This window comes from Ambystoma mexicanum, chromosome 2q, assembly GCF_040938575.1.
Source record: "Ambystoma mexicanum isolate Mex_15411 chromosome 2q, UKY_AmexF1_1, whole genome shotgun sequence".
Classification (NCBI taxonomy): domain Eukaryota; kingdom Metazoa; phylum Chordata; class Amphibia; order Caudata; family Ambystomatidae; genus Ambystoma; species Ambystoma mexicanum.
Window position 1 is genome coordinate 913000026 of NC_090924.1, and position 72089 is coordinate 913072114.

Below are 72089 nucleotides of genomic sequence, written 5' to 3' on the forward strand. Positions count from 1 at the left end.
ATCCGTGCTGATGACTGTGCACCAGTCTGGATTGAATGGTTGTAGGCACAGCACTTTCACTATGTTTCATTTGATGCTTTCCATCGCTTTCTTCTGAGTTTCTTGCCATGTGAATTCTGAACCTTTTTTGAGTAGCTCATGAAGCGGCGCTGAGGTTTTTGAGAATTTGAGGATGAATTTAGCATAATATTCCACCAGTCCTAGGAATGACCTCACTTCATCCTTATTGGTAGGTTCGGGAACTTTGATTATTGCTTGCAGCAGGTTTTGCTTGGGGCTTATGCCTTGTGCTGATATTTTGTACCCCAAGTATTCGACTTCTTGTGCTTTAAGTACACATTTCTCAAACCTTAACTTCACTCCAGCTTCTTGCAGCTTGGTAAGGACCTTCTTCATCATGGCATCATGTGTTTGCTCGTCTGCAGCGTACACTAGGATATCATCCTGGAAATAGGACACGTTCTTTACGTTTCGCAGTAGTGCGTCCATCATGCGTTCAAATGCTGAGGCTGCAGATGATAGGCCAAATGACATCTTCGTGAACTGATAGGTGCCAAATGGGGTGAGGAATGCAGTCAATGGATTGGAGTCTTTGTGTAACTGTATTTGATGGTACGCCTCCCTCATGTCTAACTTGGAGGTCACTCTGGCTTCCTTCATCATGAGGATTAACTCATTGATGCTTGGCAGGGGGTAGCTGTCTGTAATTACCTCCAGGTTTAGACTGTGGAGATCAATGCATACCCCTAAATCTTGTGAATTTTGTTTTTTTATAAGCACGACCGGGCTGAGCCACTCTGATGCTTCGATTTCTTCGATGGTGCCTTCTTTCACCATTTTGTCAAGTTGGCTTCTGAGCGTGTCTCTAGCGGTCGCGGGTTCTGGCCTTACTCTGTGTTTGACGGTGACTGCATTGGCTTTGAGTAGTATTTTGTGGACAAAGTCTTTGATGTGTCCAGGCCCTTCCAAAAACAGTTTTGGATAATCTTCTCTGGCTACCGGCGCTCCTCTTGACCTGACTGACAATACCTGGTCCTCTGTGCTGGGGTCAAGCTTGATTTGCAGTTTTGCCTGATCATCCCAACGTAACACTGCTGGGCCTTCTTGACTGAAGTATATTCTTGTAGTGGTCTCTTTCCCTTTGAACTCCACTTTTCCTTTGATATAGCCAAGTAGGTCAATCAATGCGCCTCCGAACACTGTGGGCTTGTGCCGGGTGCTGAATGCTTTGACTGTCTCTGTGCCCATCATCTCTTTGTATGTAAGCAGGGGTAATATAGTTAAGTCAGAGCCTGAGTCCGCCATGACTCTCATTTGCAATCCGTTTATTTTAACGGCGCCGTGAGGCTTTTCTCTCCTGGCCCGTGGGCTGTTCACCATTATGACAGTAGGCCTCCCCTCTTCGTCAGAGGATGATTCCCTCTCTGTTTTCGGTATTGACGCTGGTGACTTTTTTGTTCCACCATCGGCACATTATTGAGAAATGTCCAATCTTTTTGCACACCGAGCATTCTTTGTCCCTTGCTGGGCATTCTTTGTTGAAGGCTAAGTGTTTTGTGCTGGTGCATCTGTGACATTTTAACAGTTCTTTCCTTGCCCACTTCCCTTCTCTCGTGTCGAAGACTGTTTTCTACTTCTTTGGGCGTAAGGCTATCTCTTGTACTTCCGCAGGTCTGTGTCCGTTTGCGTATTCTTTCCTCCTTCCCGCAGTCTCTTCCACTGCTCTCGCGATTTCGACTGCTTTTTCTAGCTGCAATTCGTTTTCTAGAATTAATTTGTCTTGCACCTTCCTGCTCTTGGTATGTACCACTAGCATGTCGCAGGTCAATCCTTCTGTGTTGTTTCCAAAGTTGCCCAGCGCGGCTAATTCGCGTAGTTTGGTTATGTAGTCGTCCACTGGTTCGGACGATTCCTGTTTCCGGCTGTAAAACCGTATAATGTGTAGAACAGTATTCTCCTTACTTGGAAATCTTTTGACTATTCTAACCGCTTCCTTAAAAACGGTGTCATTGTCGCCAGCCACTGGTTCAGGGGTGAGACTTTTGAACACCCTTTGGCCTTCAACGGCCAGGGCATTCAGTAGCATGGCTCTGCGTCTCGCTGATGCATAGCCTACGCCATGCAAGGCCTATAGGTATGTGGTGAATAAGGGTTGCCATTGTGGCTATGGGATGGCAGGCCTACCTGGCATTTGAAGAAATGGTGGTGGTGGTGTTGCTCCTTGCATGGCGACGCGAGAGTACAAGTCTTGATCCTCGTTGCCAATTATGTTGTAAAATAGTGCGTAGTAGCCTGGGAATTTACTGATGGCACTTCTTTATTCTCTTTACATCATCAGCTTCCTTTATGCAATAATAATTCTGCATGCAACTGTGGGCAACAGGCCCTGCAAAACTGCTCTCTGCAATATAAGTCTTTAGGCCCAAATGATGGATGGTGGTCAGTCTACAGAGGAGCACACGGGAGCTGATCTGCTCCATGCCCTCTGCTTCAGCTTGACCGCTTCGAAAGGTGGTAGCTGCCCGCTTCCGCCCCCACTCACGAGATCTCGCGAGACCGGAAGTCCCCTGATATCTCTACACGGGGCTATCTGTTTCCAAGTGTTATGTTATGTTAAAGGATATTTATACTGTGCGCTATCACCACCGTAGAAGTCTTAGGTGGGCCTTTTGGTTGTTAGATGTCATATGTTGTTATGTGGGGCTATGTGTGTTATGTATTGTTGTTGCAATGTAGTGAACTGCATGCAGTTTTTAATGGTTTGGAGGTTTGGATGTGTTTGTGTAGAGTGTGAGGCAGAGGGGTGAGATTGGTTAGTGGGGTAGGTTAGAGGTATCGTTATTTAGAGGCGACACATGCTAATCTTCACAATCCTGTCTAGATGTGGCGCGATGCCAATCCTCACAACTCTGTCCCGATTTCACGCAAACTCTATCTAGATGTGATGTAAGCTGACATTCACAGTTCTATCTAGATGTGATGCGAACTAATTTTTACAATTCTATCTGGATGTTTCGCATGCCAGTACCACAATTATGTCTAGATGTGACACAATGCTAATCTTCACAATTCTGTCTCAATGTCACACAAGGCCAATCTTCGCAGTTCTGTCTAGATGTGATGCATCTAATCTTCACAGTTCTGTCTAGATGTAACGCAAGCTAATCTTTACAATTCTGTCTCGATGTGACGCAATGCCAATCTTCACAGTTCTGTCTAGATGTGACGCAATGCTAATCTTCACAATTCTGTCCGGGTGTGACACAAGCTAGTATTACAATTCTCTCTAGATGTGACGTAGGACAATGGTCACAATTCTATTTGGTTATGACACAGACTAGTATTAGAGTTCTGTCTAGATACGATGCAATGTCAATCTTTACAATTCTGTCTAGATGTGGTGAATGCTGACATTCACAAATTTGCCTTGATGCGACACAGGCTGATTTTTACAATCTTGTCTAGGTGTGTTGTAAGCTGAAATGCCCAATTCTATCTCAATGTGACACAAGCTAATATGCACCGTTCGATCTGTATCGGGCATTATCTAGTATTCACAATCTTGTCTAGGTGCAAAGCAAGCTAATATTCACAGTTATGTTAGGAGTGGCTAGCCCAGTTAGTGTACAGTTCATCCAGATTTAAGATATAGCCAGGCAACACAGTTGACAGCCCAGTAGATCTAAATGGGTTAGCAGTTGCCAAAAGGAGAATGGTACATCATACAGGTCCCAGGCTAATAGTCGATGGGGAACATAAGATATGTGAGAGGTGGGCCAGTTTGGTGGGGCGCAGTTATTGCTGTGCCCCTCTGTCCACACCTCTCTTACTTTGTCGGTGTTGGTTGATGGCTGCCTGCTTCCTGCGTCCCCTGATGACACCTGCAGACACCATATGAAGCTGCCATTTGCCCAGAGGCCCTTAGCTGCAGGGGCCGCAATGGGCAGGGGCAAGGGACTGCCCTTGTTGTTTGTGCTTTGAAAGTGGAAGGGGCCAATCAGGGCTCGCGGGAGGTTTGGGTGGCGGGCATGGGACCAAGGGAGATGGGGGAACAAGCACATGAGAGCACGTTGGATCTAATTCTGATGGCAGGCATTTTTAAAGGCACAAAGAGCACCAAGGCCACGCTTACCTTCAGCCAGTGACCTAGAAATCTGTTCTGTTCAAATCTGATCAAATCAAATCAGTTTCTTTTATTCAATTATGTGCATCATGTTGGCACTGTGATTGCATGTACAACAATACATCTGAACTTCATCACACTCCACCAAGGTAAATCACATTTCAATGAGTTGAAATAGTGATTGGCCTCTATTACCTTATGTAGAGCTTACACGGTGAGCATAGCTGTGGTGGCTTGTGGGTCAGCAAGACCTTGCAAGAGATAAGGTGAAAGCACTAAACAGCTGATCTCGGGCACCAATGAAAAAGTGTCCCACAAATCCAAATGCCAATTCATTCCTTTTGTGACAGACTGTTGAGTAGTACCCACGGATAAAATGTAATGCACATTGTGCATTTTAAAGAATGTTTATTCAGTAACACTGGTCAAAACTACTAGCCGCATTGTGAAGTAACTTATCACACTGCCACACATGGGCCAAATCCTGGTAGAGGCTTGTCGCTGAAATCGTGACAAGTTGCAAGATCTCTGATGGGATAGGGTTCATTTTAATGTGCAAACCAAAAGTTTACAGTTGGAAAACTAGATGTGCCATTGGAAAGTGGTAGCTGCGCAGTTGAAAAACTAACCTTTTTATTTTTTTATTGAGTTTTGGTTCAATGAGTACATTTTCATAATTTTATATTTTACAACAACTGTCTTTAAAAATAAAAGGAAGCTTATTTACAAGATACATGTCAAAATTAAATGGACACGTGAATGTTTTTTTTTTTAACAAACCTAAAAAAAAACAGGCGTCCTTGGCAGGTCCTGCGAGCAGCCCCGGATGCTAACAACGGGCCCGTCATTAACAGGGCAGTTGTTAGCATCCTCCCCATTCCCATTGAACCCTATGGGGGCTCAAATGGTAATGGGGATGTACCGGGTCCAGGTTCCCTGGATGGGGAAATACCGGGCCCTCCAAGGTCAGAATGACCTGGTGTTTCCCCATTCAGGGAACCCGGACCCTATCTCCTCCCCTCTTCCCCTTACTTTCTTCTATGCACTTTATCAGAATTGTCCCTGGACCTAGTATGATTGCAACCTCGCCTGTCGCACCCCCATCCCCTTACTGTTCCCACCCGCTCCCTCCAGTACTATCTGAAATGTTGTCAGGCCTAGTACCATAGTCGCTTGTTTTGTTCCTCCCCTCCCTTGCTGCACCCTTCTCCCTCACCTTTTGTTTTTCTCCGGCTCTATCAGAAATGTTGTCAGGCCCAGTACGGTAGTCACCTGTCTGTTTCCATTTCCTTCCCACTCTCCCCCTTCCTTCCTTATCAATGTCGTAGCTCTTGCACTATCTGAAATGTGGTCAGGCCGAGTACGATAGCTAAATTCACATCCTTACTGTTCATGGCCTGTCAGAATGTCATTGTATTTTCCCTTGTTCCCTCCCTTGCCTTGAAGCGCTTTGAAACACATTGTGTATAGGCGCATATAAATAAAATATCATATCATATCAAAAGATAATCATTGACAGAGATGGTATCTAGAAATGCAATATAACTGTATGTTTTGGTATTTTTGGTATTAATTTTGACTTTTTGACTTTTGAGACAAGTATATTGTAAAGTCTGGAAAATCCTGCACCCAATAACAGAAATAGTCAAAGTAAATGGCAAAGCCCACTTTATGAAGAATCCACATAAAGGCGGGACTGCATATGAGTACACAAGCCTCAAAAGCTCTCAGAGGTTCTAATACAGAACAACAAATTATAAATGAAAAACACGTTATTGCTGACGTCATACTACAATCTCAGTTACAAAAACCTATGGGCTCGGGGGATTGGTTAGGGGAATTGTATATATATAAATCATAGGGGTTGTCTTTTCATTGGGTACAACTATCTGATGGCTCCATCTTAGACCATCCCTAAATTGATAAAGGTAAAAAAAGACATAATTTCTGCAATAGGTAATTGGCTAATGCAACATGTACTGGGGGGCATACCATTGAGAGTTTTGATTGGTTGGCATCTTACCTACCTTGAGCACTCGACAGGTCATCAACACGTGAGCAAAAAAGGGAGTGGGGGAGAGAATCCCAGGAACTGCTTTCTTCCAATTAAATAAGATATCATCCCTTATTTACTAGTCCATGAGCCAGGGTGCTTAGCTTTGTTCCTGGCCTTGTCAGGCGCCCATGTTCTGAGAATTTGCATGGAGTCTCTGTCTGTAGCGGATGAATAAACAGTGTATTCCAGTTATAGAATAACAATGCAGTAGTTCCACAAATACGCACTGTACACTGGAAGTATTGATGCAAACAACAACAATTTCCAATATGAAACACTTTTAATGTGTACTAATGCAAAGTCAAACATTGAAGATTCACATAATGCTGGACATTCCTCCAAACATGACACTGAAAAATGCTAAAAAGTAACAAAAAGTGCCAACACGTTTCAACCTGCTAGGTCTTCCTCAGGGCACAATGTTTTAAGCAAATTACATTCTTAGTTAAACCACAACAGAAACATTCCATATGTATTTCTCTACTTAATGTAGCAACTGAGGAAGAAAGGAAAGGGGAAACAAAATATTTTGAGGAAAAAGAAAAGAAAACAAAAATGAAACAAGAATTAGCATTAGTGAATATCCATTGTCAATTGTTGTGTTCACAAAAACATGAAATACCTGTTCACCTTCAATTGTAAAAATCCAATTTCAAACTAAATATGGTTCTCATCACTCATTGATACTCTAAATTCACCCTTCTTCATGTATAATTTTAATCATATTTTCTCTGGAACATTAATGAGTCTGTCGACCGAAGCATTCAAAGAGTCTAGATATATAAGAAATGTGCCGACTTGAAGAGTACAGGACATTATGTAAGCTCTTAGTCACATGAAATCTTCAAAATTATAGATAAACTAATTTCCCGAACTGTTTGAAAAAAGGCCTCTGTATGGGTATCCAGTCATATTGGGAATCTCTCCTCCTAGACCTGTCTATTAGTTCTACTGATAGCTTAACACCATCTGACATATTCTGCCCATTGATTCGTACTACTCATCTCATCTCACTTAGTTACGTTGCATTTCAGAATAACAACTATTTCAGATAGCTACTGGAAATACATCAGACCCAGTATACGTTCTTTATCCAGTAAGGCAATTTACCTTGTCAATATCCTTTGTTATAATGGATTCAAGTTGCTTGATATGGGCTTGTCCCAAAGGGTTACTTCGAATTTCACATTTTTAATCGGCCATGGCGCTGTTGCCAAAACCTTGTAGTCATCTCTGCTCCTGATAAGTGATATATTATGGTTTCTGAAATAAAATAATATATGCACAGTGTGCTGGTGTGAATATACCCAGGAAATGTGATCCAAGTTTAATGCCATTACGTCTAAACTCAGGGTACATTCTTACCATTATTTGATGACGAGGAGAAACAGCAACTCTGGTTACTAATTGAATTCTTCATCCTGTCAAGGTGTGAACAACGTCTGTGTCACTTAAACATCTATTGTTAGACTGTAGCTAAACCGATATGTTCATTGTGACGGTTTAATAGAGAACTCGAAAACTGTCTGGAATGGAAAAAGTAAATAATGTATGCTTCAATCTAGTAAACCTTATGAACTGCTCCCATGGTCCCATACGATCCCAACGTTCCAAGTACATGTTCTTACCTGTAGTTTTTAATCTTGAGGTCAAATATCCACGCCCATTGCATCCTGTGTACTGCTAACAGCGCTGGCAACCAGTCGTCTTCAAATCCTTTGTTCTTTTTTATATGTTTTATAGTCCATCATGTGACAATTCACGAGACTTCCAAAATCTGCTGTTAGAATTGTACGTGTTAAAACTATTCTGAAAGTACATATTCCAGCTTGTGTATTTGTGTTCTCAGAAAACTCTTCAATTTCATAATGTCCTATTATTACTGCAAAAGAATATTTGTTGCTATTTACCTCGTTCATAAAAGTTGGTGAATTAGTCACGTGAACGTACCACGTGTCACGTATCTGATTTAACTAGAACACGGGAAAAGAGTTACATTATAGATACCATGTTTCAAGCAGATTCATACATTGAAGTGCATAGAACTTACTTTGTACTTCGATATTTAAAACTGATTGGCTACTTCATGTGTAGAATATCACGTGTCCCATAATGAAACTCGAAACTTGATTGTTTATTGTTCTTATTTTTAACTCACAAAGGGTTCAATGCAATACTAAAATCTTTGTGTTTGGTAATCGAAAAGTAGTTCAATCTGTCCATAAAGTATTAATATTATTAAGTGGTGCACTCACTGTTCAAATGATCAAATTGTAAATATTATGCTTGCCTGTTATGTTATCATTAGTAATTCATTCATCCATCTTTCATTTATATTAGTGACACATTAGTCATTAATTATATCCACATTGTTATGCCCCATTTGAAAGCCACATTTTGTATGCATTTTGCTAGAGAAATAGACCCTGTCATATGAAGAGGCCTTGCTTAGACTTGCTTAGACACGTATTGTGATGTATGCACTTAGACACGCATGTATGTGCACTTACAGATGAACATTGAGTCCATTATATAGCGCTTGGGTTTGAGAGAATGTGCTAAGTGCCAAAATGAATGTATGAGGCCTGTGCCATTCTGAAGCCATTTTCAATACACACAGAGAAGCTGCTCCACTCTCTGCACGAAAGGATTGGAATGTAAACAAAGTCTGGCAGGCAGACAGATAAGAGGCATCTCTTGGACTAGTAGAAGCGAATGAGACAGGCTGGTTTATCAGGCATCCTTGGGTTTGCAGACAGCAGAAAGGTGGTAGGCAATCTGCACAAAGTGAGTTGCTTTGCTCACAGAGAGTTTGGTGTGGAGAGAGAAGGGGTTTTAGCTGAAACACAGAGCTGAATGGAAGGATGGTATGTTTACAGATAGGGGAGACACAGTTTGAAAGCGGATCCATCTTGCTTTGAGCATCCTTTGAAAGATGTTCAGCATTTGCAGCAAATTCGTTTTGTGGGCTGCTTTGTAATCTGCAGCGAGGAGAGAATACATATGAATGCCTTAACCTTGTGACCGAGAGGACAGAGAGGTCACAGGCTAGAGGGCTAGGGAACAGGTGTAGATGCAAATGAGCTGGGAGAAAAGCTCTGGTGATGCATTTGGGTTCCCGGTGCTACATCTGAAGGAGTGAAGTCCTTTTGCTCTTGTGGGAGTAAGCAAGAAGTCATTGATCCGACACCATAGTGCTTTGAAATCAGAACTTGCATCCAACGCTGGCTGGTCCCTCATGTGAAGAGGCGGGGACTGGCATGGTATGGCTGGAGTGAGCATGACAGTGCTCTGATCTGAATAGTTGGCCTATGTGATGGGCCATTGCATTGCCAATGGAGAGTTGTCATCTGAATGGTGCTGAGACACCACTGTGAATGATACATGCAGTATCAAAAGGATACATCTGGAGAAGTGCCTGAGGCACCAACGGAAGCTTGCAGTAGTGAGCATGATTTGCTCCAAGGAAACATCTGTCACCTGTTGTGAGAAAGCCGATGCAGTAAGGCTCCATTGAAATGGTCACTGAAGATTGTCTACTTGCAAGACACACACTGGTTCCGCTTGCTTTCTGGAACCACTATTTTGCCATGATGGGCTATGCTTTGATGCCTATTCTTTTGCTGAGCACCTTTGCTGAACACACTCTTTGTTGACATTTGTGAATACATTTGTTGACACGTCTTTGTTGACATTCCTTTGCTGAACACTGATTTGCTACACCTTTGGCACTGATCCGTACTGATTGACATTTTGCGCCGATGTGAGGGAAAACATTCTGTTTGGCTACAAAATGAACTGGATGGCTGATATGTCCACAGACTGACATTCAGTGAGAGACTGGAATCTGGTGTCTGTGAGAAGAACAATGCTGTAATGTATTGAACTAGCTTGTTTGGCTACTGACTTTGACACCTTCTCACCTGTGCACTTTGAAAGTGAAATGTTGTCATTTTGTGCTTGACACACTGAATTGACTCCATCTTGATGTCCACAGTATAAATGTTTGCCATGCTTTATTTTCGTTTTGAATACATTTGCTTGTAGAGTGAATACCACAATTGGCTTCACACCTTTTTTGACTTGGCTGTTGCTTGAACTGCTACATTAGGATTTCTGTTATGAGATTTGCCATAATACATTTGAATGTTTGAATTCTGACACACTTGCAGCTATGCATTTGTGTTTGGAGTTTGACACTGATTGAGTGCATTTTTGCATTTGGGATTTTGCATTATTGAGAGATGTCCATGTTAGAATGCTTTTTGAGGATTTAGCAATTGGCTTTAGCATGCCACATTGACTATCTGTCTAGAGATTTCTATCTAGAATGAATTATCTAATGATAAGAGGAGAGATTGTAAAACCAGATATTATGCTTGCCTGTTTTGTTATCATTGGTAATTCATTCATCCATCATTCATTTATATTAGTGACACATTAGTTATTCATTATATCCACATTCTTATGCCACATTTGAAAGCCACATTTTGTATGCATTTTGCTAGAGAAATAGGCCCTGTCATATGAAGAGGCCTTGCTTAGACTTGCTCAGACACATGTTGTGATGTATGCACTTAGACACGCATGTATGTGCACTTACAGATGAACATTGAGTCCATTATATAGCGCTTGGATTTGAGAGAATGTGCCAAGTGCCAGAATGAATGCATAAGGCCTGTGCCATTCTGAAGCCATTTTGAAGACACACAGAGAAGCAGCTCCACTCTGTACGCGAAAGGATTTGAATGTAAACAAAGGCTGGCAGGCAGACATATAAGAGGTAGCTCTTTGTTATGCTCACCTGGTATCCACGGGGACGCCACCCAGCCAGTTGGTCGCTGGTGCCCTTCTCAATGATTCCCTGGTGTGGTTCTCGGTGGAATTCCGCCTTGTTATCGAAGTTGGTGGGCTCTCCGTCCTGCTTTCTGGGCAGGGGTGCGTTGTCTTTCGTGGGCGCGTGCGATCTAGTTACTTCACTGACAGCGGCCCAAGTAATGTCTTTCAGATAGGTTTTATTGCGGTTTATGCTGTTGTTATTCTTGCATGCCTTTTCTCTGTGTCTAATGTCTCTTTTTATCTCCCTTAGGTGCGCGGAGCGTCCGCTTGGTGAACTGGGTAGGCTAGTTCTCGCCGGTAAATGGTGGCGCACAATAGCGCTATGATGCGGTAAGTAGGCGCTTTGCGCAGAACGGCGATGTCTTGTCTTCACTGACCTGTGTTTTCTCTTTTTCGTAGGTCGCGGTGTGCTCCCAGCGCGGGTGGAGTTCCGGAGCTATGCCGGTCGAAAAGCAACCAGCCAGGCAAGTCTCTAAGCAATTTGTGGTTGTAATGTCTCTACTACCTCCTTTAATGATGTCTTTCTTCCTTTCTCAGGTCCTTCGATCCGGGCGGCAAACCCTTCCAACGGAGCTGCCCAGGACCTGCAAGCAGTGAAGGATAGAGATTGCAGGTAAGATTCTGCTGCTAACAATGTTCTTTGTTTTTCTGCAGGTCCCGATTTTGCCAGGCTCGTGAGAAAGCTGGACACGGTGAGCGTCACGTTGCTAGTAGCAAAGTAACACGAAGCGTGTTGTCTTGTTCGGGTGTGGTTTAAATAGCCTCTGCAAAGTAGTCCCTAGGCCACCACACCCAAAACACTATACCGCATAGCTTGGTTCTAGGAATCAAGTTATGTGGATGCCTCGATGTTGGCTGAAAGCCTGAATAAAGTAATTCCTTAAGCAGATGTCTTTCCCTGTTTATGAGCCTGGAACCAAAGGCGCCAGGACTGGCCCCAAGAGGGCCTGAGAAGTGGATGCCAGGCCTTATTTGCAATCCGAGTTCTGATTCCACCTGGCCAATGGGCTTGCCAGTGGGGATCAGGGCTGAGGGTCGTGACACTCTTGGCCTAGTAGAAGCGAATGAGACGGCTGGCTTATCAGGCCTCTTTGGGTTTGCAGACAGCAGAAAGGTGGGAGGCAATCTGCAGGAGTGAGTTGCTTTGCACACTGAGAGTTCGGTGTGGAGAGAGAAGGGGTTTTAGCTGACACGAAGAGCTAAATGGAAGGATGATATGTTTACAGATAGGGGAGTCGTAGTTTGAATGCGGTTCCATCTTGCTTTGAGATGTCACGATGACAAAGAACATAGTGAGCTAGAGAGAACATGACTGACGTTGAAAGACCTTTAGGCACTGTCTGCTTTTAGAGAAATGCTTGCTAAGAGAGTTTTGACAAGTAACCTTAGTGATGACTTGCGTCATTGCACAGTATATCCAGGGGAAGGGTTTTGCAGTAGAATCAGAATAGGATGGCTTTGGCAGAGAAGCATTTTGGCATGCAAGGAGAGGCTTTTGGAGAATCGGCTGACATGCAGCAAGGGGAGAGCAGACTGGGAGAGCAGATGAGAACCGAGTTTGAGATCGGGTTTCTCAGAGAGCAGTTGGCAGGAGACCAGACCACTGAGGGGCCAAGAGAAAGAAGCCCGGTGCGAGGCTGTGCGGAGGGCCTGGCTGTTCAAGGGAGCAGGGAGACGAATCGTGTTGTGGGCAGAACTAGCTGTCTGGCTAGAGATGGGATACATGAGATTCACACACACACACACACACACACACACACACACACACACACAGACACACACACACACACACACACACACACACACACACACACACACACACACCACACACACACACACACACGAGATGGGTTGTTTACATAGTGAGAAAGGGGATATTTCATCAGACAGGGATTGTCATCTGAGAGAGTGTTGATGTGGGAATGAGAGCTTGCAGACAAATAGCTTATCACATGTTGCTATTAGCCACATTTTGTTATTAGCATTGTTACTAGGCCACATTGTTGTTATTAGGCTACAATGCATGTAGGATGGTATTAGGTTGCTTTGAAATAGGCCAGAAGAGCTAGAAATTGTAGATTGCATTGCATTATAGTAAGACCCCATGCAGAAAGGGTTGCATATTTGTTTTGCTAGTAGTGTTTGCATCATGCAGTGTTATGCATGAATAAAAGTATTTTTATTGTTGAATCGATTCATGTGTTTTCTTTGTGTCTGATGCTATTTCATCTTGTGTCTATTCTTAGTGTTTGGGTTTGTGTCCCTAGCATAGCAGTAACAGAGTGCAGTGGACAGCCGCCCTGAGATATCTTTGCAGGGGGGGGGGGCAGAGTGGTCCACCCCACGAGGTAGACTTGTTGCAGTTTCGCAAAATAGGAAAAAGGGGTGTATATCACAAGGTGTCAATGAGGTTGACATAAAGAAAAGGAAGCATCAGATTAGAGAGGAAGTGTTGGTAGCATTCATTATAGAAATACCCTTTCTAGTAGGGACAAATTGACTGAAGAGATTATCGCCCCTCATTGATGGGGTAAATGGAGTATTGTGGTCCTTAGCTAAAAACCATGGAGACCCAAGACAATAATGACCCAAAGCAACAGTGTAAAAGAATGCCACACTGCTGCTAAGTCAGAAATTACAGTGGAAGCATATCTTCAGAATGGCTGTGTGCCTAACATCACTGTCATTCTCATGTGTCAGGATGAAATGCAAGGAGAAAAAGAGAAGCAGTCTTTGGAGATTTATTTGGACCCCAAGAAAAACCGGCAACAGAAATAGATGAAAACACTTTGCGTTTTTATCTAAATGAGGAACAAAGCAAACCAAGTATTACTCCAGATTTAAATCAAGAAGAAACACATTTCAACAATCTCAGAAATACACATGGGAGAAGGGCAACCATGGATCCCTATCCATGTCAATGGGCATTCTGAGATGATTGACACCACTTTAGCAGCAGAACATGAAAGGAGTTTAATTAATGAAATGTACTCCGGCAAATACTTGACACGGAGGAGATCCCAAAGTTTAAAATAAAGAATCAACACATCTTGGGCCTAGATGACCCCGAGTTGGGACAAATAATTGTAGGAAGATGCATGTTAAAGATTTCAATTGGCTCTAAGAGGTTTCATCACAATGCATGGATCGTGAGCGGGATACAAAACACATTTTACTTGGGAAATGACATCATGCACAGAATGTGTATGGCATTAGACTTTCTAAATCAAATGGTCTGGTCCAGGTTGGGTGGATCTGTACCTGAATCTGAAGACAAAAGACAAGCTTACCATTGTGCCCAAACGACACCATATGCAATTGAGCTTCAAGTGAAAAAGGATGTTACCATTTGCGCATTTACTAGAAATTTACAGTAGCATTAAAATACAGGAAGTGCCAATAAAAGATTCTGATGCATTTGTCGGCCTGAATGAATCCATAAAACAGCAAGGGTTAGAATGCGATTATACACCACTGATAGAGATTGGGGATGGACTCATTCTAATACTCGTGGACAGTAAAGAGTATCAAGACATTCATTTGGAAGATAATTCAGCATTTTGAATGGCAGTACATAAATCTTACTACACTGCTGATTTCAGTAACCCTGTGATTGGGAACATCCCTGAAAGCTATGTGACTGCACAGGTTGAGTTACCAGAGTAATTGGAGTCAAAGTCGAAAGGAATCTTTAAAGTTCTGTCTACATACACTTATGAGACAAGTGAAAAGGTATGCTGCCATCAGGACAATTCCATTCTATTTGAAATAAGTGAATATAAAAGACAAAAACAGCATATTGAAATTGAGGTCAATATTCCAAAATATTTCAGTGTAGCGACTCTCCAAAGAGACACTGCGACACGGTTAGAGGAAAGTACAGATGTTCCTCCTTTGGAGGATTTCCCAGAGTTTTCTAAAATGGTAGATGAGCAGATTCAAGTAGAATATTCTTGCATAAATGAAGAAGAAAATTACCAATTGAGAAAATATTAATGGAATTCAAACATGTTTTTGCCAGAGATTCCTATGACTGTAGGCTGACCGATTAACATGTGGCCAAACTACCATGGTATGACAGTATTTGTGCGACAATATATGTTACCCCTGGCATGTTTGGAATCACTAGCTGAAATAATCAAACATTTAGAATCTAGTGGAATCATTAGGCCTAGCAATAGTACATCAAATACTCCAGTATTAAGTGTGCTATGCCCAATGGCCAATGGCGTTTGTGTGCAGATCTACGAGAATTAAAAAACAAGGTACTTGTTTCAAGGTCGCCTTTTCCGTTTATTGATCAGGGTCTTGCACAAGTTCACGGGTCAAAGGAATTTACCACATTAGACTTTACAGGTGGATACTGGTGTGTGCCACTAGCTGAATATAAACTGTGTTTATATTTCTCTACGTTTTGCTGCAAGTCAGAGTGATTTAGGCTACCAGCTTTGTTGCGAAGTCCAGGGCCATCATAGGGAGAGCTCTGCACTTCATCGCAAAAAAACATTGTTCATGTTTGAATTTACAACGTTAGCGCACATGTCAATCTGTGTAACTTGCGCTTTTCTAGCTGCTGATAAAAAAATTATAATTTGAAAAGGTAATTTAATGTCAGTGTATTTACTCTGCAATCAGTCTCATTGAGTTGGCATTCATAGAGATTTAAAACACACGGCAAGAAAAATCTCGAAGCTAAGTAGCCACAGTAAATTGTTTTACTTCGAGAGGCTGAATTAATGTCTTGTCTTTCATTTACATGGTTAATATATTTTTTAAACACAGCCAGAAGGGCCCAAGAGTGATATTGTAGATAAAATATTACAAGAGAGCATGAGTTAATATTCTGAGTGTATTAAGTCCGGTATTTGTTTTCCGTTAGTGACCTTGGAGAAATAATTATTAGGCCGTGTTCTGAAGTTAGTCTCACCACTATAAAAATATCCCAATAAATGTATCACAATATATTGCCAAGAAATACCACAAAATACCACCATACCAAATACCTGAAAGTAGCACGAGATACTAATAATAACACAAAAGATCTCCTTCAGTCCTCGCTATAGACTGTGGGCTTCTGAACCTATTCATAATTTCATTAGGACGCAATTTGAAAATGTCAGACTCGTGTCTTCCCTTAAATTGCACAGGGTGTCTTACTTCCAAATGTACGGTACTCTGATGATTCTTAACTGCCTTCAGGGCTATGATATTCGTCTGAATAACTATAACTTATGAATAAATATATTCATAAAGTGTAGTACATTGTTCTTCCGAGATGGAAATTGTCTGATCCGTAGCCGTAGGCGTTAGAATATATGTAATAGATTGAAAAAAGGGCCTTTGCCCCTTCTCACCACTTGGAATTTGTTCATTTAAATTGTCTTTCTTGGCTTTACAAATTGTCATTTTTATAACCCTTGCGAATGGTTTTGAGGGCAGTACATGAAGTCTCAGAGAGCTGTTTGTTCCAGTTCCTTTCAACTTTTAAAATGATGGATTTGAGGTCCTGATCTTATGAGAGAACTAAAGAGCAAATGTTTCCTTATTACCCTTCATAAGTTGCTTTTGTGCCACTGAGACGCACATTTTGCTAAAGGACTCCAGCAATTCGTTAGTATAAGTTTGACAAGAAAACTCGAGGCAAATATCTGACGCTTCATGTTCAGCCCACATCTCAAGGGACATGCCATTATCCTAATCACTGGAACTAAATATTGTGACATGTTAAAAAGAGCCAGATGACAATGTTAATGCAATTAATTTAAATTTGTAGTGGCTGCTTTTCCAAACAAAACACACACACACACTCTCAGTGACAGAATAACATCTGCTGGAATGTGCAATCCTGAGCTTTATTTGAATGTTGCTATACAAGTTAGGGTGGTTTTCTTTCTCAGAAAGTGGGCTCTGCTAAATAGACCCCACTTCCATAATGCTTCATGTTGAAAAGGATAGTTCACACAGCAGTCCTACTCAGCGTCCCTGTCTGATATTTAGCGCCATGTCCTCCACAGAGTAACATGTGTGTAATCAAATGTTATTCCAATATCCATGGGCTGCCTTTAAAAGTACTGGCAGTCATGTTCAAAATGCCATTAAGTGCATAGACACATTTGTCTGGTGGCATTAATTTGGCTGAATATAAATAAAAGCTATATCTGGTTTTATATAATGGCAGAACACGAGAAACATTTAACATGACCAAAAGCCAATATGCTGTCATTTATTATTTACGCTTTGTTTCTATTGAACATGCTGGGCCTCTCCAGCAGAATGGGGGATTCACAATAACGAGATAATTGCTGGAGTCCCTGTGATCTAAAGTAGACAGGGGATGAGGGGAATTGCAGTGTAGCTGGAGAGGTTCTTCACACAGGGAATGGGCCAGCCATCTTGGAATTATCAGGCCCCCTCATGTCCATCAGGAACAACACTCTAGGAGCAGACACCACAGGTAAGGATTGGCCCCTTACAGAAGGCTTGTAATCAACCAATCCAACGTGGCAAAGTGACTATAAAAGTAGGTGAAACCCCCACCTAATGAATCATCTGTCATGATCCTCGAGTGCCACTGGTGCATGCACTTACCAGTTGGCGGAGCCTCTGCTGGCACCTACATCTCAGGTTTCACTCATCACAGAACCCTCCCATGCAGCACTGTACCAGTGGGACATGTCACTCAGCCACATGTGGGCATGAACAAGGCTGTAGCTTCTGCCAATCTCCCCATTCTTTGGTCAGCCTTTCACTGTCCCTTCTAGCTTGGTACCATACTGGTCTTTCTTTGCTGGGAATTCCTTCTTCCAGTCCTTGGTCCTTCAGTCCTCTTTCTTCTTGCCTCCATCCTTTTCTCCTAGTGTATTCCCATTTTCATTCATTTCTGGTGTGCCCTTCAGTCTGCGCGTCTCCAGTTTTGCCTGCATTCGTGCACCCTTCCTGGCTTCATTCCCACAGCCTGCCTGGATTTTCTGTTTACCTGATCATCCCAACTGGATATTCTGCCGAAATGAACATTATGTACTATTCTCCAGACTATCTGGAACCAGCTGAGTGTTTCAACAACTGTGACCTTTGCCATGTTAATCCAGGAAAGGCATCTCATGGTGTGAGAGCTTATCTGGTAATGCTCTGTCTAACAACTTAGGCGGGTACTGGGTTGATTCTCCGTCCCACCTAACCATCTAACCTTGGCAGCCAGATTGGACCCTTTGTTGCTCGATCACCAGAGAAATACAGGTACCCAACGTGGCATAATGCCTTGTATGACAAATTAAGATAACTAGACACTGATTCTGAGATGGATGCTATGCAGGCGCTCCAAGATAATTATAATTAAAATATAATAAAAGCCCCTATGATTAAAAGTGGCAGAACTTGTCATTAAAACAAGCAGTGGCTCAAGAAACTGCATCAACATTCTAAAAAAAAAGCCAATGCATGGACCATGGCAATGACATTTGATGGGAATCCATGCGAATTAGCAGAATTCTATGACCAATATGAAGTTCACTTCCTATTCCGACCATCTCATTTTGTGCATGATAAGCCAAAATTGGGTAAATGTTAGGAAATTAGGAAATCTCACCACACTGGCATGGGCTGCTCCATACGTATCATCCTACAATCACATTCTGAACAGTTTCATCTGAGTTTGAGAAAACATGTATGGAAGTGTATCAGTCTCCCATTCTAGCTAACTCTGCACAAAACCAACTGGTGAATAGGACCTGATACCCTACATTAGTGTCTGGAAATCACTCAGAAAACACTGTTTAGAAGTGGGCTCCAAGGTCAGTACAAAGACAAACTTATAAACTAGGCTGAAACAGAAACGTTACAAGCGATGCTGGATCAACTTCAGTGCCTACCCTTGCTTTAGTGGATTCTGGAGCAACAGGAATCTACATGGATGTGACATTTGCAAAAATAAGGCCTCCATCCCGCTGTTCGGCAAAAGGGTTTTTACCATGGCTGAAGTCATTGATGGCATATCCCTGGCCTTTGACCTACCAAGCAACCCACTGGGCCGCTCCTACAGATAACCATCAAGGAACTATCACTTTGGAAATAAACAGGAATCCATCCTATGTTATGGTCCTCCATCTACTGTAGTTGGCCCACTATAATCCTCATTTCAATTGGGAGACACAGACACTAAACTGGAAGCCCTGTAAGTGTCCCTGATAACCTTCTTGGATGGGAAAGGCAAAAGACAAACGCACATTTCCACAGGCACCAGGTTAATGGTTCCACAGCATCCTAATGATCCAAATAAGCTGTTTTCGGTTCTCTATGCAGTTGTGAGTCACTCTGAAGCACTGCAAAGGCTCCAAACAACTTCAAGCCTCTGCTAAGACCCAAATGAGATGCCCCTGACTCTGTCAACTTTGAGTTACTTTGAGCACCTTTCGGCTGTACTTACTCGAACATTCCAACCTGTTCAAGCTTCTCTACGGCCTGAGCCGTTGCCAAATTTTGAACCGCACCACGTTGTTTGAGCCAGTCAAGCCAGCTCATCGGTGAAGCCGAATCTCTGCTTTCCTCACTGTGAGACGCTGTAGAGCATTTGAGCTTCGCTGATTCAACATCACAAGCCAGTCCTAAGCTTCTTCAAGCTATGTGCTATTGCCAATTGTCAAACCACATCACTGAGTTGAATATAATAGAGCCAACACAAACCCAACTCGGTGCACCAGACAGCACACAGAAACCCACCACTACACTGTTGAGAAACGCAACAGAGATAAGAAAGTGTTTATCAGTGGTTTTGTCTCCCTGCTATTGTTCTATTGGCCCTGATGAAATTATGTTAGCCACCACCTTAAGCTTTGAAGACATATTCTTGAACTTTTTCTTCTTTTTTCTTCCTCCACCTCAACGGGTGAGGGCTTTGGAAAGATCAACTCTCCTAAAAGAGGCCCAATTGAATTAGTTCCTTGAAGGTACAAAAGTGGATCAAAGAAGGACCGGAGACACCCTCTTTCATAGGCAAAATTCCAGATGGGGTTTGAATAAAGCAAGCCTGCTTTATGGGGTCAAATCCCTGTCCTTCTGACAATTGCCCGTTGCCTTCTGATGTCATAACCAGAGAGACTTGTCCGGCAGGAAATATAGGAGACAGGAAGGAGAGAAAAGCCCACTGAAAAGAAAGATGGAGGAATCTTTCCTCAAACCCACTTGTGCTCCCTGACTGTCCTAACCCTGCACCTTTCCCAGCCTGCAGCTTCAAATTCTCTCTGGTGTGAAGAGCCCCCCAGTGTGAGGCAGACCTTTGTTATGGACCTGGCTTTTTGAAGCCAGGGTCACAGGTTTATCTCCAGCTGGAAAATCCCAGACCTGGCAAGGGAGTTGTTACCATTCAAGTAAAATGAGCTATGCAACCAGCCATTGCATCTTATTTATTTATTTCTATAGCGCTGAAGCCCGCAGGGCACTGTGAGGGGGAAAACAATAACACAATATGACAAACAAAAAGACTGGGATGATCCATGGTCAAGACAAGATTAATCAAAAAGGTGAGTTTTCAGTTGACAACGAAAGTTGACCAGATTAGTTTCAGTTCTCAAGGTTGGAGGAAGTGAATTCCACAGTCTGGCTGAGGTCACTGGGAATGATTTCCCCCATCAATTGGCACATTTGAAGGTGAGTTGAGTCACTAGTGCCTGACTGGAAGAGCAAAGAGCTCTTATAGGTAGATAAGAGGTCACCATATTCTTAAAATATGTGGGAGCATGCCCTTACAGACATTTGTGGACAAGCGAGGCAGCTTTAAATTGTATTCGTGCAGAGATGGGCTGCCAGTGAAGGGATTTCCGGCTGCTAGAAATGTGATCTTTTCTAGCTTTACCTTTGATGATATGTACAGCGTCATTCTGAGTGATTTGAAATTTAGCCAGATTTTTCTTGCAAGTGCCAAGGAGCAGTGCGTTGCAGTAATCCAGGCATGAAAGAATGGTGGCGCAATCAATGGTTGCACAGTTAGTCTCTGAAAGAAATCAGTGTATATTCCTGAGCAGGTGGAGATGATATGAGCATGATCTGGAGATCTGGCTAACGTTAGTGTCAGAGTTAAAAGCCGAGTTTAGATAGGACCCTAGGGTCTTTACTTTTTCCACAACAGGCATAGTACAGTCTTGGATGACAAAGGACTGATAGTCAGGTTGCAGGTTACTTCTGGATTGAGGGGGAACAACGATCAGGAGTTTAGACTTATCCAGTGATGTTCATCTGAGACTCAATCTGGGCGTAAGTGTGTTAAAGATGTGTAGACTCTAGTTCATAGGATCCAGAAAGTTTGAGGATAAGCTGGGTGTCATCAGCATAGTTCATAAAAAAGACCAAATTGTTTTCCAGAACTTCACAGAGAGGTATTATATACAGGTTTAAGAGAAGTTGGGATATACAAACCCCCTGAGGAACACCACAGGTAATGAGTGAAGGGTGAGGTGAAATGCAGACAGGCAGGTGTTTGATATCCACATAGCCGCCCATTGCAGTCTGAGCTCAGACGGGTGACACTGGTATTTTAAAATTCAAATGAGACTTTAATAAGTATGTGTACTACCAACCACCGTACCAAAATATGTTGGGCTAATATACCCACACTATCTGTCACCGGGGCGGTGGGGACAGGGGTAGTTTACCATAATTATGATGATTTTGAAATAGAGGTGTCGTTTTAAATACAAATGCTGCACTGTGGTGTTTTGGCTGTCACAGTAGCTGTCAGAGAACTGTGACCTCTGACCTGATCTGTGCCACTGGAGAGGTCGAGCTGCACATCAGGATATTGATGCAGCATGACACAGGTAAACACAATGGGGCTCATTACGAGTCCGGCGGTAACTGTGCCAGTAAAACCGCCAGGCTACCGCCGGACCCATAGTGAATTACCGGCACCGGACTTGCTGGAATTACCAGGGCATTACAGCCCCGGTGGTTCAGTAAATCTGGCAAATTTACAAAGGGGGTCCTGGGAGTCCCTCTGCCAGACATTAGTCCTGGTTACGAGAGACTTACCCATGGTCTTTAGCTCACTATCTTTCACAGAGAAGAACTATCCCAAACATATCCGTCTTTGTCCTGCTCTGGGGCAGTCCAGCACCGACATGCTAGGCAATTCTCCTCTGAACAAGAGTACCAACAGCAACCCCAGACACGTGTTTCGGTCTGGTTGGACCTCATCGGTAGGGTGGAGCTGTGCCTCTCTAGGAATAGTGAGCAAGGGGTCCATGTCTGGATTCCCCTAATAACTTAGGGTGAGACCCAAAGTTACTTAAATATGCAAATTAAAAAGGGATATGTTTAGGATATTTCTCCTCTGTGAAGCTAAAGACTCTAGGTAAGACTCTTGTAACAAGGACTCATGTCTGGCAGAGAGTCTCCCAGGACCCTCCTTGTTATTTTCAGTAAATCTGGCACCAGCAAATCTGTAAATCCCCATTCCCGTGGAGTCCCATAGCACTCTATGGGAATGGGGACCGCAGAAACACTGGGACCATTTCGTAATGGTGCTGGTGTTTCTGTGCATCTCTGCGGGCGGGTGCCATTCCGCCTGCAAGGTCAGACATGGCAGGTGGGACGGCACCCGCCCTCAGAACTCGTAGTTTGCCGGTGCTGGTACGGTTCTACCGGCACCATTAAGTCCAGACCGGCATAATTTTAATGAGGACCTATGATTTTTCTATGGGGTTTAATGAAAGTGGGTCTGATTAGAAGACCACCTTTTCTGAGATGGAATTACACACTTCATTGTATTAGTTCATAAAAATCAAAAAGCAAGGGCTTTTCCACCCTTACCAGCTGGTAACTCCTCACAGTAGGACACTGTTTTTGTCAGCTGGAGGCCAAAGTCAGGCTGACTTTTGTTAGGCACATAGGGACTGTCATACTCTTGATGGTTTGTGGAAGCAAGCAGAGGAGCAAGCTTAGGGTGAAGCCCATGGTTTGTTCAAAGTATACCGGCACAAGGGTATTCTATATAATGAGCCCAACAGTTGTGAGGAAAGGTGAAAATGGAGATAGGTTGTTCCCCAGTCACACCTTCCATTCCTAGTGGAACTGACTAATGATATTTCTTTGCCTGGTCACTTAGGAGTGACAAATCCTGACAAGTGTCCATCTCAGTTTTACTGGTCCCATACGGGTGTAGAAATAAAGAAAATGGTGCTCTTCTGCCCAACTTGGCAAGCTACTCATAATGCAGGCAGGGCGAAAAAGATCCCCTTGAATCCGCTATGATTGGTTGGGTGCCCTTTTGAGTGGATGAGAAAAAAATAAAATAAATTCATAATAGATAAGTAAAAATAAATACTGAATGCATTCCTGTGCTCCACACAATTTCCTGCACAAAACAAATATTCAAGTACATAAAAGCCAAAAAGTGGGAAAAAAAATAAAACAGTACATTGTAAATAAATAACTCAGGTATTACATCTACTATTCATTGAACTAATTCAAAACAACATTAGTAGAGTAAATCAAAGCCTGGTGGCAAGTTGATTTAGAGGTCATCCATTTAATGAGAGATTCAACAAGTTGATGTGGCATTAGTTGATGATGAGTCAATCATCAGGCTAGAACCCTGGTCCCTAATCTACAAAGGGCAGACTACTATTATGGGGAGAACAGGCAGGTGCTGTACCCTGAATCAAGTGATGTTGCAATGATCCACAGGTGCCTGCATGCCAAGGTGATTCAATGATGCCTATGACACAATGGGCCTCATTACGATACTGGCGGTAGCCGTGCCGGTATAATTTTATTTTTCTGGCGCACGCAAATGGGTAATTACTGGGTCATTACAGCCTTGCCAGACCCGGTAATTTCCAATTTGTGGGCGCCGGGAAAAAATGCTATACGGCTCAATGGGAATGTGGAGATTAGATGCACCGGCACCATTTGTGAATGGTGCCGGTGCATCCGACATGCTCTGCTCGCGGGTGCCTTCCCGCCCGCCAGGTCTGACGGCACCTGCAAGCAGAACTCGTAGTTGTTACCGGACCTGAAAATTTGTAATGAGGCCCAATCTCCAAATCTTCAGAGTGTCGTTGTGATGAGGGCCAATACATGCAGGTGCAGGTTCTTTGACACCACACTGAATGACAGGGGCCCACTTAGTGGTGAAATGACAAACCATCTCGGATGGTTGCTCATAACGAGGACCATTAGTAATTTCCAGGAAATGATAATGAGGAGCATGAGTTGCAAGAAAATACAGGTTTATTACAAAGAATCAAAGGCTGAGAGAGGTCAGTCAGTCACGTTTGACAAATTGCAGAGAACTTGCCACGCCCATAACATTTAAAGACAGAAACCACAAGATTTGAAAACATTTGCATATGTTCTAAACATAATTTGTAACAACATTCTAAGCATCTTGTTGGCTCCTGACAAAATAATATCTAAGTCAGCACAAATGGACCCATTCTAATAGGTTAATGCATTTCCCTTTTCTCATTGGTTAGTGCATTTCCAACTCTGAATTGGTTTGTACATAATCATGTTACATGTCGATGTGCATCCCCCAGCAGGGGATCCAATAATGCACGGTCAGCAAGAAGAGAGAAATCTACCATCCCCAGCAATAAACTAAATGCAAGGCCCGTCTCTTCTGTGAAACCAGATAGCTTGCCATCCCGTTTCACTCCCTGCACCTGTAGCTCTCCCACGCTAAAGCCTACTTGTGTTGCTATTGCATTCCTGTCTGCCTCTGCCAAGACCAAAACCATGATTTCATAGTGTGCTCAACTGCCTCGGAAGGATGCCATGCGAAAGTATACCAGTGGCCCAACTTCTTAGAATAATAGCTATATTTGTGCTGCCTGGCTATCCTCCAGGATACATGTTTGGCAGCTCAACGGCTCTCTGGGATGCAGTAAAAACGAAAATTCATTCAAAATGGCAGTGACAGTAAACTAAAATGGCTGTCCATTGAGAGGCTTACTTTTTGGTAGAATTGTTAATACCAGTATAGCTACTTCACTCTGCTGCATACTTGAAAGTCCATGCCCTCTCTAGAGTGATGCTGAAAGAATGCAAAATCTAATAGAACGGAAAGACCCTTTTGTTAATAGCGATCACACAGACAATACTTTGCTTGCATTGAGGAGGTTTCACCCCCATTTTTACATTGCGTACAATGGGTATTGGTGAAGAACCATGGCAAAAAAAAATGCTTACATTTGTCAGTGAAAAAGCGGATTCACCAGATAAAAATGTGTGTTATGCACAAATGTAAAATAATACCTGCTGAAATAATATTATGTTCACTAGCAAAACACAACATATTTCCCACAAATAGTGCAAATTACAGCTTAAAATAGTTTTTTAAAACGTTAACCAATAACCAGGTGTTGAATAATGAAGAATGTATTCATGGAAAGCAATAATGAATGGGTGTAATGCCCAGAAGCTGTCCTATTCTTGTCCAAATAATGTATATGTCTACTGTAATGGCAGGTGTTTATTTTACAGAGCAAGTGGTGAATGTTTACCCTGCGGATATGCAGCTGCGAAGATAGTAGTAGGAACATTTGTGCAACAATGGTTGTATGTATATCATTGATACAAATTACTGCCTGCAGTAATTCTAGTGTACTGTTCACAGTACACAATAGCAACACCACAGAGATTACAAAACAGGACAACTGTTGCCTTGAGCTTTTATCACTTTTAGCACTTTTCCAATTCTAGAAATTCTCTTTTCAAATCATTGTAATGAGGTGCTTCAGTCTAAATGGTCAGTGCAAGGGAATCACAGCTATAACACACATCATGCCAAAGCTTGTTTAATGAAAGTCTGTGACTGAAAAGAGGGTGTCTGTTGTAAGCTTGCTAGTTACCAGCAGGAGTATTTCACGTAAAGACACCGAAAGTGAGTGCATTGCAAGCACAAGTGCTGCACCCTGGGCTGCAACTCAGCATTTATTTAACTTGGTCACCAGGGGCATGCCTATTGTGTCCCCTGTTTCACATCATTACTCTATATGGGCTCTCACATTGACTGACATTGAAGCACACAGTGCTTCTCCATAAATCTAATGATACATAAATAGGAAACAAGAACAACAAACAACTATGTTTCTTGATGGGTCTGTCACATGGTCGGACTGCAGCATTAAAATCCATCAAGGCACCAATGGAAAAAAAAGTGGTCCCAATCAGATTTTCCAATTGATTGCATTCCAAAGCAGACTCAAGGAGTTGTTTTTGGTAAAATAAAGCATTTGAAAACATATTATTTCAGTAACATTGGTTAAAACTAGTACAGTCAGTCAACCACTCTGGCCCAAAAAGTGGTCCATTCTTCATTGCCTTATTGATCCATAGGGCAGTGTGATCCAGCATTGCCTAACTTATGAGCCACTGGGTCTCCCTTCAGACAGCATAGCTTTTTTGCATTACACCATGGAGGTCAAAAGTGTAATGGATGCAGATGCATCTGGGAACTAGCAATGCTGGATGAGAAAAACAGAGGTGCTGGACTCTCTGAGTAACTTGTAATGGAAATAAAGATAAAAGACAATTCTTATAATGGTAAAAACAGGTTTTGCCTATTTCCTACCAAAACACAGGTCACCAGTATTAGTATGTTAATGCCAATGAGGGGATTTGAGCCTGCAACCTTTCTACTGGTAAACCCACACTGTAACCTATGAACTACTCGTTCTCCCTTCAGAAATCATAGCTTGTTCGATTATAACCTAGCTGTCAAAGGTGTAATCACTGAAGATGCATCTGAGAACAAACCAGGGTAGGAATGGGGAATCCAATTGGTCCAGGCACCAATTGAAATGTGGCTCACAATCACACATTATAATCCACTACTACCCGGAACAGACTGTTTCAGTACTATCCAAGTGAGAGTTTTTCATAAAATATGTTGCAAATGATGCATGCATATGAAAACATATTTGCTTAGTAACGCTGGTTGGAACTAGTGTAGTAGCTTGTGAAACTGGCCAATTATGGCCAAAACAGTGGTCGATTCTGTCAAAATTCCTAACCAATTCTAGAATCATGGACTGGCCCTTCAGGAATCGCCCTATTGCCCTGTAGGCCAGACAGGCCTCCATGCCCTAACCTTTGAGCCACTGAGTTTCTCTTCAAAAAGCAAAGCATTATGGCATTGGGGTCAAAGGTGTAATGGATGAAGACGCATCTGGGAACTAGCAATGGCAGTTAGGATAAACAAAGGTGGTGTTCTCTCTCTCTCTGAGACACCATTTGTAATGGTGATAAAGATAAACTTATATTATATTTGATAACCTTTCCTCTGGTACACCCACACTATAACCTAAGAACTACTGTCTCTCTCTTCAGAAAGCATAGCATTATGCATAATAACATAGCTGTCAAAGGTGTAATAAATGAAGATGTGTCTGGGAACTAGGATGCCCCAACTTCTGATCAACCTGGACTCCCTTTAGAAAACATAGCATTTTGATTTATGACATTGGTAATCAGAGGGATAATGGCTGAATGCATCTATAAACAAGCAATGCAGACCGGCATAAACAAAGGTGCTGGAATCTCTCTCTGAGCCATTTGTTATGGGAATAAAGATAAAACAATATTTTTATAGCAGTAAAATGAATACAAATGTCACCTATTTCCTCACCATGCACAGCTTAACCTACCGGTTTAAGCATGTTCATGCCAATGAGGGGACTTCAACATGCAACCTTGCTCTGCTTCCAAAAGATCAGGACTTGCCCGACTCCCTTGGAAGCAGACCCATAACCCAGGTTCCGAGTGCCAGCCAGTCCCAATTGGGACCTTTTGGACCCTGTCCTGGCGCCAGTGGCACCAGGCTCATAAAGATGCCCAGTCCCAGCGCTGGAAGCGCCGGGCTCATAATGCTTGGGTGGACTTACCTGCAGCAGACCATGCTGCTTACTTACCTGCCAGTTGAACCCCTGATCCTCTTCTGTTTGGGACTACTTTTCCTGTTGGATGGGGCAGGAGCCACTCCCTAGGTTCAGAACACTGGAACTCTGCTGGAAAGCAGGAACTCTTTTCTTACCTAGGCGTGGCTGTGGAAGGAGACACCTAAGCACTACACTACAGGAGGCTATTTAAACCACAACCGATGGATGAATCTTGCTTTGCGTTATTCTGCATTCTCTGCAGCAGAACGCTCATCGTGTCTTCTGCTTCTGATCCTGGGCCTAAGGGAACAAAGGCTTACCATCCTGGAATCCAGTCTTCAGCAGCACCTGTAAAGACAAAGAAAGAACAGGTTAGCACTACGATCTTCAGTGGCAGCGCATCTCTTACCTGGTCCATCGGCTGTCACCAACGCCTCGCGCTGCATTCCGGCATCTGAAAGACAAAGGCTTACCTACTCTTCGCAGGCTCCGGAGGTCTTCACACTGCATTCTGGCATCTGAAAGACAAAAGCTTACCAGCTCTTCGCACGCTCCGGAGGCCTTCGGCGCTGCATCCCGCATCTGAAAGACAAAAGAAGGTGCGTTTAAAGACATTGGGCAACTTTATTACTCACGTGCCATTACTCCTTCCCACGCCGAATCCAGTGGGCATTCCAGCACCCTTCAGCTTCTCTAAAGCTCCGAACTTGTACCTGCAAGATAAAAGGGACAGTTCGTGCGCATCGTGAAGCAGGCTACAAGCGCTTACTTACGTGCTTCCAGGCGCTTCTATTCCTCACGCGGGTTCGATCCTCAACTCTCATCAGCCCGCCATCCGCCATCACCGGAACCCTGCAAAACAAGGGATATCATTACAAAAGACTTTTAAGACATTTGAAGTGCCCAGAACTTACCGTTCGTGCAGTTAACGACGGACAGCAGTCCTCTGAGGTCAAGAGGCCTGCACCCTTATCCAGTGAAGAAACTGGTTACGGCACCCTGCCCCGAGGCAGATGGAGAGTTTGGCGTTCACTTACCTAAGGTGAGGACGTTAACCTTTGGGGTTCTACAGGAGAAGAGAAAGGGAAGAGGAGAGAGGCACCCAATAACCCCAGTTCATTAATCCCATATTTTCTATCTGCAGACATCTTACTCTTCGAGACAGACATACAGCGCACAGAGGTCCAGCCCAAAGAGCCAACCGTGTGTTACACATCACCTTTGAAGATACGGCATTCACCCAGTCAAGACCGGCGCCTCTGCGGGAATCAGGTGAGCGTTACAGAACGCAAAGCCGACTGCAAAACTCCCACCCAGGCGCTATGGAAACCTCGGATACCGACCAGCTAGCCCAGTTACTTGGGGAACTAAGAGCAGAAGTGCATGCAGCCCTTCAGGAAACGAATGCTCTAAGAAGGGAACTGATTATTTCCAAGGAGCGAACAGACGATCTCGCTAGACAATTGCTACAGTCACAAGCCGGACAAACTCCGTTACCCGCATCAGGGGCAAATCTTCCTTCAACATCCTTTACGAACCCAGTGCAGATCAACCTACCTGGGAATGTACCTCTGGCTCCGCCCGAACGATTTTCTGGTGACCCAAAGAGGTTTGCAGTATTTATTAATCAGTGCCGGTTGCACTTCTTATGCCGGCCAGCAGCCTTTCCAACTGATCAAGCTAAGGTAGCTTTCGTGCTTTCGTACCTTAGTGGCAATGCGGCAGACTGGTCGATCCCTCTAGTTAATCAAGATGATCCGGTTCTCCATGATTTTCAAGCTTTTCAGCTCAGTATGGAAAAACTGTTTGCAAGACATTCACAGGGGCAGGCCTTGGACAATGAGCTCCTTTCATTGCGACAGGGTAATCAAGACCTTTTGGCTTATATTGCGTCTATCAACAGACTGATAGTGGAAACTCGATGGCCTGAGGACAAAAGGATTACGCTGTTTTATAGAGGTCTACGTGGATAGCTCAAAGATGTTTTAGCCCAAGTAGTGAATCCCCCGCAAGACTGTTCGGACTATATTGACTTAGTCGTTCAAATTGACCACAGACTGCAGAACAGGAAGGCCGATCATTCCAAGTTTGATGCTCGAGTATTTTCCAAACCACCAACTCCTACCAAAGGAGTAGACTCCGGGGAACCCATGCAAATAGGGGGCCTGAAAGGACCACTAACACAAAAGGAGCGGGAAAGGAGAAAACAGCTGCAATTATGCCTCTATTGCGGAAACTCGGGGCACTTTCTTCGAGACTGTCCGGTGAAACCAGCCAAGAAGGCAGTAGGAGCTGCAGTTACCAGGGTCACAAACTCTGAGCAGGGAAACGACCTCGCCCGACAATAATAGAGGTCCTCTTGCTGAGCGTTAAAACCAGTTCCGTGACCTCGCATTTCGTGATACCTATGGTCCTCATTAGCCCTGAACATCCGGATCGATTACATGCGATTGAAGCTTACGTCGACAGCGGTGCCATCGGCAATTATGTGGATCATGAAATGGTTTTGAGGATGAATCTGACTCTTTGTCCAAAGGCTGTAAAGGACGTCATTACTACGGTGGATGGTACGGAGATAGCCTCCGGACAAGTAACGCATACCACCCAAGAAGTGACGCTAGTAAGTCAAGATGGACACCATGAGAAGATCGTGTTCGATGTGATCAAGGCCCCTCAGTTCCAGATTATTCTAGGAATTCCTTGGTTAGAGAAGCACAATCCTCAGATTGATTGGCGAGCAAGAACGGTTCAGTTTCCAGAATGTGTCTCTACTTGTCACCCTCGACCTGGTGTTGCACTGGCAGCAATTTCCTCGGAGGCTCCCCAGTTACCTCCTGAATACCTAGAATTCCAAGATGTTTTCCGGAAGGATCAGGCTAACTCTCTACCTCCTCATAGGTCTTATGACTGCCAGATAGACCTGATACCTGGATCTACTCCTCCTTGTAGTAGAATTTATGCCCTCACCGAGCCTGAGAATCTTCACCTCCGACAATACCTGGATCAATACCTAGCGAATGGGTTTATTCGTCCTTCCAAATCCCCTGCTTCCTCAGCTTTGTTCTTCGTTCCAAAAAAAGAAGGGGACCTTAGAACTTGTATAGATTATCGTGCCCTGAACCAGATCACCGTTAAGAATAGATATCCGTTACCTTTGATCCCTGAACTCCTGGACCAAGTCAGAAAAGCATGCATATATACAAAGCTGGATCTTAGAGGAGCCTACCACTTGGTACGAGTAAAAGAGGGCGATGAATGGAAGACGGCCTTCCGCACCAAGTATGGGCTATTTGAATATCAGGTCATGCCCTTCGGACTTTGCAATGCCCCGGCCGCCTTTCAATATTTTATGAACGATGTCCTCAGAGAGCTCATAGATGTGTGTGTTGTTGTTTACATTGACGACATCCTCGTTTATTCTTCATCGGAAACTGAACATCGGAAACACGTGAAAATGGTCCTCGAGAGATTGCGTCAACACAAACTTTTCGCTAAGTTGGAAAAATGTGTTTTCAACGTGACTGAAGTTGAATTCTTGGGATTCATATTATCACCTAGCGGAGTGCGTATGGATTCAAAGAAGGTCGATGCAATTCTCAAATGGCCATCGCCATCCTCCATAAAAAGGTGTTCAAAGCATGTTAGGCTTCGCTAACTTTTACCGCAGGTTTATCCCCGAATTCTCTCGAATAGTCCAGCCCATCACCGCCTTGTTAAAGAAAAACAAACGTTTTGAATGGTCTACCGAGGCGGAACAAGCTTTCCAGAATTTGAAGACTAGATTTATCTCTGCACCGATCTTAAAACATCCTCGCCCAGAACTCCCCTACATCGTTGAAACTGATGCTTCGAGCCTTGCCATGGGGGCAGTTCTATCACAAAAGGACCCAGTAACCAATCAGTTGCATCCCGTGGCATTTTGGTCCCGCAAATTCTCGCCTCCTGAAATCAATTACACTATTACTGATAAGGAACTTCTAGCTATCAAGTCCGCCTTTAAGGCTTGGCGGCATTATCTTCTGGGGGCTCGACACACCGTTACTGTGATTACAGATCACCGAAACCTGCAATATTTGAAAACCGCAAAAGCTCAATCCTCTAGGCAACTCCGTTGGGCACTATTCTTTGCCGAGTTTGACTTCATAATTACCTATCGACCTGGTACAAAAAACGGTAAAGCTGATGCCCTTTCTCGGATGGGAGTGGAAGAACATTTGATCAATCCTAAACCTGTACCTATCATTCCCGAACAAAGAATTCTAGGTGTAATCGCCACACAATCCATAGAGGAAGTTAAGGATAAAGCCAGGCTACTGGTAACTCCAGCAGACATACAGAATTGGCATCTGCAGGGAAAGGACTTTACGGTGAAGGACAACCTATTATATTTCCAAGAACGGTTATACCTGCCCAGCACAGATTTACAGAAAAAGGTAATCTCTTGTTATCACGATTCTTTAATGGAAGGACATCCAGGTATGACCAAGACCTCGGAAAAGATCAAGCGCTACTTCTGGTGGCCGTCTTGGAAAAAAGATATCAGAGACTTTATAATGTCCTGTGGAGTATGCGCCCAAAACAAGAGTCAAAAGGAAAAACCAGCCGGCCTCTTACGCCCTATTGACATCCCGCCTCGCCCTTGGCATACGCTTTCTATGGACTTCATCACCGATCTACCTCCATGCTCCGGATACAATACGATCCTAGTAATCGTGGACCTATTCTCCAAGATGGCGCATTTCATTCCACTCAAAGGCTTACCAACAGCAGCAAATCTGGCCCGAGAATTTCTCGAAAACATCGTCCGACTGCACGGTTTTCCTTCAGTTCTAATTTCGGATCGAGGTAGTCAATTTATTTCTCATTTTTGGCGAAGTTGCTGTCGGTTGGCTCAAATTGATGTGAGACTTTCGACCAGCCACCACCTTCAAACCGACGGACAAACCGAGAGGACCAATCAAACTCTGGAACAGTATTTGCGCTGCATGCTACAACAAACTGAAAAAACTTGGAAAGATATCCTTTGGATAGCCGAATATGCCTACAATAACTCTGTCCACTCGGGAACTGGGAAGACCCCGTTTTTTCTTTTATACGGTAGTCACCCTCGAACCTCTGAGTTAGATCCACTCCAAGATCTTGAAACACCAGCAGTAGACCACCTGCATTCTACAATCACCCAAGCCTTTAAGGAAGCCGTTTCTCACCTTCAAAGGGCTAAAGAACAATACAAGAAAGGAGCAGACCAACATCGGAAGGAAGCCCCCCAATATCAAGTAGCAGATCAAGTCTGGTTATCCACCAAATATCTACCTCTAAAAGGACCACGCACATTCAACCCAAGATACCTTGGTCCCTATTCCATCACTACCATAGTAAATCCAGTAGCGGTCAAGTTGGACTTGCCCCCTCACATGAAGATACATCCGGTCTTCCACATCTCTCTATTAAAACCCGTGCAACCTCAAACCCGACTAACTACATCTCCAAAACCTATTCTAGTTGATGGAGAACTCGAGTTTGAAGTCAAAAGCATCCTGGATTCCAAGATCTCCAAATCTAAACTATTTTACCTGATTGACTGGAAAGGCTACGGTCCCCAAGAAAGATCCTGGGAACCTGCAGAATATGTCCACGCGCCTCGTCTAATCATCGAACATTTCCTAACAAGCCCAAACCCCCGGAGAAGCCCAGTTTGGGAGGGGCCTTGAGGGGGGGTGCTGTCATGATCTCTGCTTCCAAAAGATCAGGACTTGCCTGACTCCCTTGGAAGCAGACCCATAACCCCGGTTCCGAGTGCCAGCCAGTCCCAATTGGGACCTTTTGGACCCTGTCCTGGCGCCAGTGCCACCAGGCTCATAAAGATGCCCAGTCCCAGCGCTGGAAGCGCCGGGCTCATAATGCTTGGGTGGACTTACCTGCAGCAGACCATGCTGCTTACTTACCTGCCAGTTGAACCCCTGATCCTCTTCTGTTTGGGACTACTTTTCCTGTTGGGTGGGGCAGGAGCCACTCCCTAGGTTCAGAACACTGGAACTCTTCTGGAAAGCAGGAACTCTTTTCTTACCTAGGCGTGGCTGTGGAAGGAGACACCTAAGCACTACACTACAGGAGGCTATTTAAACCACACCCGATGGATGAATCTTGCTTTGCGTTATTCTGCATTCTCTGCAGCAGAACGCTCATCGTGTCTTCTGCTTCTGATCCTGGGCCTAAGGGAACAAAGGCTTACCATCCTGGAATCCAGTCTTCAGCAGCACCTGTAAAGACAAAGAAAGAACAGGTTAGCACTACGGTCTTCAGTGGCAGCGCATCTCTTACCTGGTCCATCGGCTGTCACCAACGCCTCGCGCTGCATTCCGGCATCTGAAAGACAAAGGCTTACCTACTCTTCGCAGGCTCCGGAGGTCTTCGCACTGCATTCCGGCATCTGAAAGACAAAAGCTCACCAGCTCTTCGCACGCTCCAGAGGCCTTCGGCGCTGCATCCCGCATCTGAAAGACAAAAGAAGGTGCGTTTAAAGACATTGGGCAACCTTATTACTCACGTGCCATTACTCCTTCCCACGCCGAATCCAGTGGGTATTCCAGCACCCTTCAGCTTCTCTAAAGCTCCGAACTTGTACCTGCAAGATAAAAGGGACAGTTCGTGCGCATCGTGAAGCAGGCTACAAGCGCTTACTTACGTGCTTCCAGGCGCTTCTATTCCTCACGCGGGTTCGATCCTCAACTCTCATCAGCCCGCCATCCGCCATCGCCGGAACCCTGCAAAACAAGGGATATCATTACAAAAGACTTTTAAGACATTTGAAGTGCCCAGAACTTACCGTTCGTGCAGTTAACGACGGACAGCAGTCCTCTGAGGTCAAGAGGCCTGCACCCTTATCCAGTGAAGAAACTGGTTACGGCACCCTGCCCCGAGGCAGATGGAGAGTTCGGCGTTCACTTACCTAAGGTGAGGGCGTTAACCTTTGGGGTTCTACAGGAGAAGAGAAAGGGAAGAGTTGAGAGGCACCCAATAACCCCAGTTCATTAATCCCATATTTTCTATCTGCAGACATCTTACTCTTCGAGTCAGACATACAGCGCACAGAGGTCCAGCCCAAAGAGCCAACCGTGTGTTACACATCACCTTTGAAGATACGGCATTCACCCAGTCAAGACCGGCGCCTCTGCGGGAATCAGGTGAGCGTTACACTTGCCACTGGTAAACCCATGCTCAAATCTCTGAGCATCTGGCTGTTGCTTCAGAAAACATATATGGCACGGAAACTGCACTCCTGAATACCCATGAAGACTTGCTCTCAAATCTCGATTTCAACTCTGCATCCATTCTCATCCTTCTGAATCTTACCTCGGCCTTCGATATGGTCAATCATGCCTCCCTTATAAATTAGCTCACTGCTACCCTTGGCATCACGGGCCTGGCACTGGACTGGTTGACCTCCCTCCTCTCTGACTGACCTTCCCCGGTTGGACTGGGCCCTTTTCTTTTCTCTATCAGACCCTCCACCTGTGGCTTCAAGGCTCTATCATCTCATTGTGGCTCTTCAACATCTACCTTGCCCCTCTGGCCCACCTGATCTCCGCCATCTCTCCTCACTTTCAGTGTTATTCAGATGACACGCAGCTCTCTTTCAATCTTCCCTCCACTGCCTCCTCTTCATCGTCTCTCATCCCTGACTGTCTGACTGCTATCCAGGCATGGTGTGCTGCCAATAATCTCTGCCTTGATGCCAGCAAGACTGAGATACTTCTCATTCGGACCCCAGCTCCCTTCTTTCCTCCTGCCCTCTGGCCACCCTCCATGGGTCCCCTCCCCTCACCCACTTGTGAGGCAAAAACCTTGGTGTCATCTTTGACTCCTCTTTCGCCTTCTCTCCTCACATTGTAGACCTTGCCAAGAAGGCCCACCATCAGCTGCACCTCCTCAACGGCATTCTCACTTTCCTCGCATTCCCCCAGAAATTCAATGTCTCCAGAGCCCTGGTCCTCTCTAGGCTGGACTGCTGAAACAGCCTCTTCCTCAATCTGCCTTTATTCTCCCTTGGCCCCCTTCAACTAATCCAGAATATGACTGCAAGACTTATCCTTGGCTGCAAACCCAGGGGCCGCATCTGTCCAGTCCTAAAATCTCTCCACTGGCTCCCAGTTGATACAAGGATCACGTTCAAGACCCTCTGCATCATCCAAAAGGCTTTCTGAGGCCTGTGACACTGCTACATCCAACTCACTCTCTCTAAATACCTCCCTGCTAGAGCCCTTCCGTCTTCTAGCTCCTCCTCTATGCAGATCAGACTCTCCAGAGCTCTGGTCCTCTCTAGGCTGGACTACTGAAACAGCCTCTTCCTTAATCTGACTTTACACCCCACCCCCTTCGCCCCTTCAACTAATCCATAATGGCACTGTGAGACTTATCCTTGGCCACAAGCACAGGGACCACATCTCTGAGCCCTAAAATATCTCCACTGGCTCCCTGTTGCTGCAAGGATCAGTCCAAGACCCTCTGCATGATCCACAAGGCTTTCTGGGGTCTAGGACCCCATTACATCCAACTCTCTCTCTCTAAATACCTCCCTTCTAGAGCCCTTCAGTCTTCTAGCTCCAACTCTATGCAGATCAGACACTGCTCCAAGCAGAGAGTGGGGTGGATCTCTCCCTTCTGCAGGAGCCTCCCTCTGCAATGGTCTCCCTTCCCTTCTCAGGCTTGAGCTGGATCTCCTTATGATCTCTTTATGTTCCAGAAGCTCTTCAAGACCCTCCTTTTCTCTTCTTCCTTTCACCTCCCCTCCCCTGCTAATGCCCCTGTCTGCCGCATTGACTGACTGCCTGGTTCCCTCTGAGTCCTACAGGGCACCAGGCCACCCACCTAGTCCACCCCTGTCTTCGCACTAAGCATGTGGCCCTTCACTCCATGCACCCCATGCATTCCCTGGCACTTGCCCACCAGGCCTCCCCTTAGCACTCGCCTAGTCCTTGGGCCCTCTTCCTCCTTGCGGACTTCCCTTTCACTTGCACTCTCTACTCTCTGCCCTGCACTTCCCTTCACAACCTAGCACTTTGGCATTCTGTGCCGACCTGCACTCTCCCCCCGCCAAACTCCCCTCTCCCTCACACTTCTTTTTACTGCATTTGCACGATCCGAATGACATAAGGCCTAGTAGGATCATTACTGTTATTTTTTCCTCTTTTCCCCCATTCTTTTTTTTCACTTATGTGACTTTGAAACACCATTTGTTGTAAAGGCGCTTTATAAATACCCAAAACATAAAATAAATAAATAAAATATCTTTTTGCACAATAACATAGCTATCAAAGGTGTAATGGATGCAAATCTGCCAGGGTCAGACACAGTTATACAATTGGACCAGTCACCAATGCAAAAAAAGTGGCCAGCAATCCCACATTACAATTTATCAATATCCTGAACAGACTGTTTGAGTCCTATTCAAGGGGGCCATTTGGGTAACAATATGTTGCAATTGATTAATTTGAAAGCATATTTGTTTAAGACTAGTGTACTAACTTATGGAACTGGCCCACTCTGGCCAAATATGTGGTTGATTCTGTCAAAAGAAACCTGTCCGATCCTAGAATCTTGTGCTTGCACTTCAGGCATTGCCCTAAAGGCCAGTCTGAACCTGCATGCTCTACATTTTGAGCCACTCAGTCTCAATTTCTAAAGCATAACCTTTTGTACTATGACATAGTTGTCAAAGGAGTAATGGATGAAGATGCATCAGGAACTAGCAGTGCCACTTGGGGAAAACAAAGGGGCTGGTCTCTCTCTCTGAGCCATTTGTAACGGAAATCAACATTCAACAATACTTTTATAACAGTACAACAAAGTTACCTATTTTTTCTCAACACAAAGACCAGGCGACCAGCTTTGGTATCTTCATGCTAATGAGGACACTTCAACCTAAAGCCTTGGCATTGTTGAACTCATGCTCTAACCTCTGAGCCACTGGGTCTCCCTGCAGAACGCCTCGCTTTTTTCATTATGACAAGGCGATCAAAGGTCTAATGGATGAGGATGCATCTGGGAACTAGCAATGTCAGTTGGGATAAACAAAGGGGTTGGTCTCTCTCTCTCTGAGTCATTTCTACTAAACATAAAGATAAAAAAATACTTTTATAACTGTAAAATACATTTGAAAATGACCAATGTCCTCCCAATGCATAGCTCAACCTACCAGCTTGAGTATTTTCATTCCAATGAGGGTACCACAATCTGCAACCATATCATAAATAAACACACTTATGCTCTAACCTTTGAGCCACTGGGTCTCTCCTGCAAAAACATATTTTATTTTGCATTATGACATGGTGATAAAAGGTGAAAAGGATGAAGGTGCATTTGGGAACTCAGAATGTCAGTTGGGATAAAGAAAAATGCTGGTATCTGGAAATAAAGATAAAAGATTATTTTGATAAAAGTCAAAATATTTTTTAAATTGCATATTTCCTCCCAATGCACAGCTCAATCTACATGTTTGAGTATGTTCATGCCAATGAGGGCTCTTCATCCTGCTACTGGTAAATTAATTCTCTAACTTCTAAGCCACTGGATCTCCCTTGAGAAGACATAGCTTTTTGCAGTAGAGCAGCGCTGTCAATGGTGTAATTGATGAAGATGCCTCTGGGAACTAGCATTGCTGGTTGGGATAAACAAAGGTGCTGGTCTCTCTTGCTTACCATTAATAATGGTAATAAAGATAACCAGCATATTAAAACATGCACTTATTTCCTGTCAATGCACAGCTCTAGCTACCAGTTTCAGTATTTCCATGCAAACGAGTGGACTTGAATCTGCAAACTCACAATTTATTGGTAAACCCATACTCTAACCTCTGCGTCACTGGGTCATGTAAGGAAGGCATGGTATCAAACAGTAAGACAGACACAAGTGACCACCGTTCAAGGGTGTTTATTGAACTTCAATTGGGTTTGACAAATGCCTATCTAATCCTAAATCTAAAGATGGGAGCAAGCTATGACAATCAAATAATAATAATGCAGGCCTAGTTGTGTCTTGTCAAAATAGAAAAGCCTATACTAATAAACCTAATGCCAATCCTTACTTCTAAACACAAAGTGTGGGAAACAATGTTATACAAAAGAAAAGTGTTCAAGAAAGGTTATGTCAGGATTTTCAAGCCGCTGCCTTCCCTTCCCCACGTTTTCAGCACGGGAAAAGGTGGCGCACTTGAGCTTAACACAGTCTCAGGCTTCTCTAGCACGGGGTTGCAGTTCAAATCTCAGTAACAGGACCTTCTGTACAAAAGTCCCTTTGCCATTCAAAGTCTCTTACTTCGAAGGGCCTGACACGACAAGCATTCAAAAGTTCCTTTCTCCTCCGGATTCTCATGTACAACTTTCTGGGGGATTTTCGATTCACCCCAGGTTCCCCTCCGCTGGGCTCAGACCCACTTTAAGACAAAAGCTTCTTGAGTGATTCACTGTTCAACCCATATCGCCCTCTGCCGGACTCAGACCCACTTTAACACAAAATCTTCAATTGGTCTACTTCTGACCAGATTTGTGTATTTTCCCAAACGTTCTCTATTCCATCAGAATCAAAGACTTTCGACTGAGCACTCGGGTGTTGGTCTATTTTCCCTTAGAGCGGACTGTCAGTGAGAAATTTCCTTCTGGTTTGTCACAGTCACCCATCTGTTAATATAGTGTTTTGCATTATGACATTGTGGACATGTTGTAATGGCTGAAGATGCGTCTCATCAGTTTGAGGAATCTGCAACATTGCCATTGGTAAACCCATGATTGAACCACTGAGCCAATGGGTCTCATATGGAAACATAGCTTTGTACATTATGACATGGGGATAAAATGTGTAAGGGATGAAGATATATCTGGGGGCTGGCAATGCCGGTTGGAAATCAAAAGGCACTGGTCTCTATCTCTGAGCCATTTGTAATGTAAGTAAAGATAAAATTATACATTTAAAACAGTAAAACAACTGTTACACATTAAACATGTTACCTATTTCCTCCCATTACACAGATCAAACTACCAGTATGAGTATTTCCAGTTCTATGTAAAAGGTTTCATCTGGGATGAAATCACCAGGTAGGTGCTAGTTTGTAATTAGTAGGAGTGCTAATTTGGGGAAATGTTGCCCCCTCATGATCTTGTTCTCTGTGACTTTAACATTGGATACCATATTTTCTTGTCAACAAGAGGTCTTGAACATGCAACTTTGCCATTGGTAAGCTGATGCGCTAACATCTCTGCCACTAGGTCACCGTTCAAAGTGCAAAAATGCTGCATTATGACATGTCAGTCAAAGCTGTAATGGGCAAAGTTTTTTTATTTATTGGGTTTTTATAATGCGGGGGGTGGAGGGGTGATAAAACAACAGAAACGGTCTCACTAGGCCTTGTGAGATTCGGACCATGCAAGTGCAGTAGACAGAAGTGCAGGGAGGGGGGGGGGAGTTCCAGAGGGCTAAATAGGTGCCTGGGGAGGCCAGGTGGACAGAGCCCATGAAGAAGAGAGTGCATGGGCAGAAGGCCCACATGCTTAGTGCGAGGAGGGCTCAGGAGGCGCAGGCCCAGCCAGGCTAGGGTAGGGGGAGGGAGCTCAGAAGGGCAGGTGCAGGCTGGGAGGGATCAGAAAGAAGAGCTCAGGCCCCTACCAGCATGTTGACTATGGGTGTAAAGTAGGCCGTGGGTGCCTCCTTGGCCGCTCAATATAACTCATGAGCCTGTTTCAGAGGCTTAAATCTGTTGTGAAAAGCCCCAGTTCTCTAGGACCTGAAGCAGTGATTTCTTCACAGCCTCCTGTTCTTCACGCTTCTCTGCAAAGAACACTCTGAAGCACTGGAGCCACATGTTCCACCTGAAGGGCCCTGGCCAGAGGAGTCTGCAGCATCTTCATCATCATCCGACATGGTGTTCAGGATGCAGCCGCTGTGGAGTCAATATTGTGTCAATCAGCAGTGTGCAGGCAGCACGGACACTCCTGGGCTAAGGTGGTGTAGGTAGCGTGGATCAAGTATGTGGTGATCCATACACTTTGCGAGGAGATTACCTCTTTCGCGCGCCTTTTCCTTGGCGTAGTTTAAATGGCCCTCATAAAATGGATGGGTCTGCTTTTTGCTCTATATTTCTTTGTATTGCATTGTGTTCTGTTTTTTTTTTCTTTGAATTATCAGTCCCCAGCAGTTGACACCCCAGCAGAGGACAGAAACGCGGAGAGCGCCACACAACGAGCACGCATGCTCACATCGAGCACACCCTGCAGGGGCGCTGAGGGGCGCAGAGGAGTGTGGGGCTTACGGCATTGGCAGTCTCAAACAGGCTCAGTGCACACAAACACACAATGTGCAGTGTAAGCCCAGCGACATACCCAGACAGTGCCGCAGAATGTATCTAACTTGCTGACCATATGCACGCCTTACGTCACATCATTAACCCTGCATGTGCTCTCATGCAGATTGGCTTGATAGCATGCAGCAGTGTTCTTTCAGCATCGGGTCGCATGTTCACCTTCAATTATATGGTTTTAGGGGTCTAATTAATTGTTTATTTATAAAAATGTTTAAAAGGATCGCAACACGAATGTATGCTAACACTGTTATCCTGGCCATATTGCATGACAGCTCACACTGTTGATGGTACAAGACAAAGGCATTTCCTAATGTCTGCGTTCAAAAGAGCACACAGGGCGTACACAGCGTTTTGCTTTCTACTTCTAAAGTGTTTTGCACATGCAAAGCAATGTGTGTGGGGCACAGCTCCTTTTCCTTGGTTGCATTCAACCATTCTGCAATATGTATACTAAAAAGTGCCTGACCACTCCTACATAAGATACCTTAAGATGAAGTGGCTGCTAAAAGCAGCTGGTTACTGCATTGCAGAGTCAGCTGATTGAAAGTAATGGAATGGATGATCTCACGCCACCATGCTACTTTAGCGCAGCCATGTCAGGCCCTTGCACTTCATTCCATTAACTCTGCAGTAAAATGCAGGAGACATTATTCTGTCTTTACAGTGGCAATTTGATTTCTTTACCTGGCATACTCGCCCACCATTACACCTTTAGTGCTGTGCTCCATTCAATACAGCCCAAAAATGATTAGGTCCAGCTGTCACATATTCACCAACACAGCAATCCAGGCTATGCCGGAGGACGAAACATATGTCTTCTATAATGCCACTACACTATTCATCTCTGCTAATAAGTGGACATTCACCAGTATTGTATATTCAACAGTCGCATGCACTGTAATGCTCTGATTATGTTCATTTACATTTAGGCTACACCCTGAAAGGGCCACACATTCCAAAGCACAGCAAAGGCATCACAATACGCAAAGAAGTCTGGGAGCCTCTCTACCGAAAACGAACACGGCTAAATAACCTGTACCTTTCATAGAGGAGAAATATCCATTTGCATATCATTCTGGTCCAACCCACTTGGGCAGTGCAGCACTGAAATGCAAGGCAATTCTCCTCTGAACAAGACAAGTGCTTCGGCCTTGTTGGACATCACCATTGTGATGAAGCTGTGCCTCTCTAAACACAGTGAGAAAGGAGGCAATGTCTGGATTACCATGGGTAACTGAGGGGGAAACCACAAGTTACTAAAAATACAAAAAAAAGTCGGAGATCCCTTCTACCGAGAACAAACAGGGCCACATAACCTGTTGTATGGGAAGGTGCCCACTCACGAGGGTTTACAACCACATTTTAGCTCACTGTACCTTTCAAGGACTGCCCTTGTGGGTAGGACCAGACTGATATGCAAATTAATATTTCTCCTCTGTGAAGGGTGCATTGAGCTAAAACGTGGTTGTAGAACCTTCTAAGTGGGAGAAGTTCAATAGAGCAGGGTATTTGACCCATGTTCGTTCTCAGTAGAGGGGCTCCCCTACCCTTGTTTAAGGGCATAACAGTGGCAGTAAGACATGATACAAATATTAGGTTATATAACATAGGAGGTTATGCCTATGTGGGATGTTTTTACCCATGCATCCAAGCCCTGCAATGAAACTGTGCAGTACCGGCATGGAAAACATCATGATGGCCAGAACTCCCCAGAGAGTGCACAGGGAAAACATGAAGAATAGGCTGCCACCCATTTTTGCCTATGTTGTGAGCACAGGAGGGCACTGCCTAACCACCATTGGGCTACACACACAGTAGCCTGAAACCATTGGGAATGGCAATGCGGATTGCCAAAAGCAACCCAGAACTGTGGGGAATTCATTTTCTTAATCCCAAAAATGGTTGCATTACCAGTACTCACCACTATCAGAAAGCCGGCGTTTTAAAACCACCAGACTTTTGTGTAAAACTGAACAAATGAAACAAAACCAGACCAAGGAAAGACTTGCTAAGAGGTGGATACAATGTAAAACTATATTCTGAAATGACTTGAAGGAAGTAATTATTTAATGTATAGGTAAAAATTGTCAGTTTGATTTGAATGTAGAAAACTGGGAACAAAAAGTGACATTTAGCTGAAACCTGGCTTAGTGAAACTGGATTCTGCCTGACAACTACCCCCGACAGGAGAAACCTGTTCAGCCACTCTTCCCAGGCCTAGCTGCATCCTGCTGCCCCTTGCCAAAAGGAGTTGTCACCTCTCTGATTAGATTAGGGGTGGAGCACCTGGGAACTGGAAGGAACAGAACAATGCAACACCCTTGACTCAGGCAAATTTTATATTGGGGGCGTCGTAAAGTGGCTTCCTCTTAGGGGAAACTGGGAGGGGCAGTGCCTCTGCTAGCAGCTGAGCTTGGGGGAAGTGGATAAACCAGTTATTCCACCCTGTGATGTGGGAAGCCACACCCCTTTTTGACCAGGGCGTAATTTTAAAAAGATAGATAACGCATAGTGCGGACTTGTCAGAATTATATAAGTAATATCATTATTTTTGTGATTTTTCTGTGAACATTTTGAGAGGCGTTAGGACCATGTGGTGTAATCTGGGGGGTTGCTAGCGGAAAATAGGGTCCATACTCCTTGCGCACATGTGTGGAATTTTGAGTAAATGTCCGATATTGCAAAACCAGTTAAAAAGCGCAAAATGTTGTCATTTTTTAATGCAAGCCCCCAGGAAGATCAGAGGCGGACAAGCATGGACCATAAGGAATATATAATGTGCACATGTAATTTCAACAAATTGTATATCTGGGAAAGATGTATTTGAATCAAATATAGATTTGTGGGCAAACTGACCAGGGGAGGATCCTCTGACCCATAAACAGACCTCATCATGATGACAATCCATTTCCTTCCCCAATCATGGGAGAGGGGAGAATTGGGCCAATGACAAGTAGAGAGGGGCAGGCTTAGCTGGGCCCAGGCACACACCCATTTTCAAAACACATAAAAAGAGACTGCTGGGACAGGTAGAGACATTCAATTCCATTTGCTGCGGAGCATGCTGACCGACGACTTCACATCCAGAGATCCAGACTTCAAATCCATCAATCTCCAAAGACCAGAAATTTACTTCAGAACTTAAAGCAAGGGACCTACACCCACAAACTGAGAACTCTTCTCAGCAGGCCTCAGCAACCTTAACATCATTTGCAAACTATTCCACAGCCGGGCGAGCTGTTTGAATTCTTTTGCCAAGAACAATTGCCAGAGACCAGACCAGAGATCCAGAGTGACCCAGACCGCTGTGAGAAGAACCAGAGAGCTGACCCAGATCACTGTGAAGTGCTGAGACCAGAACCGGAGTCCAGTCCAAAACCTGACCAGATCCGTGGCGAGGCCTATTTCAAATTTATATTGTGAGTACCTAGCAGAACTGTGCAGAACCAATCTCTTAGTTAAAATAATCTAATCCAAACTATTTTAACCTAAGTAGAACTGCCTCCTAGAAATCGTGTCATCTGTCATGTTTAAAGCTGCACAACTGTCACCTGTCAATTCTGCAGCTGCAAGCTGTCACCTGTCATTTTGAGTTTTACTTTGAATCCGAAAAACGACCTTTACAAAATCGTTCATATCTCTGGAACCGTTTGTCCTAGGAACTTGGTTTAACTTTCCTCTGAAACGAACCTAGACTTGCTACTCCTTATACTTTTGCCGTAATTGCGATTCACGCACTCGCGAATTTTGCCGCGATTTGCGATTTGGCCTGATTTCTTTACCTGTAAAAAGATAGCAGCTTTTTCCTTTCCTTTGCTAAAAATTTGTTTGCCTCTTAATAACCATCCCTGAATCATTGCTAAAGTGAGCCTGAGCTCATCCCAAGTATCTCTCACTCACCCTGAACCTCCTAAAGGGAATTAAAAGCATTTTCAGCATATTTCTCACTTCATTGCCACCACATTCAAAGCACTTGGGCCTGTGTTTTAAAACTCATACCTGTTTTCTCTAAGCTTGCTGGGGTGGGAATTGAATTTCATATTGTATTTGATTGCATTCCTGAGAACTGTGTGTGTTACTTCCATCTCCTTGCATTGCATATAGGAGGGGGGAGTGAATTGCCACCATGGGAAAAGTGAACATATGATATCTTGTGAAACCATATTAGTTAGTTTCTGTACTGCATTTTCATTCAACATTGCATCCATTTGAAACCATAAAAGTATTTTCGCTGCCTTATCCATCCTACGCCAACTTTTCATTGATTATAAAGAAGTGTGCTAGTGTCAGATTACCCATTGTTGATTAACATTATATTTATAAGGGCGATATCGATTATTAATTTATTATAAAAGCGTGGTATCTATATTTTGTTTTATTTCTCAAATAAACCTTTTAAACTTGCAAAACAGAACTACTTCTTGGCTCAGTGGGGTCAGGGGGATTCTAAGAGAGGGGTGTTATATAGGGGTAGTCATCCAGAACTCATGAACTGGACATAAAGATATATCAATAAGGGTTTCCATTCAGTATCCCAGACTAGGCATTGACTTAGCTGTAGTGTTGAATTGAATCCTCTTACACCTAGCATAAGACAGCAATACCTTAACAAAATTGGTCAATGCAGAGCATATAATGGCTGTACCGGGGTATATAAGACTGCGTATGAATCTGTAGATAGACAAATAAAGCTTTACCCAATGTCAGTGTAGGGATGTTTCCCACCTTAGGTGACATTTTACAATATCCCAGCTGCTGTTAGCCTGCAGTTTAAATGACCTACCCTATATATAGTATGTAACGTACCTCTCAAGCTCACTTTAACAGTTTCACATTACGTAAACTAAATTAAAGAGTCTTTTTTAAAACATGCAAGACAACCACAGTGAGGTTACCCTTATTTGTGAAAGTCCTATACAGATGCTTACATTTTCACTAATGCCATAGTTTAGTCACGTGCCAGCTATATATGAACATGTACACCATTTATTGTTCATATTCCTCTGACCGAATGATATACGTCATGCTTGTGCTGACCAAAATTCACCTTTTTTGCATGTCAGATACAGAGGTTACTAACAGGCGAGAGAAAGGCACATGTATAGTACAGATAGATATATGACACTAAAAGTGAGGATGTGGCAGAGTGTCTCCAGAGGGAGATATGGGTACTTGACCTTATACACCAATACACACTGTTGACACATTGTTAACTGTGGAGAAAGTTATCTTCATGTAGAGTGACATGTACAGAAACGTCATATGAGGACGCAGGTATCGTTGACCAAACATGTCATGAGTCTGAAACAATGGCAATCTAGGTATTTGTAGCTCCATAATTGGCCATAACCTAGGTGAAATGTCTACAAGGAGACAATACCAATATCGTCTCTCCATCTGCTCAAAGAAGAGTACCCACTTCATGGCTCACATATCTGCAGCATTCAACAACAAGGCTGAACTCTTTAAAATCTGCAAAGAACTAGCCACTACTTCCACAGTCTCCACCTTCCCTCTTCCCTCTTAGGCCCTCTGCAATGCACTTGCCCGCCCACTTCACTGAAAATACTCAAGACATCTTGAGTAATCTTTCTTCCTCCTCTTACCCCTCCTTCCATCCTCCCTCAGCCATCCTCTGTTCCTTCTCTCCTATCACACCGGAGGAGGTCACTAGGGTTGTCCGCTCTATGAAAGTCTCCTCCAAACATGTCTCACCTTCTCTTACTGATTTTTGCATCACTCTCTTGCTACTGGGTCTTTCCTCTCTTCCCTCAAGCACTCCCTTCCGTGCCCCATCCTGAAAAATCCTTCCGCCGACCTCGCGTGTTCACCTTACTACCGCACCATCTCCATCACTCCCTTCCTTGGGAAACTTTTGGAGTAGCTGATTTTCCCTCAACTGACCTAGCATACTGATCTCGTTGGTTGCCTACAGAACCACCAATCTGGATTCTGAGCATCCAGAGACACGGAAACTGCTCTCCTCAACACCCCTGAAGAATTGCTTACATCTCTTAACTATAACACACCCACTGTTCTCATTCTACTTGATCTCTCATCTGCATTTGATACGGTTAACCATTCAATCCTCATAAAATGGCTCCATGATACCTTTGTATCTCGTAGCGGGCACTAAACTGGCTGACTTCCTTCCTCACTGACCGTCCCTCCCAGGTTATCCTGGGCTCTTCTCCTCTCCCACCTCTATCTCCAACAGGTGGATCCTCCAGGGCTCCAACCTCTCACCCTGGCTATTTATCGTCTATCTCACCCGGCTTGCTCACCTCATTTCTACTTTCTCCCCTCACTTCCAGTGTTATGCTGACAACACCCAACTCTTCTTCAAACTTCCCTCTGATCCTCTCTCTACTTCCAGTACCATTCCCAACTGCCTATCTGCTACCCAGTCCTTGTGTGCCTCTAATGATCTCTGCCTCAGTGCCAGCAAGACTGTGATCCTTCCTATTGGGACTCCTGTTCCCTCCTTCCTCCCTTCACTCTTGCCACCCTCCATGGGCTCTCACTCTTCTCCTTCATCTGAAGCCAGAAACCTTGGAGTCATCTTCAACTCCTCTCTCCCTTTCCTCCGTCACATCCTGGATCTTGTCAAGAAGGCCCACTTTCAACTACACCTTCTCAGAGATAACCTTGCTTTCCTCACTTTTCCACAGATGCTCAATGTCTCTAGAGCTCTGGGACTCTCTACGTTGGACTACTGGAACAGCCTCTTCCTTAATCTACCCCCTTCCTCTCTCCACCCCCTCCAGCTTATCTAGAGAGGGGCTGCAAGTCTTATCCTTAGCCTCAAGCCTAGGGACCATATCTCTCCAGCCCTTAAATCTCTCCACTAGCTCAAGGTTTCTGCAAGGAACACATTCAACTCCCTCTGCATTATACATAAATCTGTCTGGGGCCTGGGACCATGCTATCTACAACTTGCTCTCACCAAATACTTTCCCTCTAGATCTTTACGCTCCTCCGGCTCCAACTCTCTTAGGGGCCGATTCATGGAACAAACGTGCGCCGAAAATCTACGCGCAAGTAGGCGCAAGCAGGCGCAAGCAGGCGCAAGCGGAAAAAAACAGGCGCACGCGCACGCGCGCGATTCATGGAAGTCCCTGCGCGTGTTCACCGCGCGATGTGCGCCAAACCCGTGCATGGCGCACAAGTCACTGCAACATCGCGAAAGGCGTGCGCGACGGTGCGCGACGCGCACAGTGAAAGCGCACAACCTCAGCGCACACAGCAGAAAGTGGGCGGGACATGGGGCGTAACGCGCGGAATGGGGAACAACACGCGAAAATAAGGGCGTAACTGGGGATGCACTGCACGGAAGCAGAGGTAACGCCCACACGCACACGAACCACACGTATTCATGGAATGGAATAGGGCAAACCCACGCACAGCCAAAGCCGCGCACAAGCTGAAACACGTCCGCCACACGAAGGCAGGCGGTAGAGTCCCAGCGCATCAAAAAAGTGGCGCCGCGGGAAGTAAAATACGCGATTGAGCGGGGTACGTGTATTCCGGGGGTGCGCGGGAAGTTACACACGCGAATGAGCGGGCTACGTGTATTCCGGGGGTGCGCGGGAAGTGACACACGCGATTGAGCGGGGTACGTGTATTTCGGGGTTGTGCGGGAAGTTCCACACGCGATTTGGCCGGGTACGTGGATATCAGGGGTGCGCGGGAAGTTCCACACGCGATTTGGCCGGGTACGTGGATTTCGGGGGTGCGCGGGAAGTTCCACACGCGATTTGGCCGGGTACGTGTATTTCGGGGGTGCGCGGGAAGTTCCACACGCGATTTGGCCGGGTACGTGGATATCAGGGGTGCGCGGGAAGTTCCACACGCGATTTGGCCGGGTACGTGGATTTCATGGGTGCGCAGGAAGTTCCACACGCGATTGAGCGGGGTACGTGTATTTCGGGGGTGCGCGGGAAGTTCCACATGCGATTTGGCCGGGTACGTGGATTTCAGGGGTGCGCAGGAAGTTCCACACGCGATTGAGCGGGGTACGTGTATTTCGGGGGTGCGCGGGAAGTTCCACACGCGATTTGGCCGGGTACGTGGATTCCAGGGGTGCGCGGGAAGTTCCACACGCGATTTGGCCGGGTACGTGGATATCAGGGGTGCGCGGGAAGTTCCACACGCGATTTGGCCGGGTACGTGGATTTCAGGGGTGCGCGGGAAGTTCCACACGCGATTGAGCGGGGTACGTGTATTTCGGGGGTGCGCGGGAAGTTCCACACGCGATTTGGCCGGGTACGTGGATATCAGGGGTGCGCGGGAAGTTCCACACGCGATTGAGCGGGGTACGTGTATTTCGGGGGTGCGCGGGAAGTTCCACACGCGATTTGGCCGGGTACGTGGATATCAGGGTGCGCGGGAAGTTCCACACGCGATTTGGCCGGGTACGTGGATTTCAGGGGTGCGCGGGAAGTTCCACACGCGATTGAGCGGGGTACGTGTATTTCGGGGGTGCGCGGGAAGTTCCACACGCGATTTGGCCGGGTACGTGGATTTCAGGGGTGCGCGGGAAGTTCCACACGCGATTGAGCGTGGTACGTGTATTTCGGGGGTGCGCGGGAAGTGACACACGCGATTTGGCCGGGTACGTGGATTTCAGGGGTGCGCGGGAAGTTCCACACGCGATTGAGCGGGGTACGTGTATTCCGGGGGTGCGCGGGAAGTTCCACACGCGATTCGGCCTGGTACGTGGATATCAGGGGTGCGCGGGAAGTTCCACACGCGATTTGGCCGGGTACGTGTATTTCGGGTGTGCGCGGGAAGTGACACACGCGATTTGGCCGGGTACGTGGATATCAGGGGTGCGCGGGAAGTTCCACACGCGATTGAGCGGGGTACGTGTATTTCGGGGGTGCGCGGGGAGCAGCACACCCTCTACAGTGTACCCTCTACACCCTCCACGGCCCCTGCAGGTGGCTCACACCACAGGGGCCTACCCAGCACATGTCCTGCAGGCACCCCATCCACCATGGCCATGCCCACCAGCCAACCCACATATCAACTAGCACTACTGCCCACCAACGCATGTCCCCCTGCACCCCCAGCCACCAGGGGCAGCCTCCAGCAGGCCCCCACCCATGTCCCCCTGCACCCCCACCCCCTAGCATCCAGGGGCACCCTCCACCAGGCCCCCACTCATGTCTCCCCCCACCCCCCACCCCCCAGCAGTGCAGGGGCAGCCTCAAACAGGCCCCCACTCATGTCCCCCTGCACCCCCACCCCCTAGCATCCAGGGGCACCCTCCACCAGGCCCCCACTCATGTCTCCCACCCCCCAGCACTGTGGGGCACCTGCCAGCAGGCCCCCACCCATGTCTCCCACCACCCCCACCCCCCAGCATCCAGGGGCACCCTCCACCAGGCCCCCACTCATGTCTCCCCCCACCCCCACCCCCCAGCAGTGCAGGGGCAGCCTCAAACAGGCCCCCACTCATGTCTCCCACCACCCCCACCCCCCCAGCATCCAGGGGCACCCTCCACCAGGCCCCCACACATGTCTCCCAGCACACCCACCCCCCCAGCATCCAGGGGCACCCTCCACCAGGCCCCCACACATGTCTCCCAGCACACCCACCCCCCAGCATCCAGGGGCACCCTCCACCAGGCCCCCACTCATGTCTCCCACCACCCCCACTCCCCAGCAGTGCAGGGGCACCCTCCACCAGGCCCCCACTCATGTCTCCCACCACCCCCACCCCCCCAGCATCCAGGGGCACCCTCCACCAGGCCCCCACTCATGTCTCCCACCACCCCCACCCCCCCCAGCATCCAGGGGCACCCTCCACCAGGCCCCCACACATGTCTCCCACCACCCCCACCCCCTAGCATCCAGGGGCACCCTCCACCAGGCCCCCACTCATGTCTCCCACCACCCCCACCCCCCAGCCACCAGGGGCACCCTCCACCAGGCCCCCACTCATGTCTCCCCCCACCCCCACCCCCCAGCAGTGCAGGGGCAGCCTCAAACAGGCCCCCACTCATGTCCCCCTGCACCCCCACCCCCTAGCATCCAGGGGCACCCTCCACCAGGCCCCCACTCATGTCTCCCACCCCCCAGCACTGTGGGGCACCTGCCAGCAGGCCCCCACCCATGTCTCCCACCACCCCCACCCCCCCAGCATCCAGGGGCACCCTCCACCTGGCACCCACTCATGTCTCCCATCACCCCCACTCCCCAGCAGTGCAGGGGCACCCTCCACCAGGCCCCCACTCATGTCTCCCACCACCCCCACCCCCCAGCCACCAGGGGCACCCTCCACCAGGCCCCCACTCATGTCTCCCCCCACCCCCACCCCCCAGCAGTGCAGGGGCAGCCTCAAACAGGCCCCCACTCATGTCCCCCTGCACCCCCACCCCCTAGCATCCAGGGGCACCCTCCACCAGGCCCCCACTCATGTCTCCCACCCCCCAGCACTGTGGGGCACCTGCCAGCAGGCCCCCACCCATGTCTCCCACCACCCCCACCCCCCCAGCATCCAGGGGCACCCTCCACCTGGCACCCACTCATGTCTCCCATCACCCCCACTCCCCAGCAGTGCAGGGGCACCCTCCACCAGGCCCCCACTCATGTCTCCCACCACCCCCACCCCCCAGCCACCAGGGGCACCCTCCACCAGGCCCCCACTCATGTCTCCCCCCACCCCCACCCCCCAGCAGTGCAGGGGCAGCCTCAAACAGGCCCCCACTCATGTCTCCCACCACCCCCACCCCCCCAGCATCCAGGGGCACCCTCCACCAGGCCCCCACACATGTCTCCCAGCACACCCACCCCCCCAGCATCCAGGGGCACCCTCCACCAGGCCCCCACTCATGTCTCCCACCCCCCAGCACTGTGGGGCACCTGCCAGCAGGCCCCCACCCATGTCCAACTCATGTTCCCCACCCAACATGTCATCACAGTCCAGATCCCTGGTCTCTATGGTCAGCCCCCAAATGCAAAACACCCACCCGAGTATTGCATCCACCCACTCATATTCTGCAATTACATCACAGAACACCAATTGCAAGTTCCAAAACAAACACATGTCCCTCACATACACCCAATGGGTGTCAGTGAATCTCAAAACACATAACATGAAATGCATGAAAACAATGAGACACCACACATTGAAGTGCAACAAATAAATAATGTATTAAAGGAAAGATGAATAGAAACAAAAATGAAGAAACTGAAATGTGAATGGAAAAAAATGAAAAGAAGCATGTCCGTCCAAAAAAAAGAAAAAATCAAAGAATATAGAAATCCAAAGTAATGTACTACAAAGTCAATGTCCACCAAACAAAATCCAATGTGAAAAAAAAACATAAGCCATTGATCCATGGATAATTCAAAAAAAAAATATGTCCAAGTCCACAACTATGTACAAAGCAAGAAGCCAGGGTCCATCATCCCAACAAAATAAAGGAAACCTAACTAACTACACTAACTAATAAAAAAAACTATATACAAAAATGTGGCCAATGTCCAAAAGGTCCAAATGAAATAAAAACAAAAATGAAACTTAACACTACCTACATAACTATGTACAAGGGCAGCGGGCTAGTTCCACGGCTCACTTCTGGATGTGCCGGGCCAGGGCATCATCGAACTCCTCCTCTATGTCCCGGAGGCGGTCCACCTCCATGGCCCCGAGGGTCCGCAGGGCCGTCGACGTGTCCACCTCCAAAGCCCTGCGGATTGCCTCGAGGCACTCGACCCGCCTCAGGGCCCTCTGCATGGAGTTCTCCGCCCTGACCATTGAGAGCCGTGCCTCTTCCGCCCGCTGCCGCTCCGCATCTATGGCGTGGCCCAACCGCTGCCACACGGAAGACACTTTTTGTCCTGGGTCCTCCTGCCCTCCGGCCGATGCCTGCCCCTCCGATGTCGAAGGCCCCGAGCCTTCATGGCTCCCACCATGGAGCTGCTGCTGCTGTGCCTCTGCCCCTGCACTGCCTCCTGCTGCCTGCACATCCTCCGCCGGCTGGGGTGCAGTCGTTGACGTGGCCACCCCTGCTGGACGTCCGACTCCCGACTGTGGCAGGGATGCCTCCTCCACCAGCCTGGCCGCACCGTCAGAGGCAGCTCCACAGGGCACCCAGGTGACTGATGGGTGGGAAGATGGCACAGAGGACGACTGGCGCGTAGGGGGTCCAGCTGAGGAGGGGGTCGTGGCAAGCCCCATCAGACGGAGGAATCCGGCCTGGGTGACCTGTCCCAGCAGGCTGACGTGGTCAACGAGCCATTCGAGATGACCTGCAGTCTCTTCATGAAAAGACTGCAGGTCGCCTCGCATGGCCCGTTGACGCAACGCCACTCCAGCCAGGACAGGCTCAACCCGGGCCTGGATAGCCACGTCCGCAGGCAGGGGAAGGCCAGTTGACGTCAGCTCATCCCCTGCCTGAAAACTGGTCTGGACATGGGCATCCCTGCTGGTGCAAGATGATGCAGGGACAGGATCAGAGACAGGATTGCACACAGGCACCTCCGCGGCGGCCTGTGCTGCCTCCTGTCCCTGGTCCTGCACTGCACCACTAGCACCAGTGGGATCCCCACCCCCAGACCCCGTCTCCGGTGCTTGCACGGCCTCCTCCTCCACCAAACCCCCCACCAACCTGGATGACTCTGTGCCATCTTCCCCCGTTGGGCCCTGTGGGGTCCCAGCTGCCCCTTCTGCTGCCGAGGAGTCCAACTGCAACCTCCGCCTCTTGGACCTCCCCCCGGCAGCTGCGGCCTGGGACGCGGCACCGGACTCCTCACTCCCCGACGAGATGACAACCTGGGAGGGGAGCCGGGCCTTGCGTCTCCGGCTGGCGGTCGGATCCCCGCCGCTGTGCTCCACAGCACCTTCTCCGCCCTCTTCATCAGTTGACGCTGCAGACAGGGAGAAACAAAACACAGGCATCAGGGCACTGTACAATGTACACATACACACATGACAGTTGTACATGAGTGGCATTGGCAAACCTCTGACATATCATCACAATCCCCAACACACATGTCATTACAACTTGCACACACGAGCCATACCACAGCCATGTTGCAACTGCCAACACCATCCATACACATACAACAGCATCAGCAGGCAAAGGTGAGCCAGACATCACATGCAACACAGGAAGTGCACCACACATGTACACACACCACCACACTTGCATGCATGTGTACACCTCTGCTAAGTGTCGCAGTGTTCAGACGGGCATCCATGTCACATCTGCCAATCAGGCTTCCACATACCGCTGTCACATGCATCCATGTTGCATCACTGTTGCACCCTTGTCAAATACACACACATGCACATGTACACAGCGCTGATACAATCAGCTGAAAACAACATACATGCGTGACATCACGGACATGTCTACTCACATACACATTCATACAGACTTGTGTGCCCACACAACTGCATTTGGCATGCAAGCCCACACACACAGGCACCATCCATGTCTCACACATTACAGCCCTCGCATGTGTCAGCCCCACGGCCCTGTACACCCGCACCCACACACCCGCACCCATATTCGACCCCATACAAACAGATGTGCAACCTGCACACTACTGAACAATCACCACACGCACTGCTCACAATCAGGATGCATGTACACTCACCGCTCGACTCCAGACGGGTCTGCCTCTCAAGGACCTGGACGTGGAGCGCTGGGGATATGTGTTCCAGGACCCTCATCTGTTCTTCCGACAAGTGGCCCCGGCGCCCCTTGGCATCCGCTGCCTTCAAGAGGCGCCGGGCCTTGGTCAGGGTCCTGGACCTGAAGTCCTCCCAGCGCTTCTTGACATGTTGGAAGTCGCGGACTGCCACCCCCTCCGCGTTGATGGCAGTCACGATGTCAGTCCAGATCCGAGTCCGTCCTTCCTTGTCGGCGCGGCAACTTCCGAAGAGGGCATCATACTGGCCCAGGACTTGCTCCACCAGGACACCAACTTCGGTGGCACTGAAGCTGGTGCCCCTCTGCCTCTCTGGCTGGGGGTTGTCAGTGGTCACAGATGGAGTTGGCCCCGACATGACAACCCCAGAGGCAGGAGTGGGTGGGCAACTGGGTCCTGGGGCTGGGCTGTGGAGCGATGGAATCCCAGTCGGGAGTCTTTGGTTCCAGCAGGGGTGGTCACACCAACAGCACCCCTGGCTGATGTGCAGGCAGCAAATGGCAGGGCACGTGGGCAGCAGGCAGTCAGGCAGCAGCAGATGGCAGGTGGGAGCGTGCTCGGGGCTCTGGGGGGCAGTAGTTCGGCCTTCTGGGCAGGAGCGTGGTCTTCCGTGTGCTTACGCGTGGCCAGCTTGATACGGAGTGATTAGGCACGTGAAAATTCTGCACGTCAGCGTGTAATTCGAGGAAAGGCCCTTAGCGCGTAAGCGCGTCTGCACGCATACGCATTTTCATTGGACCAAAGGCCCTCAGCGCGTGAGCGCGTCTGTGACGTGACGTGCGAGGGAGTATCCCTCATTGCACGTGATGACAGTACACACGTGGATCCCAACCAATCGCGTGTGAAAGTTCACGGGACCCCGAAACACACGTACCCCGGCCAATCGCGTGTGGAACTTCCCGCGCACCCCGAAACACGTACCCCGGCCAATCGCGTGTGGAACTTCCCGCGCACCCCGAAACACGTACCCAGGCCAATCGCGTGTGGAAATACCCGCGCACCCCGAAACACACGTACCCAGGCCAATCGCGTGTGGAACTTCCCGCGCACCCCGAAACACGTACCCAGGCCAATCGCGTGTGGAAATACCCGCGCACCCCGAAACACACGTACCCAGGCCAATCGCGTGTGGAACTTCCCGCGCACCCCGAAACACACGTACCTAGGCCAATCGCGTGTGGAACTTCCCGCGCACCCCGAAACACGTACCCAGGCCAATCGCGTGTGGAACTTCCCGCGCACCCCGAAACACACGTACCCAGGCCAATCGCGTGTACGCCCGCTCCCCTCCGATCACACGCGATGACACCAGAATACGGGAAACCAACGATTCCGCCCACACGGAGGCGTCCCGCGCACAGCATAAAAGTGCGCGCAAACAACAAACGCGTAAATACAGCGACGATGAATGCCCCATTTGTTGCTGCAGTGATTGTGGGACACCGCAGGAGGAGGAGAATAGCCAGGCCACGCATTTTTGCACCACGGACAGGCCTTTTTGGGATGCCTGACGACCAGGTCTACGGCAGGTATAGGTTTCCACCCCATATCATCCTAGACCTGGTCAGGGAGTGGGAAGATGACCTCACATCCCCCACCCTTTGCTCCCAAGCATTGAGCCCCTTGGAGAAGCTGCTCAATGTCTTGCATTTCTTGGCCACTGGGTCGTTTCAGTGGACCACTGCCATAGTGGGGGGGGTCTCACAGGCCACGCAGTCACGCTGCCTACACCAGGTACTGGCAATCATGACAGCGCGCCCCTCAGTCCGCAGGCACATATACATGCCCAGAACACCCGCAGAAAGGCAGGCCGTTGTCCTGGATTTTTTCAGGGTGGCACACTTCCCCAAAGTGCTCGGTGCCATAGATTGCACCCATGTGGCCCTACGTCCACCTAGGGCCACTGAGCACATATACCGAAACCGCAAGCACTGGCATTCCATCAATGTACAGGTGGTATGCGATGCAAAGGGAATCATCACCTCTGTCTATGCAAACTACCCTGGCTCCACCCATGACAGTTTCATATACAGAATGTCCGCCCTGAGCCGGGCCCTGGAAGCTGGGCAGCATGGCGACACATGGCTCCTAGGTGAGTACAAATGCCCTTGCACATGCATGCAAGTCACACACAGACAAATATACCAACCCCAATAATCTGAACAATTATCACCTCCCCAGGGGACAGTGCCTACCCTCTGAGCAACCACATGATGACGCCAATCCGGAACCCCACCACACCACCCCAGGTAAGATACAACGCTGCCCATATTGCAACCAGGGGCATAGTGGAGCGCACATTCGGAGTGCTCAAGTCACGTTTCCGCTCCCTTGACCGCTCTGGTGGGCAACTACTCTATGCACCAGCAGTTGTGTGCAGGATCATTGTGGCAGCATGTGTCCTGCACAATGTTGCAACACGGCAGGGCGTCCCGGTGGACATGGTGGTGCCCCCACATCCCCAACCACAGGCACAGGCGCTGGCCATGGGAGGGGACAGGGCACGTGGCGAGGTAGCCCGGACCCAGCTTGTGGCCACATTTTTCACCTAAACTCCCACCCCTGCGGAGTGCACACAGGCCTGGCACATACCAGGTGACAATCGATGATGACAAAGTGACAGTCAACTGTCACAACCCTACCACCCTGAGATAGTTGCCATGGAAGTGCCACATCGTCTGCATCCCTAGCTACTTAAACACAAGCGATCCTGTGCAACCAAAATGCACACATATGACATGTGACATGACATGAGCCATACACAAGTATTACAAGGCACAATGAGGCAGGGGGGGGGGGGAACAAGGGAACACAGAGAATGGTACTACTAGGCCAGGTGTCATTGTGATTGTGCAAGTGCAGGGGTAGGGGGAAGGGAAAAGTGCAAGGGTGGGGGGGAGTCCAGTACAGGGGAAGTAGGCCAAACAATTATACATAGGTCGCCTGGTGGCAACTGCTAAGGTAAGTGCAGACGAGTGCTGGGAAGGGAGGGCTGTAGGGATAGAGAGACAGTACTGCAGTGCAGGGGTTGCCAGGGTGGCAGTGCAAGTGGACAGTGGCTGGCCCAGGGACCGAGGTTGGTGAGAGTGGCCCAGTTGCAGCTCCTGTGCAGTTCCAGTGAATAATTCTGCAAGGGAGAGGCAGAGAGTAAGCAGAAGCAAAGAGGAAGGTCTTGAGGTGCTTCCTGAACTGGAGATGGTTCCCCTCAAGTTCAAGTCAGGAAGTCTGTTTGAGGGGGAGGGCCCTGCTGCGGAGAGAAACCTACCCCCAGCTAGTTGCTCTGAGAAGCGGATGACCTGGACATGCAAGGTGTGCATCACACACACCTGCAAAACAGGCCATGGCCATCACTGTCATGACAGTCAAACCCTCCCAAACATCAACATGACATGGCAAGCAATACCCATACACCCACCCAGTAACGATAAGGTACACATTTCCATGTCCTAAATGTACAGTGGCATCGGACAATGATGCCTGACCCGGAATCCGATGAAATGACAGACCAACAAAATGTCCCACCAAAAATTAGTCGATTCCAAATGCATTACAACAGTCGTAGACGTAACATCACAATGAATGCCTGGCTATATGCACATGATGCATTGCAAAATGAACACCGCAGCTCATGTGTGCAATGTCCTACTCCTGCATCACACTGCTCAGCGCACAGCACAGTGAACAGCCATTGTGTGTGATGCACACCCTGAGCATCACATCTAAGTGACAGACTACATCAAACATCAAATTAGGCATGTACTCGAACCATAATCGGTCACAGAACATGTGCTGGCGGGACACAGTGGCCACCAGAAGGCAAACAGTGTACACGTGGATATGCAAGGGTGGGAGTACATGGAGTGCATCCGAGTGCAAGTGTGTGGTTCTGCAAGGACATGCACTCCACATATGCATGTGCACTCAAGTGACCATCAGTGTTCCCTACACATCACATGTGAACATCCACCATGTGTACACCCCAGCATGTCAAACCACTACTATCCCCTCGCACCTGAAAGGAAAACACAACACATGAACAGGCATTGATCAGCAGAACACAACATGTACATAGGACAACAACATTACAATGTCAGAGTTCCCATCACACTGCAGGGCAACGCAACTATCAACAACAACCCCCCCCCCTCGCAAATGACCATGACCCACTGAACAACTGCACCTGGGTCATGGAGCCTCCAACCCTCATTCCCACCTGGCCACAGGATCACCTTTACCCTTCGTGTCCATCTCCCACCTTGTGTGTAAAGAGATGCCTGAACCCTCAGAATCCACACTCATTTCCAAATTCACATAATCCAAGGCATGAAAAGGAACCCAAACACCCTCCAGTAGATGACTTGACATAGCAGTACGTCTCAAAGGCCAAGTACTACCACAATGATGCAACAACCAAGGTAGCACAGCAAAACAATGTCACGACTGGATGTGAGACATGTGTGGTACATGACATAGGATGATGCACCATGAATGGATGTGTACTGTCACAGATCCCCTGTACAGGCGCTGGAGTCTCATGAAACAACCACCCACACCATGTCCCGGGTGCCTGCAAGGTCAAACTCACACAGGCCCCTGAGATCCTGGTGGGGAAAGAGGTTCAGGGATATGCAGTCTGGACAGGTGTAGACACACTGGATGACTGGAATGCGTGGCAGGTGAGGGGAGCAGGAATGACACATGAAACCAGGGAATGCACGAAAATGTACAACCTGCATGAACACATGCACAATACAAACAAACTTGGACATCATTGTCATGGCCTTCTGTAGTCCAGGCTCAGGAGTGGTACGAACCAACCACCCCCTCTAGGGTTTTGGCGCCTGCAAGTTCGGGGCTTACACAGGCATCCGCAACCCCAGTGGGGAAAGAGGGTCAGGGAACATTGCTTGGATAGGCATGGGAAGCAGGAACACCGGGTAGAGGGTACAGGTTTCGAAATTGCATAGGATCAAGGGTGATTAGGGTAAAAAACATACCAAATAGGACCACACATACATCCATGCATCAGTACACTCCCCAGCAAGCCTATGCAGGGCAGTTTGTAAGAAAATACAACAAGACACTTAGCTCTGGTTTTGAGTGCTGGCCTCCTGCCTGCGCACTCTCAGGTCCAGTTACAGGAGCACTGCAATGCTGCAAAGAGAGACACAGTCAGCAACCAGTACATGCCAATTGCACAAAAACACAACACAAAACATGCCCCATAACAACATACACCTCTACAAACAGAAAATCTGTGCTCCATGCTTCGTACCCATATATAATATCAACCCTGTGACGGGTCATTCACAGTCAATGCAGTAAGTCAGCCGCTGGTGGGTGCGTGGCAAATGGAACACCAATGTGTCACAATGCACACAACATGCAATGTTCCCTGGGTAAGCAGACAGACCCATATGGCAAGCCATGACTACAGATCAAGTTGCGTACCACCATGACCAAAAGAAAGTTGCCAGTGCATTTATCATGAAGTACGTGGAATAGACACGCACTGCACCCGAGTATGTCCCTTGCTGTATGTCCCTGTGAGCTGCCCCTTTCCATGTCTTGGAAGGCTACATGGTTGATACAAGTGCCTCAATGAACCCTGGTGTACCGCAGGGTATGTGCCACTGCCCCCGCATGTGTCCCAGACAACCCTACTATCAACAGCCATCAGTCCACAAACACATCTGAGCTGCATTCTGTGCTTCAACACCAATATTTGTCTAAGCTCACCCTCAGTGCTGTGACTAAGCCTGCACGTGCAACTCGCCTGGTGCAAGCTTTGCTGTCTCGTGGCCCCCCTGTGATGCTCACCTTGCCTGGAGTTGCTTGCAACATGTCAGCAGTTCTAGGATGTGGGTCTGCAATCACTGTGGCTCTGCTTGTGCACACATGTGCATGTGGGCACCAACAAACGGGTCAGGAATTAGGTCGTCCAATGGGCCATGTCTGCTGGCAAAGGTGCTCTGATGCCTCATCCCCCTGCAGAAAGTGCATGAAACACATGATTAATGCATCAAAGTGATCTGTGTGTGTCTCATCAGGCATCTCATTACTTGACCATGTCAGAGAGTCACATCACAAATCACACCATCAGTCCGTCTTTCACCTCCAAAGTGTGGAACACTAACTACAGCATGATTTGCAACAAGCACGTGTACAGGAAAGATATGAAACATAATACACAATGCATAGCAATCAATGTCCACATTAATCATGACACGCCCCATCTAGCAAAAGCTGAACAGTGGACAATTACACCTAAATCATCCCCACTAGGGGTGTCAACACAAGTCAAAAAGCACCAGACATGCCACAGATATGACAGTCCAAAGCCCTTGTGTAAAATTCTGTTACACCGAACCATCCTTGCGAGCCCATGGATAAGGGAGGCAGGAGTGGCATATGTGAGTCAAGGAACCCAAGCAGCAAACACATACACAAGACAACCATGAAGGGCCCAGCTGGAACAGACAGTGGATGCCTTCAAAAACCACAAGGCACCGCACTGTCACATGTAAGCACAATAGACTACAAATTTTAAACTAACTCAACTATTAACTAATTACACTAACTAAGGAAAACCTACATTACCTATTTAAACTAACTATCAAACAGAAACTTAACTAACTAAACTAAATGAAAAATCAAAAATGGCCACATACGACCCGGGGGGGAGGGGAGGCACCCAGGAGGGGGGAGGTACAGGGTGCTGCTCAACATCCACATGCGATGATGCTGAGCCAAAAAAAAATACCTCCATGGGCTCAACGCCTTCACAGCACGACCTATGTGGGAGATAGATGGTCGTCCGAGTCTGGCTCATCCTGGAAAGGAGGACATGGCACAGTAGCCTGGCCACGCCTAGCCGCAGCTTGCCCCTCGTCGGCAGCAAGTCTGCCGGACAGGTGAGCCTGGTTCTGTGTGGCGATGTTACATAGGTCTGCATGCAGGACCTCACGTGATACACGTGCTTCCTCTTGCAAGGTAGCACGTGTAACACGGAGTTCCTCCTGCAAGGCCTGGCTGGACAACCGCTGCACCTCCCGGCAAGCCTGTAGCTCAGCCGAGATGGTGCGCTCAAGCTGTGCAAACCTCTCCTCTGCCCGCTGCCTCTGGGACATCATAAGGACACCCAGAGTGGATCTGAGGGAGGCATACTCCTCCCTCAGGGCATCCATGTGCGCCTCTGCGTGAGCAGCAATTGCTTGACGCAGAGACGACATTTCAGCCTGGCGTGCCCTGTCTGAGGCCGCCATGCCCAGCCTGAGTGAGCGGGCCGTGGACCGTGCCGCCTGCTGCTGGAGTAGCACCTGCCGAGCAGGGGGGAGCACAGATCGGGCCACACGCTCCATGCTGTCAGCGATGTTCTCCATTGCTGCCCCCTGACGTTCTGAATTGGCAGTCATGTCTTGCTCCCACTCAGTATACAGCGGTTGCGCGCGGCGACCGCGTTGCCGGGCTTGACCCCTGCGGGACCCAAGGACCGGGGGTCCTCGCTGTGTTGGCACCGCCTGCGGCTGCACGACTACATGCCCCCGTCGACGTGATGTCCCAGGCACATCAGTGACTGGTGTGGAGGGTGACCCTGCGTCCCGATCCACCACGGGCGGAGGAACCAAGACTGTCTGATCCCTCAGTGCAGGGGTCGCAGACAGAGGAGTGTCCACATCAGAATCACTCACCCCTGACACATGGACTTGATGGTCATCCAACTCAACATGGACGTCAGAGTCGTCATCAAGGCTGGACTCATAGACAGCCAGAGACAGGATGGACTGCAGCACTTGGGGGTTTTCGTGGCCTACCACCCCACGACCCCCACTAGTGCCGGGTTGATGTGGTCTTACCAACCCTGTGTCTGGCATGACAACACCATCCTCTGCATCCATTGCGTCATCACCTGAAAAATAGAGAGGAAAGGGTCAGTACACATGTCAGAAGCACACAACACACACACACACACCGACAGCAAAGGCATCTGGCAGACATGTGACACACAACATATGACCATGCATGCATGCTGGGTCTACTTAGAATAGCTTCTGTGATCAGACCTGTTGAAAGGTGGCAGTTTGCATGGAAGTGGGTCTATGCAGTGCAGAAAATGTGTACGCCACTCACTACCTACATGTACAAGCACTCCATGGTGTGTGCCAGGAAATGTGAAGGCAGTGCAATGTCAAAATCAGACATCACGTGCATTGTGTATTCAATGTGTACCATGTCTAGAAGGCAAGCACCCCTCCACCCCAGTACCAAAGCAGGGATGCCTAGCATGGTATCAAAAGGCTGAGCATACACCTGTGTATTGACAAGCAGTGTTGACTGGCATCAACAGCTTAATGTGATTTCAATTACAACACTGCAAATGATGCTGGGACAGTGGGCAGGACACATGATGGAAGATCCGGAGGCCGGCCACGTGTGTAGAAGACACGACAGGAGTTGGACAGAGTCATTGGCCATTGAACAGGCTGAGGCCTGTGAGCCACACAGATTGTCAGAGCCTAAACATGTGTGCAACGCAGGACTGAGCCACAGTTGACATGGGGAGGCCGATAATAGGGCAGGCAATGTATGTAACCAAGGACTCATATTACAGTGATCATCCAGTCAAGGACACATAGGGGCATGTGTGCAATGCACATGGAGCATTAATGGGCACTCATGTCCCTGCGGGACATCTGAGCCATGCACAGTACAAGTGGGATGCCCTGCATCGAGTACTAAGGCTGTACCACACGGCATATGTCTGGCAGTTTCTAAGCTGGAAGTTAGCATCTACACAGGACACATGAACATGAAACTACACATTGGCAAGAATGTAGCAGACCAGTGCAAAGGTGGAACTGGGGTGCAGAGTGGCGGTGGAGGGGCAAGGGGGCATGGCCACATGGAGTCCCGCATGCAGGCAGAGGAGACATGCATGACGGTGGCATTGCATTACTTACACATCAGAACCATGTACAGGTCACATGTAGCAGCAATCATGCACAACACATCCCACATGTGAAACACACACGTCCTCAACAACTACGCATCAACACTCACTGGACTGGGCATCAAAGTCCAGCATCTCTCCCACACCTTCGACCAATTCTGGTGGTATGAACTCCGCAACGAGAGCCTCATGCGGAGTGAGTTCTTCCTCCTCTGGTGCAGGCCCACCGCCAGTCACCAGAGTCAAGTTGTAATTTGAGGCACGCTTGGCCTTAGTGCTGCGCTTGATGTCATTCCAGCGCTTTTTGCACTCCTGCGCCGTGCGCACCTCATGGCCGAATGAACTGACATGTTCCGCCACATGCTTCCAGTGGGTGTCACGTTGGGCAGCCGTAGTCTGACTATTGGCACCCACTAGCATGTCACGGCTGTGTCCCCGCACGTAGTCCACGAGGAAGTCCAGTTCCTGCTTACAGAAAGGCTTCTTCCTCGACGTGCAGGAGGTCGTGGCTGTGTGTGGGGTCCCAGCCTGTGCTGCAGATGCAACCTTCCTCCTCTTGGACTGTGGCGCAGACCCTGGCTGGCTAATGCCGCCCTGACCAGTATGGCCAGTGGGTTGGGTGGATTGAGCCGAGGGAGTGGCAGGTGGAGGGATGACCAAAGGCCTGACTTGTGTCAGTGGCAGCTGGGTGCCCACTAATGGACCCTGCGCAGCAACATCAGCTGTGGCAGGGTCATTGACCGCAACGGTCCTGGTTGGCAGACTCACAACCGGGGTGCTGTTGGGTGCATCTGCCCCTGCACTTGCCAACACCCGGCTGTTCGGGGCAGCAGATGACATGACTGCCCCAGGGACACGTGTCTTGGTCTGAGCAGCCCGGCCTGCCCCAATGGTTTCCCCCCTGGCCTGTTGGAGATCTACCAAGGGCTCTTCAAGTGCCAACGCAGCCTGCGCTGGCAGACCCTGAGCCTGGGTGGCGGTGTCCACAACTGCACCTGCAGCTACCGCTACCCTTGGGCCCGTGGCAGTCGATGTAACGGACTGCCGGGTCATACGGGTGCCAGTGCCAGATGCAGGAGCTGCATCCCCCTGAACCACAGGGGGTGGTGGCATGGCTGCACCGACACATGGCACAACATTGTGCTCAAGTGGCGCACCCCTGCCTCTTCCCCCTCTGTGGCTGCCCTGGACACCCTGGAGTCCCCCTACTCCCTGGTCACCACGGCCACGTCCCCGACCACGCCCGCCACGAGGAGGACGCCCAGCTGAGGCGCCCCTCACCTTTGGTAGCCTCCCTACCATGGCACAGATGTTATAGTGCTGGCACAGATGGAGTGGTGCCAATGGGAGGTGTACAGCACAATTGACCTGGGCAATTGGGGTGAAGGGGGTGGGAAGCAAGATGTTAACAGCCCCCCTGCACCTGCAAGGCTGTATGTGACCCCGGTGATGTGTTGACGGGTCACGCAACGCTCAGGCACCCCAAAACTGCAGTAAAACCGTGCACGCAACCCTGCAGCCTACGTGCGTGGATTAAACCTCCCGCAGTACGCGGTGGCACCCAGTAACACGTATAACGCGTACGCGTGGGACACGCAGGCTACGATGACATCGAAAATGGGTGCGATACACAGGGGCACCCGCAGTGGGAAAAGGAGCGTTTGCGACTCACCGTCTGACTAGCGCGATGCAGAAAAACACGCGTAGCCAATACCCCCGCCAAAAGAAGAGATACGTCCTTGAGAGCTGTGAAGTAGATGGCGCGCGAAACAACTGGAAGCAGCAACACACGTCGGTCTCCACGATAGGCACGTACAGCGAACTGCTGGGCCCGCTCACCTTTAACCCGTGCTGAGGGAAAACGCACGCGCGCGTCAAGTCACATGCGGACGTGCACTTTTTCACGTTTGATTACGCGCATTACACGCGGACGTGCAGTTTTTCACGCGCGCACGCTTATGCATGGGCCCTTTCCTCCTATTACACGCGGACGTGCAGTTTTTCACGCGCGCTTACGCGCATTACACGCTGCGTGCAGATTTTTCACGTGCCTACTCACTCCGTATGAAGCTGGCCACGCGAAAACGCACGGAAGACCACGCTCCTGCCCAGAAGGACACTTCACTGGCCCCCAGTGCCCCAAGCAGCCTCCCACATGCCATCTGCTGCTGCCTGCCTACCTGCCTGCTGCCACCGTGCCCTGCCATTTGGTGCCTGCACATCAGCCATCTGCAGGGGTCCAGTTGCTGTGTCCACCCCTGCTGGTACAGAAGAGTCCCGACTCAAATGACATCGCTCCACAGCCCAGCCCCAGGACCCAGTTGGTCACCCACTCCTGCCCCTGGGGTTGCCATGTGGAGCACAACCACATCTGACACCAGTTGCAACCCCCGGCCAGAGGGGCAGAGGGGCAGAGGGGCACCAGCTTCACTGCCACCGAAGTTGGTGTCCTGGTGGAGCAAGTCCTGGGGCAGTATGATGCCCTCTTCGGATCGTCCCGCGCCAAGAGGGAAGGACGGGAGAGGACGCGGAGGGGGTGGCAACCCGCACCATCCAGAAGGTCAAGAAGCGCTGGGAGGACTTGAGGTCAAGGACCCTCATGAAGGCCCGGCGCCTTGTGGAGGGGGGCCGGGGCCGCATGAGTTCCATCCAGTTGAGGGTCCTGGAACGCATACACCCAGCGCTCCATGCCCAGGTCCTTGAGAGGGAGACCCGTCTGGAGTTGAGCGGTAAGTGGCCAAGCATTGCTGTGTGAGACAGGGCATGTTGCAGTGTGCTGGTTGTCTGATACCTGCCTGTATGTGTGACATAGGCCATGTACGCATGTATGTGTGCAGGGACATCATGGTAATGCATGTGCGACCTGTAATGTGTGAACCGCATGGTTGTTGCATGTGTTTGAATGTGACATGGGGAGCCCTGTGCAGATTGCACACATGACAGCATGGAAGTCTCTGTTCCTGGACATGGGTGGGGGCCTGGTGGAGGCTGCCCCTGGTGGCTGGGGGGTGGTGGTGCTGGGAGACATGGGTGGGGGCCTGGTGGAGGATGCCCCTGGTGGCTGGGGGGGGGTGGTGCTGGGAGACATGGGTGGGGGCCTGGTGGAGGCTGCCCCTGGTGGCTGGGGGGTGGGGGTGCTGGGAGACATGGGTGGGGGCCTGGTGGAGGATGCCCCTGGTGGCTGGGGGGTGGGGGTGCTGGGAGACATGGGTGGGGGCCTGGTGGAGGCTGCCCCTGGTGGCTGGGGGGTGGGGGTGCTGGGAGACATGGGTGGGTGCCAGGTGGAGGGTGCCCCTGGATGCTAGGGGGTGGGGGTGCAGGGGGACATATGTGTGGGGGCCTGGTGGAGGCTGCCCCTGGTGGCTGGGGGGTGGGGGTGGTGGGAGACATGTGTGGGGGCCTGGTGGAGGCTGCCCCTGGTGGCTGGGGGGTGGTGGTGCTGGGAGACATGGGTGGGGGCCTGGTGGAGGATGCCCCTGGTGGCTGGGGGGTGGTGGTGCTGGGAGACATGGGTGGGGGCCTGGTGGAGGCTGCCCCTGGTGGCTGGGGGGTGGGGGTGCTGGGAGACATGGGTGGGGGCCTGGTGGAGGCTGCCCCTGGTGGCTGGGGGGGTGGGGGTGCTGGGAGACATGAGTCGGACATGGGTGGGGGCCTGGTGGAGGCTGCCCCTGGTGGCTGGGGGGTGGGTGTGCTGGGAGACATGGGTGGGGGCCTGGTGGAGGCTGCCCCTGGTGGCTGGGGGGTGGGTGTGCTGGGAGACATGGGTGGGTGCCAGGTGGAGGGTGCCCCTGGATGCTAGGGGGTGGGGGTGCAGGGGGACATATGTGTGGGGGCCTGGTGGAGGCTGCCCCTGGTGGCTGGGGGGTGGGGGTGGTGGGAGACATGTGTGGGGGCCTGGTGGAGGCTGCCCCTGGTGGCTGGGGGGTGGTGGTGCTGGGAGACATGGGTGGGGGCCTGGTGGAGGATGCCCCTGGTGGCTGGGGGGTGGTGGTGCTGGGAGACATGGGTGGGGGCCTGGTGGAGGCTGCCCCTGGTGGCTGGGGGGTGGGGGTGCTGGGAGACATGGGTGGGGGCCTGGTGGAGGCTGCCCCTGGTGGCTGGGGGGGTGGGGGTGCTGGGAGACATGAGTCGGACATGGGTGGGGGCCTGGTGGAGGCTGCCCCTGGTGGCTGGGGGGTGGGTGTGCTGGGAGACATGGGTGGGGGCCTGGTGGAGGCTGCCCCTGGTGGCTGGGGGGTGGGGGTGCTGGGAGACATGAGTCGGACATGGGTGGGGGCCTGGTGGAGGCTGCCCCTGGTGGCTGGGGGGTGGGTGTGCTGGGAGACATGGGTGGGGGCCTGGTGGAGGCTGCCCCTGGTGGCTGGGGGGTGGGTGTGCTGGGAGACATGGGTGGGTGCCAGGTGGAGGGTGCCCCTGGATGCTAGGGGGTGGGGGTGCAGGGGGACATATGTGTGGGGGCCTGGTGGAGGCTGCCCCTGGTGGCTGGGGGGTGGGGGTGGTGGGAGACATGTGTGGGGGCCTGGTGGAGGCTGCCCCTGGTGGCTGGGGGGTGGTGGTGCTGGGAGACATGGGTGGGGGCCTGGTGGAGGATGCCCCTGGTGGCTGGGGGGGGGTGGTGCTGGGAGACATGGGTGGGGGCCTGGTGGAGGCTGCCCCTGGTGGCTGGGGGGTGGGGGTGCTGGGAGACATGGGTGGGGGCCTGGTGGAGGATGCCCCTGGTGGCTGGGGGGTGGTGGTGCTGGGAGACATGGGTGGGGGCCTGGTGGAGGCTGCCCCTGGTGGCTGGGGGGTGGGGGTGCTGGGAGACATGGGTGGGGGCCTGGTGGAGGCTGCCCCTGGTGGCTGGGGGGTGGGGGTGCTGGGAGACATGGGTGGGTGCCAGGTGGAGGGTGCCCCTGGTGGCTGGGGGGGTAGGGGTGCTGGGAGACATGAGTCGGACATGGGTGGGGGCCTGGTGGAGGCTGCCCCTGGTGGCTGGGGGGTGGGTGTGCTGGGAGACATGGGTGGGGGCCTGGTGGAGGGTGCCCCTGGTGGCTGGGGGGGTGGGGGTGGTGGGAGACATGAGTCAGACATGGGTGGGGGCCTGGTGGAGGCTGCCCCTGGTGGCTGGGGGGGGGTGGTGCTGTGAGATGTGTGGGGGCCTGGTGGAGGCTGGCCCTGGTGGCTGGGGGGTGGGGGTGCTGGGAGACATGAGTCGGACATGGGTGGGGGCCTGGTGGAGGCTGCCCCTGGTGGCTGGGGGGTGGGGGTGCTGGGAGACATGAGTCGGACATGGGTGGGGGCCTGGTGGAGGCTGCCCCTGGTGGCTGGTGACTGGGGGTGGTGGGAGACATGGGTGGGGGCCTGGTGGGGGCTGCCCCTGCACTGCTGGGGGGTGGTGGTGCTGGGAGACATGGGTGGGGGCCTGGTGGAGGCTGCCCCTGGTGGCTGGGGGGTGGGGGTGCTGGGAGACATGGGTGGGGGCCTGGTGGAGGCTGCCCCTGGTGGCTGGGGGGGTGGGGGTGCTGGGAGACATGAGTCGGACATGGGTGGGGGCCTGGTGGAGGCTGCCCCTGGTGGCTGGGGGGTGGGTGTGCTGGGAGACATGGGTGGGGGCCTGGTGGAGGCTGCCCCTGGTGGCTGGGGGGTGGGGGTGCTGGGAGACATGAGTCGGACATGGGTGGGGGCCTGGTGGGGGCTGCCCCTGCACTGCTGGGGGGTGGGGGTGCAGGGGGACATGAGTGGGGGCCTGCTGGGGGGTGGGGGTGCAAGGGGACATGTGGCTTGGCTGGGGGGCATGCCCATGGTGGATGGGCTGCCTGCGGGACATGACCAGGGGTGCAGGGTAGTCCCCTGTGGTGTGGGCTGCCTGCAGAGGTCGTGGAGGGGGTAGAGGGGAGACCTGGGCGGACCCACACTGGCAATTCACCTCTTCAACTTCCCGCACACCTACGTAATACACTGCCCCACTCGCACAGGCCCAATCGCGTGTAGAATTTCTCGCGCACCCCGTACCCAGGCCAATCGCGTGTAGATTTTCTCGCGCACCCCTGTAATACACGTACCCAGGCTAATCGCGTGTAGAATTTCTCGCGCACCCCTGAAATCCACGTACCCAGGCCAATCGCGTGTAGATTTTCTCGCGCACCCCTGAAATCCACGTACCCAGGCCAATCGCGTGTAGAATTTCTCGCGCACCCCTGAAATCCACGTACCCAGGCCAATCGCGTGTAGAATTTCTCGCGCACCCCTGAAATCCACGTACCCAGGCCAATCGCGTGTAGATTTTCTCGCGCACCCCTGAAATCCACGTACCCAGGCCAATCGCGTGTAGAATTTCTCGCGCACCCCTGAAATCCACGTAGCCAGGCCAATCGCGTGTAGAATTTCTCGCGCACCCCTGAAATCCACGTACCCAGGCCAATCGCGTGTAGAATTTCTCGCGCACCCCTGAAATCCACGTACCCAGGCCAATCGCGTGTAGATTTTCTCGCGCACCCCTGTAATACACGTACCCAGGCTAATCGCGTGTAGAATTTCTCGCGCACCCCTGAAATCCACGTACCCAGGCCAATCGCGTGTAGATTTTCTCGCGCACCCCTGAAATCCACGTACCCAGGCCAATCGCGTGTAGATTTTCTCGCGCACCCCTGTAATACACGTACCCAGGGTAATCGCGTGTAGAATTTCTCGCGCACCCCTGTAATACACGTACCCAGGCCAATCGCGTGTAGAATTTCTCGCGCACCCCTGAAATCCACGTACCCAGGCCAATCGCGTGTAGATTTTCTCGCGCACCCCTGTAATACACGTACCCAGGCTAATCGCGTGTAGAATTTCGAGCGCACCCCTGAAATCCACGTACCCAGGCCAATCGCGTGTAGATTTTCTCGCGCACCCCTGTAATACACGTACCCAGGCTAATCGCGTGTAGAATTTCTCGCGCACCCCTGAAATCCACGTACCCAGGCCAATCGCGTGTAGAATTTCTCGCGCACCCCTGAAATCCACGTACCCAGGCCAATCGCGTGTAGATTTTCTCGCGCACCCCTGAAATCCACGTACCCAGGCCAATCGCGTGTAGATTTTCTCGCGCACCCCTGTAATACACGTACCCAGGCTAATCGCGTGTAGAATTTCTCGCGCACCCCTGTAATCCACGTACCCAGGCCAATCGCGTGTAGATTTTCTCGCGCACCCCTGTAATACACGTACCCAGGCCTATCGCGTGTGGGGACTCCCGCACACCCCTGAAATACACGCTCCCCGCACTGCGTTTGCTGCTGCCCTTTGCGCTGGATTGGGGATTTTGATGGCTTTTTCCTGCGCAAGGGGCGTTCTTGGGGGCGTAACTGACGCTGCTGCAGGGTCGCTGCGCCACTCTGCGCCACGGCTGGTTGTGGATGTTGGAATCCATGAATACGCTGTGCGCCTGAATGTGTTTCGGCGCACGCGGCTGGCGCAGCCTACCGCACGCGCACACTGTGCGCCAGCCGCGTGCGCCACTTGTGCGCCGAATTCTATGAATTGGCCCCTTAGTGTCAAGCGCTTCTCTAAACAGCAAGCTGGTGGCCAATATCTTTCCTTGGCTTGCTCTCTCCACTGGAACAGCCTCCCCCTTCCTATCTATCTTGAGCCGGATTGCTTCAAATTCCAGAAGCTCCTCAAGATTTTCCTCTTCACCTCCTCCTTCCCTCTCTCCCTCCCGTGCTGAACCCCAAAGCAGCTGAGATTGGTGGTCTGGGCCCTTATGTGTCCTTCTGGGTCCTGGCCTTCCATCCACTTGCCTTCAGCCTCCGCCCTCTCCCAGCACTTGCCTTGGGACACCCACTGTCCTGAGTTGTGTCAAAGGCCTGCACTTATGGTATTGGTAGGTGACCTAGTGATCTCCACCAAGCACTTACCTGTTGCATGCAACTGACTCTCTGTGGAACCTCAAGCACTTACTCCCTACCCTTGTCCCTCCTCGGCCAATGCTCACAAGGCCTAGTAGGACAGCCTCTATCTTGTTCATCAGCGTTAGTGTATTTACCTTTTGTTCCCCTGTTCCCTCTCCTTTTCCCAGTAGGCGCTTTGAAACACAATGTCTTGCTGTATAGGCGCCTTACAAATGCAAAAAAAATAAAATAAATACATTGCAGAATAATGTTTTATCCATAGACTGACTGTTTTACAGATACACCAAATTCCATAGCATTTGAAAAGACAGAAACAGCCTTACTCTTGTCCTTCAGAAGAATGCCCCAGGGGAA